At 42.9% G+C, this 72,089-nt stretch overlaps 1 protein-coding gene and 1 long non-coding RNA gene across 8 annotated transcripts in view; both read left to right on the forward strand.

The window, feature by feature from the left end:
• The first annotated feature begins 23,011 nt into the window (after window positions 1-23,011).
• Window positions 23,012-60,263, forward strand: LOC148003338 (putative sperm motility kinase W). Of its 3 annotated transcripts, XM_087568098.1 has the most exons (9): window positions 23,038-23,126; window positions 31,297-32,871; window positions 33,306-33,801; window positions 35,035-35,467; window positions 36,147-36,302; window positions 36,428-36,887; window positions 38,029-38,266; window positions 38,817-38,960; window positions 60,004-60,263. In XM_087568098.1, the coding sequence occupies exons 2-3, from the start codon at window positions 31,355-31,357 to the stop codon at window positions 33,325-33,327; spliced, it is 1,539 nt and encodes a 512-aa protein (XP_087424224.1). In that variant the 5' UTR covers window positions 23,038-23,126; window positions 31,297-31,354; the 3' UTR covers window positions 33,328-33,801; window positions 35,035-35,467; window positions 36,147-36,302; window positions 36,428-36,887; window positions 38,029-38,266; window positions 38,817-38,960; window positions 60,004-60,263. The 3 variants fall into 3 exon arrangements, with proteins under 3 accessions (XP_087424222.1, XP_087424224.1, XP_087424225.1); XM_087568099.1 differs by lacking the exon at window positions 35,035-35,467 and having other exon boundaries at window positions 60,004-60,202; XM_087568096.1 differs by lacking the exons at window positions 35,035-35,467; window positions 60,004-60,263 and having other exon boundaries at window positions 23,012-23,126; window positions 38,817-39,133.
• Window positions 60,264-71,074: 10,811 nt separating this feature from the next.
• The window catches only part of LOC134480323 (putative sperm motility kinase W), a 17,857-nt gene continuing 16,842 nt past the window's right edge, over window positions 71,075-72,089 (forward strand). For all 5 annotated transcript variants that reach the window (NR_197363.1, NR_197364.1, NR_197362.1 and 2 more), the window contains 1 exon segment: window positions 71,075-71,176. This is a non-coding gene — a long non-coding RNA (putative sperm motility kinase W).

Below are 72,089 nucleotides of genomic sequence, written 5' to 3' on the forward strand. Positions count from 1 at the left end.
CATTTGACAAAATTCAACACCCCTTCATGATAAAAGTCCTGGAAAGAATAGGAATGAAAGGCCCATACCTAAACATAGTAAAAGCCATACACAGCAAACCAGTTGCTAACATTAAACTAAATGGAGAGAAACTTGAAGCAATCCTACTAAAATCAGGGACTAGACAAGGCTGCCCACAGTCTCCCTACTTATTCAATAGACTTCTTGGAGTTCTAGCCAGAGCGATCAGACAACAAAAGGAGGTCAAGGGGATACAGATCGGAAAAGAAGAAGTCAAAATATCACTATTTGCAGATGATATGATAGTTTATTTAAGTGATCCCAAAAGTTCCACCAGTGTACTACTAAAGGTGATAAACAACTTCAGCAAAGTGGCTGGGTATAAAATTAACTCAGATAAATCAGTAGCCTTCCTCTACACAAAAGAAAACAAGCCGAGAAAGAAATTAGGGAAACGACACCCTTCATAATAGACCCAAATAATATAAAGTACCTCGGTGTGACTTTAACCAAGCAAGTAAAAGATCTGTACAATCAGAACGTCAAGACTCTGAAGAAAGAAATTGAAGAAGACCTCAGAAGATGGAAAGGTCTCCCATGCTCATGGATTGGCAGGATTAATATAGTAAAAATGGCCATTTTACCCAAAGCAATCTACAGATTCAATGCAATCCCCATCAAAATACCAATCCAATTCTTCAAAGAGTTAGACAGAACAATTTGCAAATTCATCTGGAATAACAAAAAACCCAGGATAGCTAAAACTATCCTCAACAATAAAAGGACTTCAGGGGGAATCACTATCCCTGAACTCAAGCAGTATTACAGAGCAATAGTGATAAAAACTGTATGGTATTGGTACAGAGACAGACAGATAGACCAATGGAATAGAATTGAAGACCCAGAAATGAACCCACATACCTATGGTCACTTGATTTTTGACAAAGGAGCCAAAACCATCCAATGGAAAAAAGATAGCATTTTCAGCAAATGGTGCTGGTTCAACTGGAGGTCAACATGTAGAAGAATGCAGATTGATCCATGCTTATCACCCTGTACAAAGCTTAAGTCCAAGTGGATCAAGGACCTCCACATCAAACCTGATACACTCAAACTAATAGAAGAAAAACTAGGGAAGCATCTGGAACACATGGGCACTGGAAAAAAATTCCTAAACAAAACACCAATGGCTTATGCTCTAAGATCAAGAATCGACAAATGGGATCTCATAAAACTGCAAAGCTTCTGTAAGGCAAAGGACACTGTGGTTAGGACAAAACGGCAACCAACAGATTGGGAAAATATCTTTACCAATCCTACAACAGATAGAGGCCTTATATCCAAAATATAAAAAGAACTCAAGAAGTTAGACCGCAGGGAGACAAATAACCCTATTAAAAAATGGGGTTCAGAGCTAAACAAAGAATTCACAGCTGAGGAACGCTGAATGGCTGAGAAACACCTAAAGAAATGTTCAATGTCTTTAGTCATAAGGGAAATGCAAATCAAAACAGCCCTGAGATTTCACCTCACACCAGTGAGAATGTCTAAGATCAAAAACTCAGGTGACAGCAGATACTGGCGAGGATGCAGAGAAAGAGGAACACTCCTCCATTGTTGGTGGAATTGCAGACTGGTACAACCATTCTGGAAATCAGTCTCGAGGTTCCTCAGAAAATTGGACATTGAACTACCTGAGGATCCAGCTATACCACTCTTGGGCATATACCCAAAAGATGCCCCAACATATAAAAAAGACACATGCTCCACTATGTTCATAGCAGCATTATTTATAATAGCCAGAAGCTGGAAAGAACCCAGATGCCCTTCAACAGAGGAATGGATACAGAAAATGTGGTACATCTACACAATGGAATATTACTCAGCTATCAAAAACAACGGCTTTATGAAATTCGTAGGAAAATGGTTGGAACTGGAAAATATCATGCTGAGTGAGCTAACCCAATCACAGAAAGACATACATGGTATGCACTCACTGATAAGTGGCTATTAGCCCAAATGCTTGAATTACCCTTGAGTCCTAGAACAAATGAAACTCAAGACGGATGATCAAAATGTGAATGCTTCACTCCTCCTTTAAAAGAATACCCTTACAGCCACCCAATTGGACTAGATGGATGAAGCAAAGAAGTGCAGACCGACAGGAGCCGGATGTAGATCGCTCCTGAGAGACACAGCCAGAATACAGCAAATACAGAGGCGAATGCCAGCAGCAAACCACTGAACTGAGAATAGGTCCCCTATTGAAGGAATCAGAGAAAGAACTGGAAGAGCTTGAAGGGGCTCGAGACCCCAAAAGTACAACAATGCCAAGCAACCAGAGCTTCCAGGGACTAAGCCACTACCTAAAGACTATACATGGACTGACCCTGGACTCTGACCCCATAGGTAGCAATGAATATCCTAGTAAGAGCACCAGTGGAAGGGGAAGCCCTGGGTCCTGCTAAGACTGAACCCCCAGTGAACTAGTCTATGGGGGGAGGGCGGCAATGGTGGGAGGGTTGGGAGGGGAACACCCATAAGGAAGGGGAGGGGGGAGGGGGATGTTTGCCCGGAAACCGGGAAAGGGAATAACACTCGAAATGTATATAAGAAATACTCAAGTTAATAAAAAAAAAAAAAAAAAAAAAAAAAAACCACTGGCATCAGGAAATTTAAGGACAAATAGACGGAACTAGAAAAGACCGTCCCAAGTGAGGTAACCTAGACCCAGAAAGACAAACATGGTATGTCCTCATAAGTGGGTGTGTGCCATACAATACAGGATAACCACGCTATACTCCACTAACCCAAAGAAGCTAAGTAGCAAGGAGAACCCAAGGGAAGATGCTTGAGTCTCACTTAAAAGGGGAAATAAAATAGACATTGCAGGTGAATGAAGGGAAGGAATGTGGTGAGAGATCAGGTAGGGATCAAGACAGAAGGAGAGAGCACTGGGAGAGACAAGTGGTTGAGGTGGAGGGGTCATCTCTGGAATGAGAAAGCTAGAACAATGGAACCTACTAGGAATCTATGAGGTGACCTAGGTAAGACGCCCAGCAATGGGGATATGGAGCCTGAAAGGCCACTTCCTGTAACCAGACAAGACTTCCAGTGGAGAGATGAGAGCAACAACCCAGCCATAACACCTTTGACCCACAATTTTTCCTGCCTACGAGATGGATTAAAAAGTGTGTGGACTTTAGCCGAAATACCCCACAAAGGGGGAACAGAACCTGTAGAGGCCACATTCAGTGGATAGACATGGCCCTGGTTAAAGGATGGGGCCACCTACACACCTCAAAAATATTAATTAATCCAGAATTCCTCCTGTCAAAAGGAAATGCAGGGACAAAGAGTTGAGCAGAAACTGAAGAAAAGGCCATCCAGAGACTGACCCACCTGGGGATCCAAACCCAGACACTGTTGCTGATGACAAGAAGGACTTACTGACAGGAACCTGGTATAGCGGTCCCCTGAGAGGCTCTGCCAGAGCCAGACGAATATGGATGTGGATGTACACAGCCAAACATTGGACTGAGCATGGGGACCCCAATGGAGAAGTTAGGGGAAGAACTGTAGGAGTTGAAGAGGTTTGCAACCTCATAGGAAGAACAACAATATCAATCAACCAGACCCCCCAAAGCTCCCAGGGACTAAACCACCAACCAAAGAGTACAGGGGCACCACGGGGGGCATGGCTCCAGATGGCTATGTAACAGAGGATGGCCTTATCTGGCATCACTGGGAGGGGAGCCCCTTGGTCCTGTGGAGGCTTGATGACCCAGGATAGGGGAATGCTAGGACACTGAGGCTGGAGTGGGTAGGCAGGTGAGGGAGCACTCTCATAGAGGCAGAGGTTAGGAATGGCCAAGTAACCATGCCATGAGAAAGTCCACTCATGACGCTGCCACTGATATTCTGCTATGCTTGCAAACAGGAGCCTAGCATACCTGTCATCTGAGAGGCTTTACCCAACAGCTGATGGAAATGGATGAAGATACCCACAGCTTGGTATCTCGGGGAATCTGTGGGAGAGAGGAAGGAAGGATTGAAGGAGCCAGAGAGGTCAAGGTCATCACAAGAAAACCTACAGAATCAACTAACCTGAGCCTATAGGGGCCCACAGAGACTGAACCACCAACCAGAGAATATGCATGGGAAGGGCATAGGCCCCCTTCACATATGTAACAGTTTTGCAGCTTGATCTTCATGTGGAATCTCTAACAGCAGCGGCAGGGGCTGTCTGTGACTCTGCCGCCTGCCTTTGGATCCCTTTCTCCTTACTGGACTGCCTTGCCTAGCTCCAATAGAAGAAAAGGCACCTAGTCCTACTGCTTAATATACCAACGTGGGATAACTGACATGGGAGGTCTCCCCTTCTCTGAGGAGACAGAGAGGGAAAATGGAGGAAGGGATATGAGAGGGAGGGATGGGAGAAGAGGAGAGAGGGGAAGCTGTGATTGGGATGTAAAGCTAACAAATAAATTAATTAAAAAGAAGAACATGAAATTGGGAGGGAGGCGAGATGGGGGTGGATCTGAGAGGGGTTGGAGAAGGGGTCAATATGATCAAAACACAATATATGGAATCTGAGGTAATTAATACAATAGTTTTCTGGATCAGAGAGAGAGAGAGAGAGAGAGAGAGAGAGAGAGAGAGAGAGAGAGAGAGAGAGAGAGAGAGAGAGAGAACATTCTTTTTTGCAATGCTGGAATCTAACCCAGGACCTTGCACCGTACAATTGAGCTACGTCCACTCCCTAAGATCTTCTAAAATACTGAGCTGATCCCATGCTCCCTGACATTCTCGTTAAGTGGTATAGAATGTGGCGTCTGAACAACAGAGTGTTTGAAAGCTCCGTAGCTGGCTCTAATGTGCAGCCCAGCCTGGAAATCACTGTCTTAGCCCCTTCCCTTGGGTGGAACCCAGAACAGGTAGGAGGAGCGAACTGACAAGGTTTAGGTTTTGAGCCAGATCAACTCTGGCTACTTCTGAGACTCCTCGGAGAGCACTTTAAACACAAATGAAACTCAGACTCCACCTCTCAAAGATTCATTTCATCCAACTGGGTTGGCCTGATCTTTGGTGGCTTAAAAATCTCCCCGAAAATGTACTTTTGAAAGGAAATTCTGCACCCACCTCTCTTTGCCATAGGTCATTCATGTTGTAAAACTTTAGTGCCCAGAAGTTCATTTCTTGATCCCTCTATAATAGTTCGGAGATATTGATCCCCAGAGTAAGAAGATTCTCAGAAGTTCACTTTCATCGCAGAAATGTGACCGATGGTGAGGGCGAAGTGGCCTTCTTCTCCAGAACTTCCCCACAGAAGGTGCCTGACATTTTCCACTTCCACTGCCACCCCACTTCCCTCCATGACTCCTTGAGCCTTTGCACTCACTCTGCCTCCCTTCCAGCCAGGAGAGTTTGACCTATAGTTGGCAAGAAGCATTCAGTCTGGAATTTGCCCTGTGAATGGGTTCCTCGTGGAAGAGAGAGCAGAAGACCATGACATTATCCCATGTGACATTTGACTGTTCTCCGCAATGCAGACCTGAGGTCGTTTCAAACCCACATCATAAACCAAGCACACATCATGACCTCATAGAGATCAGGCTCAGGCTAGAATGATGGTTTCAAATTGTGCTGCTTGGGCCATCTTATTAAAAAGAAATCACCAGGCCAAACTTTCTGCATTTTGGACAGAATACAGTGCACAGGTAGGAGTCCTGAGTCCAGAATAGCATTGAGGTTGAGAATTTCACATTATGCAATGACTGGCATCTACATGATCTGACCCTAAGAAAAGACAACATAAGAGAGCCATCTAGAAAATGTGCTCAGGCTTAGCTTTCTGGAGGATCCCTCCTCTGGATTCTCTACTAGTGTGGCCTTATGTCATCTACAACACACATGAGAATGGGTGGCGCAATCTAGCCATCAAAACAAAATGTATCACAATAAAATACTTGATGCTTTAAGTGAAAAAAAAAAAAAAAAAGAATACCCTTGGCAGGGAAGAGAGAGGCAAAGATTAAAACAGAGACTGAAGGAACTCCCATTCAGAGCCTGCCCCACATGTGGCCCATACATATTCAGCCACCCAATTAGACAAGATGGATGAAGCAAAGAAGTGCAGGCCGACAGGAGCCGGATGTAGATCGCTCCTGAGAGACACAGCCAGAATATAGCAAATATAGAGGCGAATGCCAGCAGCAAACCACTGAATTGAGAATAGGACCCCCATTGAAGGAATTAGAGAAAGAACTGGAAGAGCTTGAAGGGGCTCGAGACCCCATATGTACAACAATGCCAAGCAACCAGAGCCTTCAGGGACTAAGCCACTATCTAAAGACTATACATGGACTGACCCTGGACTCTGACCTCATAGGTAGCAAAGAATATCCTAGTAAGAGCACCAGTGGAAGGGGAAGCCCTGGGTCCTGCTAAGACTGAACCCCCAGTGAATAGACTGTTGGGGGGAGGGCGGCAATGGGGGGAGGGTTGGGAGGGGAACACCCATAAGGAAGGGGAGGGGGGAGGGGGATGTTTGCCCGGAAACCAAAGAATTATTATTAAGTATTAAATAAATAAAAAAACCTGAAAACAACAACAAAAAAATGTAAGTTAAAATTATCCAATAAAAAGATTCAAAGCCAAAAAAAAAAAAAAAAAAAAAAACCAAAGATATGATTTTAGGTTAGTTACCAAATGAGATTATGACTGTACAACTCAATCTAGCTAATTCCTCCCTGTTCAATTACAACCAATTTTAAATTCCTCATAAAAACCACTTTAGAATAACCACTTCTAGTCCCCCAAAAGTCCATGGAATTGGGACGACGACACCTCCATAACTTCTTCAAGCTGTACATGAGCGTTGAGATATCCTTGGGGGTAAGTGGTAGGAAGAATGAAGCAAATGCAGTAGCAAGACGTGTCCTGACTTGACCCAGCTGAAAGTCCTTGAGACCAGGAATCCAAGTAGGCACATTCTGTAAAATATAACTCTCAAAACAAAAGTTTACAATTGAGATATCTTTTGTTTGATTCTCCTGAATCAATTTTTCAGGTGGTCTCCCTCTATCAAATCTGATCAGTATGACTCTGAGCCTAATCACACTTTTTAAAAACACAAAGACAAAATCTTTCTCCCCAAATACTGTGTTCCTTAGTCTGTGAACAGAAAAGTTTGTATCTTGCACTCTCTCCCAGAGTAATAATATAACCATAAAACTCAAAGTCACACCCATTATGAAGATTAAACGATTTTTACAAAAGGAAGTAAGCTAAACAATGAGCCTGATAGGCTTTTGTATTCTATAATATCAGGAAATGAACCCAAAGTTCCTGTGGAGCCCATGTCAAGAAAATTGTGCTTCCTATTGTGGTAAATATCAAAAGTAACCACAAACCCTCGCTAGTCGGGATCCACGAGCCATATGGCCTTTAGTGGGGTAATTCATAAAATAAACCAAATACCTTTTATCAATTCCAATATCGATAAGCAACACATCAAACCAGGACTTTTGCCCAAAATATCTCAATCTGTTAAGTTCTCTTCTCGGAGCCACAGATTTTTATTTAACCTTAATAACTTCTATAATATATGTCTGCATTCATTCTCCCTGGTGTTACAGACATTTATCACAACTCTGTACTTGGAGTTAGTGACTAATTTTTCCCTATCTAAGTTCCAAACCGTGGATGAAAATCTCCACCTGATTCAGGTAATCTCTTGTTACCTTTTAATAGTACCTGTAATTAAGAAGTAGCTTGTCTAGCTAGGATTTCAACCCCAAATTCCCAAGGAGCCCAAGTTAAAAAGAATATGAGTTTCCTGAAAGCCTTTTAAACAACTTTCTTAAAAAAGCAGCTTTTAGCCAAGCAACCAGAGCTTCCAGGGACTAAGCCACTACCTAAAGACTATACATGGACTGACCCTGGACTCTGACCTCATAGGTAGCAATGAATATCCTAGTAAGAGCACCAGTGGAAGGGGAAGCCCTGGGTCCTGCTAAGACTGAACCCCCAGTGAACTAGATTGTTGGGGGGAGGGCGACAAGGGGGGGAGGATGGGGAGGGGAATACCCATAAAGAAGGGGAGGGGGGAGGGGGATGTTTGCCCAGAAACCGGGAAAGGGAATAACACTCCAAATGTATACAAGAAATACTCAAGTTAATAAAAAAAAAAAAAAAAAAAAAAAAAAAAAAAAAAAAAAAAAAAGCAGCTTTTAATCTCTAACTCTCTGAGCAGCCATTACTTTTCACACAGCAGGGGACCTATAGCCTGCCAGGCCAGGTGGCTTCCTGTTTCTTTGTTTGAATTAATGCCCTTAAGATATCACATGACTTAACATGGCTCTGGCCTCCTCTTACTTAGGAAATAAAAACTGTTTCTCAACTCTTAGGATTATTAGTGGATTTTGGCCCATCACATTGGTTCACCTGAGCAATTATCTGTTGTTGTAAAAATATAAAAAAAAAAAAATCAAAAAAATATTGTCTTTTATCCCACTTGGTCCTACACCTCGGTGTCCCAAGATATCTGGTAGATATCTTGGCGGAAACACATCCCAGCCATGCACTTTGCAGTTTGTACTCTACCCCAGATTGCAGATTGCAGTTGTACCAGTCTGCAATCCCACCAACAATGGAGGAGTGTTCCTCTTTCTCCACATACTCGCCAGCATCTGCTGTCACCTGAGTTTTTGATCTTAGCCATTCTCACTGTTGTGAGGTGAAATCTCAGGGTTGTTTTGATTTGCATTTCCCTTATGACTAAAGATGTTGAACATTTCTTTAGGTGTTTCTCAGCCATTCCGCATTCCTCAGCTATGGACTCTTTGTTTAGCTCTGAACCCCATTTTTTAATAGGGTTATTTGTCTCGCTGCGGTCTAACTTCTTGAGTTCTTTGTATTTTTGGATATAAGCCCTCTATCACTTGTAGGATTGGTAAAGTTTTTTCCCAATCTGTTGGTTGCCGTTTTGTCCTAACAACATTGTCCTTTGCCTTCCAGAAGCTTTGCAGTTTTATGAGATCCCGTTTGTCGATTTCTGCTCTTAGAGCATAAGCCATTGGTGTTTTGTTCAGGAAATTTTCTCCAGTGCCCATGTGTTCGAGATTCTTCGGGTTGGGAGATTTTTAATCACTGCTTCTGTTTACCAATCTTTATTTAAAGATCTGCTTACTGATCTTTATTTAAATTTGGTAAGTGGTATCTCTCTAGAAAATCACCCATTTTATTTAGAATTTCCAATTCTGTGGAATATAGACTCTTGAATTTAGACCTAATGTTTGTTTATTTGTCTTTCCTTGGTGTCTATTGCTCTATGTCCCTTTTATTTCTGTTTTTGTTAATATGGGTACTGTCTGCCTTCTGGTTAGTCTGGCTAAGGCTTTATCTATCTTATTGATTTTCTCAAAGAACCAGCTTTTGGGTTCCTTGATTTTTTGTATTGTTTTCTTTGTTTCTAATTGATTGATTTCAGCCATGAGTTTGATTATTTCCTGAAATAGAGGGATATTTGATTTTGCTATGTCTTATTTATTTCTTCATTATTTACTATTCAATTTCCTATTAAAAACTCATTTAGTTACTCTTTTTTTAAAAATGTTCTTTATTTTTATTTATATGAGTACACTGTAGCTGTCTTCAGATACACCAGAAGAGGGCACCAGATCTCATTACAAATGATTTTGAGCCACCATGTGGTTGCTGGGAATTGAACTCAGGACCTCTGGAAGAAGGGTCAGTGTTCTTAACCAGTGTGAGCCATTTCTCCAGCCCTCTAGTTACTCTTTTTAATGTGGTAAAATTCTGTTTTCTTCTGTAATAACATGTGTTACCAAGAAGCGGCCAAATTGATTTCCAGAGTGATTGTAGAAGTTTCCACTCCTAAAGTAAACCCACATACACTAAATCTAATAACACAGAATGTAGGGAATAACCTTGAATTCATTGGTACAGGAGACAACTTCCTGATCAGAACATTCATAGCTCAGGCACTAAGATCAACAATTAATAAGTGGGACCTTATGAAACTGAAAATCTTTAAAGCAAAGGACACATTCAAAAGGACAAAACTGGAACCTACAGAATGGGAAAATACATTCACCAGTGCCATATCTGACAGAGGCTGGTATCCAAAATATATAAGGAAGCCAACAAACTGGACACCAACAAAGTAAATAATCCAGTTAAAAGTGGGGTAGAGACTTAAACAGGTAATTCTCAGCAGAGGAACCTCTAGTAGCTGAGAAGCACTTAAAGAAATGTTCAGCATCTGTAGCCATCAGGTAAATGAATATCAAAATAATATTCCCATCAGATACACCTGTTAGAATCGGTAAGATCAAAGACACAGTGACAGCCCATGCTGCCACATGTGAAGCAAGGGAAGCACTTCTTTGTCCCTGATGGGATTGCAAAAATTATACAGCCACTTTGGAAATCAATATGACAGATTCTCAGAAAATTGGGGACAGATCTACTTCAAGATGCAGGTATACCAATACTGGGCATATATTCAAAGGATACTCTACCAAACCACAATGACACTTGGTCAAGTATATTCATAGCAGTTTTATTCATAATAAGTAAGGAACTGGAAACAACCTGCACGGAGCCATATTGGATTTGGGCCTAGCCGCTTTTTGACTGCATGGTTCAAAGTGACTCTGGGCTGTTTGGCCACAGAGACTCACCCCGAAGATGACTGCCATAAATCTTAAGATTGTTGGATAAAGCCTCTCCCATGAATTTACGGCACAGGAGTATAACATTCAAGGGATGCCTCAGCTCGAGCAGATACCAGTTATCTCTTCAGTCAACACCCAGTGTCTCCACCACCTGACCTCATCGCCTGACTTCTTTGCCTCCAGCTATCACTGCCTATACCCTCATCTCCCCCTCCTTCATATTTCACAAAGGTCACTCCCCCTACCTGAAAGCCTTAAAAGCTGCAATGTTCATCCCAATAAACGAGACCTTGACAACAGAACTTTTGCTTGGTCTCCTTCTTCTCTTCACCCCCATTTTGGCCCACAGGTAGAAAGCCTCTTCGGGACCCTGAATAACTGGGTCCCCGCTGGCGGGGACAACAACCTAGATTTCCTCCTCTAAAGAATGGATAAAGAAAACATGGTGCATTCTAGAATGGAGTATTACTCAGCTGGTAAAAATGATAATATCATGAAGTTTGCCAGCAAAAGGATGTAAGTAGAAAAGATTATCCTGACTGAGGTAGTCCAGATACAGAAAGGCAAACTTTGTATGTACTCACTTGTAAATGGATATTATCTGTACAGTAAAGGAAAACTATGCTATAATCCATAGACCCCCAAAAGCTAAGTAACATGGAGGGCGCAATGGGGGACAAGCAAATCTCACTGAGAAAGGGAAACCAAAGAGGTGTCACAGGTGAATGGAGAGAGGGACTGGATAGGAGAGGGGTGACCAGGAGGGATCATGTTTGGGGAGGAACAAGGGAGAGAGTTTTGGGAGTGACAGCTGGAATGAATGGGAAGGGCATACATCTCTGGGATGAGCTAGAAAGCTAGGACAATGGAAACATTCAGGAATCAATGAGGGTATATCGAGCCTGAATTGATCATCTCCTATAACTAGGGAATACTTCCACTGGAGGTTCTGGGATATTAACCCTGCCACTAAATCTTCAACCTACAATTTATCTTGTCTAATAGATGTGCTGGGGTAAAGGTTGTAAAGAAATCATGGGAGTGGCCAATCAATGACTGGTCCAGCTTGAGACCCATGCAATGAGAGGGACTCCACCGCTGACACTGCCTGGAAGGTCACAAAACTGCCATGGCAGATGGATATCCACAGGAGGCCTGCCCTTTTCTGAAGAGAAACAGGGAAGAGCAGAAGGTGACGATAAGAGGGGAGGTGTAGGAAAAGAAGTAGGGGTAGGAGGGAAGGGAAACTGTAGTCAGGACAGACAAGAAATAATAAACAATGTATTGTTTGGAAAACAAACCTCCTCACCCTGTGAAGAGGCAAATTCTATTTGTCAAGAAATTGACTTACAATGACTTTTCACCATGGCATCAATCTCATCTCAAAATTTCTATTTATTTGGTGTTGTGGTACACACTTGTATCCCAGCACTGAGGAAGTAGAGAAGTAGGACTCCAAAATTAAGACTAGTCTTTGGATATTTTCCTCATAGAATTTGTATTGCTGATGGACATAATGACAAAAATCAATGTGAGGATGTGATTTTAGTTGGCAGCTTGTGATCAAAGCCCATCATTTATGGAAGAGGGGCGGGAACTTAAACAGGAGGAAAGAGAAAACCTGGAGGGAAGCTGGACACTGACTTGTTCTTTATGACTTTCTTGGTTTTAGACTAGTACCTGGTTTATTGACAATTCTGCACATATGCAGGCACTGCCCAGAAGTGGACAGCTGCAGCTTTACAACCCCTTTCCAGGACAACCCTGGAAGATACCGGTGAAGGGAAATCTTCACAGTGGGCAGAACTTTGGGCAGTAAACATGGTACTACAGCTTGTTTGGAGGAAGAAATGGCCAGATGTAGGATTGTTCACTGACTCAGGGACTGGAGCCAATGGATTGGTTGGTCAGGGACTTGGAAAGGTCATAATTGGAAAATAAGTGAGAAAGACATCTGGGAAAGAAGTATGTGGATAGATTTCTCCAAATGGCCAAAGGGTGCTTCTACTAGGAGCCACAACAAACATTCCATTGAACTGAAGCGCAGTCTTCCCCCTGGTCATTTTGGGTTTCTAAGGCCTTTAAACCAACAAGCTAAGAAAGGAATAACAGTATTAGGAGGGAGTGAGAGAGATCCAGATTGCCATGGGGAAATGGGATTGCCTCTCCTCAGTGGAGGTTAGAAGGATTATGTCTGGATGCAGGAGATCCTTTAGGGTGTCGCTGAGTAGTATCTTGACCTGTGATTAAAGTCAATGGGAAACTACAAAAGCCTAATCCAAGCAGAATGACAAAGGGCACAGACCCATCAGGTCACTTCTCCAGGAAAAGAGCCAAGACCTGCTGAGGTGTTCTCGGAGGGTATTGAAAATACAGAATGGGTAGTAGAGGAAGGCAGTTATAAATATCACCTAAGACGATGTGTCCAGTTGTAGAAGTGAGGGTTTTAAGTGGTATGAATGCTTCTGTTTTAGTTTGTTAGGAAGACATTTATATAGATATTTACACTATCTTCTAGTTTCTTTAGCATCAATTAAGAGATTATCTATCAGTATTTAAGTTGAGATACTAAAAGGATGTTCCCTAGGGACATTAGTCTTCTAAATTTACAATGCTTTTGCGACTGTATGAGGGACAGTAATATCATGCTAGGTATATTTATGATCTGGTTATTGTTTAATTTGGACATAAGATATGATTTGTGTCCAAGTTGACAAGGGGTGAATTGTGATGACTATTCCTGGTTGTCATCCTGACTGCCTCTGGAATGAACTACAATCCAGAAATGGAGGGCATACCTGTGATCCAGATCTTGAGGCTAGAAGACACAGGTTTCTGACCCAGATCTTGACCTGGAGATCTTGAGGCATAGTGGCCATGAAAAGCTTAGGCCCAGGCAAGATGATATGCACCCTTAATCCCAGGAGATCGAGGCCAGCAGATCCCTGAGTTCGAGGTCAGCCTGGGATAAAGCAATTTCCAGATCCAGGTGTGGTGGACACACCTTTAATCTGGGCCACACGTGCTGGAGGCCTACATAAGGATATTGGAAGAAGGAAGACTCTTCCCCTGCTTGCATTTACTTGCCAACATGTCTGTTGGAACCTATCTCCTGCTTCTACAGGAGACCAGCTGAAACAACGAGCCTTGTGGACTGAGCAACTGCTGGATTTCTGGACTTCCTATTCACAGCTGCCCATTGTTAGATTAGTTGAACTGCAGACTGTGAAGGTCATTACATTAAATTCCCTTAATATACAGAGACATTCCATAAGTTCTGTGACTCCAGAGGACCCTGACTAACACACACACACACACACACACACACACACACACACACACACACACACACAACTCATGACTAACTTGAAATGGTGGAGTCGCCCATAGTAGGGTGGGATCTTTCACATCATTAATTCCACCAACTGAAAAATCATAAGCCCAGCTTCAGGCACTTAGCACATTAAACCTCTGTGATGTGATCCATGTTTTTGGGGAAATGGTTGGATGAGGAAAGCATTACTTTGAGTTGGTGAACCCAGATCTAGACAGTTAAATGCCATTAGTTCTTTATTATCTTTATACCCCAATCATTAGCTGTGAGTATAAAACATGAAGGAAGAGATTAGGAAGGGGTTAACTAGCAGGACTTGATGCCTATCTTTGTATTTTGAACTTTTGCTGTAGGGAAGAGGCTACCAAGCAGGACTCTATACCTAGGTTTAGGTGTTGGGACTTGGGATGTAGGGAAGGGGTGCTTAGCAGGAACTGAACCCCAAGCTGTATGTGCCTGTGTGCCTTTGGCTCTGTGGGAGAAAATACCATGTAGAACCAGACACAGCCATATATCGTATGAGGGTTTTGGTTACAGGGTGGGGGCCACCTAGGCTTGCATCTAGGTGCTTGTGTGAAGCGTTGATTGAATGAATGGGAAGCTATCCAGCAATAACCGAAGCAGCCTGAATGAGAGAGAGAGAGAGAGAGAGAGAGAGAGAGAGAGAGAGAGAGATAGAGAGAGAACCTTTGTATCTTACAAGACCAGAAAAGTAGCCGTGTGTGTGTGTGTGTGTGTGTGTGTGTGTGTGTGTGTGTGTGTGTGTGCATGGAGCTTTGTATCTAGCATGACATAACAGCTTGCAATGACAGCACACTCACATCCATGTGAGAATCTAGGTATCTAAGAGTTAGGCTTTGAATACGCTTGGCACAGGGAGTGGCACTTTTAGGAAGTGTGGCCTTGTTGGGATAGGTGTGTCACTGTGGTGTGAGCTTTAAGAGCCTTATCCTAGCTGCCTGGAAGCCAGTATTCTAATGCAGCTCTCAGATAAAGATATAGAACTCTCAGCTTCTCCTATACCTTCTCCTACAACTGGACAATGCCATGTTCCTTCCTTGATGATAATGGACTGAACCTCGGAACCTGTCAACCAGTCCCAACTAAATGTTCTTATAAGATTGGCCTTGGTCAAGGTGTCTGTTTGCAGCAGTAAAACCCTATCTAAGAAAGAAGTTGGTACCAGGGACTGCAGCATTGCTGTCATAGGCCTGACCATGCTTTTGTTTGGAAGAATATGGACTTTGGGTTTTGAATTTGGAAAAACAGTAGAATGGTTTAAATGGGGTTTAAAGGGCTATCCTAGTAGGAATTTGGGCTTAGTTACTGCGTAGGAACTGTGAGAACCTGGCTCAAGAGGTTTCAGTGGAAAATTTCAACATGTGGCCTAGAGATTGTTTTGGGGTCTTTTGGTGAAGAATGTGGCTACTTTTTTGCCCTTGTCTGAAAAGTCTGCCTTAGGCTAATGTAAAGAGATTCATATTAATTGCATTGACAAAGAAAATCTCAAAGAAATCCAGGAAAGGTTTTGTTCTCTGGTTAGGTCCCATAAAGAACATTTTGAACAAGTGTAGCAAGCTTAGAAAGGAAAATATAAAATATATGGTATTAAAGGGGCACCAGACAATAAAATGGAGCTGAATCCTGTGTTCAAGGAAATCAAATTGAATTAAGGGAGACCTTGGGACAAGATCCCATCTAGCTAAATTTAGGTCCAGGAACCTTAGTTCAAGCCTTTCAACCCAGGAGGCAAGGACAAACAGATCTCTGAGTTCAAGGCCAGCCTAGAACAAGGCAAGTTCCAGATGAAGAAAAACTTAAGTCTAGGGTTGATGGACCACACCTTTAGTTCCAGTGCTTAGGAGAAAGGCATGCAGATCTCTGAGTACAAAGTCAGTCTATGGAGCAAGTTCCGGGACAGCCAACCTTAGGCAGTGAAGGAATTGGAAATCAGAGTTAGTGATAATGTGATAGAACAAGGGGGACATGTTCCAGCTCTTGCAAGCAGCAGAATGTGGCAGGTTTGTCCACATGGCTCTGCTTTAAGAGGCCAGACCTGAAGGGACTGCTGAAACAATTGATGCTGTTTTAGCTGCAGCTAAGTTAATGGTGATTATGAAGAGACCAGCATCACTGAGGCGAAATCTTCTGGGAAGTGTTTTCTGACAGAACAAAGAGGCTGTGTTCCTGAGATAGTCAAGGTATTACCTCGTGCTGCAGCTTCTGTTATAGGGAAGTGTGTTGCTAGCAGGAGTTGACACAGCTGTGTGTGTGAAGGCATTAACTATAGGGGAAGGTACATACGGGAGGACCTGACACCGAGCATACCATGTGATTGTATGTCTTTGGATATAGAAGAGGGTGCCAGGTCTGCCACACGCACAAGCACGTGATGCTCTGGATGTAGTGGAAGACAGAAATCAAACCTGACACTTGGCTAGTCCAAATATGCAACACTGTCACCGTTGCTTCCAGCCAGAGGGTATGTAGAAGGTTGTAACAGCTAGTTGGGTTCGGATAGAGTTATGTAGCATAAACTTGGATGTGTATGTTGGTCTTTTCCTGTAAGACAGAAGATCCTTAGCAGGAACTGAGAATCATATCTGAGTCAAATATCTGGTTGGGTTTTTACAGTGTAGCAGCCAATCATGCTCTGTCCAAAAGAGCAAGCTACGGAGCACCTCTGGGCCTCAGTTTCCTTCTCTGGGAGATGAAGATTACTGGCCAATTTTAGGGTCATGTTTGGGCAGGTCTTGGTTGAAATAGGTGGTGTTGACTACACCTGTCCAGGTGTCTCTGTCAGGCAGGCTGTGTGGAAAGGAAGGTGTTGAGTCTGTAAGCTTGGCCCTAAAGAGCTGACTTCTCTTTTCTCAGGTAACAGGCGGCAACATGCTCCCTCTAGTGGCTGCAAAGCAAAATGTCCACTTTATACTCTTCTGGTCTCTTGGGCATCAACTCTGCCCTGGGAAATTCACATACTTAGAACCAATGCCACAAGGTGGAGCCAAACATTCACTTCTGCTGTCTCTCCTGAGATTCCTTGATATGGTTACATTACTAAAGTCTCCTTTGCCCTGTCCCTGCATTCAGTAAAGTGCATCAGGACTGAAGACCACCTTAGTAGTCACTAACAAGCAGAGCAGCTATGGGCAAAGCAAAAAATGGCTAAGTGCTATTGTTGTAAAAGTATAAAAATAAAAAGTAGTATTGTTGTCTTTTACTCCGCTAGTTCTGCACCGCGGTGTCTCAAGATATCCACTAGATATCTTGGCAGAAACACATCCCAGCCACACACTTTCTTACACCCAAACCCTCACATAAAAGAACACACAACACATTAATCTTTGACGCAATTGGTAAGATATAATTGCCCACTTAAACATACAAAGCCCGGTACCATCTATCCCTTAGGAACATTGATAACAACCTGTAAATACACACACAGAGCAGAATCTTAACATCACCTGCCAAGGCTTCTCACCCTCTCCTCAGTCCTGTGTCCCCTCTCTGATCCAGTCTCCTCCTCTTCCTTCAAACTTCTCTCCTGCCCATCTTTCCTTCTCCTCCAATGACAGGCCTCCTTCTATCCAGTACCTGCCCCTCAACTGTACTTTACAAATTCAATGGGGAGGTGGTTCTGGTGAAGTCACCAGAGTTCTGAGTATGTGACAAGGCAGCTGTCCTTGGGGCAGTGGAATTAGCATCAAAATAGAGAAAACTTAAGGGCAAACCACAACAAAGTGCCTCTTAGCTAGCTTCTTCTGTTAGGTTATTTGTACCCTAAAGGTCATAGCTCTTGAAGCCAATACAAATGCAGTAAACATCCAGTGGCAGAATGAATGTCAGGACATAGATGTGAGTGAAGATGTTTACACTCTTTCTTTCAAACCTTCTTCTTCAACTGTTTTAGTACAGAGAATCACCTACACTAAGTTATCTCATGTTCCCTCAAAGCCATTCTTAGGTTCCCTGTCTCTATCTCACACTGTCTTCCTCTTTCTTTCTGTCACATATTTTGGGATGAGGGAAGCCTGTCTGGGCATCTTCATGGTTCCTAACATGTAGGCAAGTGCTAAGTTTAGACAAGATTCCAAGAATGTATTTCTATTATCACTGTGTTCTAGGCTAGATAAACCCTAATCCTCCTCCAAAGTGAAGCAGGAAAAAACGCTATTCATTTCCCTTCATTGCTGGTACTCCCCTGTTAGGAGAAATATACGGTTCTGATAAAGTTCCCCAAGTGAGGCTCATTAACACACAGATAAACTGAGGCAGCATGCAGTGGACTATGACTTCTGTGATGGGAGAGATGCAGGGATAAAGGGAGGCTGCAAACACAACAGCAGGGAGGTGACCTGGAAGAATGAGGGGATCAAGCTGTTCTGTCCTCATGTGGGAAATCTGATGAGAAAGACAGAGAAATGAGTATTGCTGTGGTATTTCTCTACAGACTTGCCCGCAGAGTTGGCATATTCATGGGCAGGTTGGACATGGTATTGGCTCAAGGTGCCCACTGAAAACGATGCTATGAGAGGGTAGGTCTGGGCCATGTTTCCTTGTGAACTTTGGTTTCCTAAGGAGAAACCTTTGATAGATAATTTACATCCCCCTGTGTTGAATAGAGGCCTCTATGTTGGGTAAATCGGTAGATGTGCACAGTCTCTATGGATTTCCTGCAGGACTCTTCTGTACTCTCAGTCTACAGCAGGTGACCCCATGTCTCACAATATATAGAGTTCATCCCTTCAAAAAGAGTGACATGGGAAAGGGACCAGGAAAACTGTAGTTCTCCACCCTCCTAATTCTGCAAAACTGAATGCAGTTGGTGCTTCCTCTGCAACCTCTGCTTCTCATCCTCTGATGTCCATCTTGTGCTCAACTATTTTGTTTTACAAAGACATAAAAACTTCTGGGGAACTGGCATTTTGAAATAATGTTTCTGTTTCAATGGAATAAGGCAACTTCAAAAGAAAAATTAATGAAAAAAATATATGAAGGGGATACAGAAAAAAATCTCCACATACCCAGCCTCCATTATGAAATTTTGACACTTTCCAGAAACAGATGAAGATTAGGATGACTATGCTTTGTGTCACAACCTTTCCCCAAGGACAAAATTAGCTTCTTTTCACTCATATAGAAGTTTATTGGTTAGGAACCTCAACATAAATGATAAAGGTCTAAGGACATGGAATCGGACGTGGGTCTCCCTGAGGTGTTCAACAACTTTTTGGTATTTGGACAGTTCAGCTGTCCGATCACAGACATTCCAGGGTGTGCTGCACAGTGCTTTGGGTGGTGCAGAACTGAGATTCCAGCATCGCTGTCTCCCCAGTATCCAGTCAGGAGGAACATGTCTGTAGTTCAAAACTCAATCCAAGGTGGTTTGACAAGGAGAGAAAGCACTGTGGGACCCATGAAAGTTGGACTGCTCATGAAAGCCAGCAGCTGATCAGACTGTATCTGGGTGTTGAATCAGGAGAACGAGAGGCTCTCCTGTACCCTAGGTGACTGTGAGGTGAAAGCTGTGACTTCAATAATATATGACAGGTACAGTTGCCTCAGAGGACCATTGGTCTTCATCTGTGGCCTCTTGGCTCCAATCAAAAGAAGTCTGCTAATCAAACCGGCTAGCCAGTCTAGAGTGTCCTAGGTTGTCATGTTGAAATTACATTACTTGTACTTGGACTGCAGCTGAGGCATCCAGTGAAAGCAGGCAAGGCCTATGCCTTATTTCCCAGGATGTGCCCGCTAGGGCACACTGGCATCTCTCCACAGACATATTCTAAGTCAACTCCCACCTTCAGGTATCCACTCCCATGGGAACATAGAATACTATTGTGAAGTTGAAATTGGAGGTTGGTTTCCTGCCTGTTCATAGTCCACCCTGGATGCACTGGATGGAAATGCCTCCAGTTCAATTGCTGTCTGTGCCAAATGAAGAAAGCTCACTACTGGTAGAGTTTTACATTGAAAGATTAAAAGAATTCCTGACTGCTGCTGTACAGTATGAAGCCAGGCAGGGCAGTACAGAGGCCTGAGACATCTCTGTGTGAGTTTTAGAACCTCCAATTCTAAATAAAATTGCCAGGCTAGTAAGGATTGTATTGTGAGGACTTTCCTCAACACCTAATCAATAAAAGTTCAGGACCAGAAATTTCCCCATTTTATTTAGAACCCCATCCATTCGACAGCTCTAGCTTCCCTGATGTGCAACAGGCTGGCCCCAGCTGATACTCCAAAAGATATAATTACCTCTCATCCACTAAGCAAGCAGTTTTCTTTTCTGTCCATATGGGACTCACCAGATAATCTGTATTCTAGAACATACTACCAGCCTGTCACATTGTAGAACATACTACCAGCCTGTCACATTCCCGGGAAGATTTGGCTAATGCTGTCAATATGCCTCAGTGTTTGATACAAGACCAGGGACAGGTGGTCAGAATGACTTTAAAAAGGCAGATTCAATGTCTCAATACTTCTTTGTGTTAATTATGGTGGTACACAGAAGGAGGGTTTGCCCAGCGGCCTCTGACTGCTGGCAGTAGCTTGGCTGAATAGACTGGCTTCTGTCATGGCAGGAACTCTGAAGTTATACCCTTCATGAACAAGGTAGTTAAGTTGCTCTGAGTCTATCCCTAATATTTCCTCCATTGTGAGGTGGACACCTGAGAGCTCTGCTTGTCTAATGTGTATGAAGAGACTGGAATACAGGAGCAGTTAATGACTGTCTTTTCTAGCTCTATGAGGGAGAGACAAATGGAGGTAGAGCGTGTGTGAGTTTGCTTCCTTTCTGGGCCATTCGCCTGTGTTCCTTCTCCCCTGGCAGTGTGGTGTATGCCTTTATCCCAGGACTCAGGATAGAGGAGGAATCTGTGGGAGTTCAGGATTAACTAGGAGGAGTGTCACTTCTGAGTCAGAAATTTGGGCTCAGCTATGATACCATGTGGCCGCTGGCAGGGTCCCTTGGAGGACCAAGATAAACTCTCAGGCTCTCAAAGGGCCGTCTTGTGGTTATTGGTTCTCAAGATGGAGCTGAAAAAATAATTCCCGATGGAAGCTCGTCATAAGAAGATGTTTTCTCTGTTTCAAATGGGAAACTAAGTGGGGTAGGAGGCTCAGGGTCCTGGTTCAGGCCTTTTGGCAGGAAGCAGGTTCTAGTGCCAGGAGAGCAGCTAGCCTATCCAGGCCAAGCTTATCCCAGCAGTCAGTGACCTCTGGGCAAACCCTCTGTCGACCTCCTGAATGAACACAAAGAGTAGATGGGCTTTTCCATACCATTTTTGAGTCTCAGGACAGCTGCATACCTGAACTTCCTGTTCCCTGTGTTGCCCAAAGGCCTTCTTTCTGCTCAATATAGGACTTGGATGAAACTTTTTTATTTCTCTAGAATACAGTACAGTTTTCCTCATATAGGTAGATCATCTCTTACACATCTTTCTTATAAATCTGTCCAGAAAGAGGCAAGAAGAGGTTAGACAAGAGGTTAGACATAGTGCAACATCACAATCTTTTAACAGATTACAGAAGAGAAACACTGATTCCTCCTACTTGTAGATACACTGATTATTTTTGAAGACACTGTGTTAGAATACAAAGCGTGTCTTAGTTAGGGTTTTACTGCTGTGAACAGACACCATGAACAAAGCAAATCTTATAAAGGACAACATTTAATTGGGGCTGTCTTACAGGTTCAGAGGTTCATCTGTCATAATCAAGTCAGGAACATAGCAGTGTGTAGGCAGGCTTGGTGCAGGAGGAGCTGCGAGTTCTACATCTTCATCTGGAGGCTGCTAGGCCCACGGTATTAAGGCAAAGGCTCACAGTGACACTTCTATTTCAACAAGGCCATAGCTCTCAATAGTGCCACTCCCTGGGCCAAACATATACCAATCATCACAAAAGGCTTTCCTGCTGGTGACCTGAAAATCCCAGGAAGCAGTGATCAAGGGGGAAATTTTACAAGTGTAGTAGGTAAGGGGATTGAATGGGCCTTGTTTAGAATGTAGAGTCTTCCTGGAACAGGGAACATGTACACATTTTTCACATACATGATTAAATGCATGAGAATAACCATTGTAGGAGGATACACTATTGAACGTGAACAGTTTCAGGTCATAGATGTGCCTTTTAGAGATAAAGGAGAGAAGGCTTGGGGAGAGAGAGACAGACTGGTTGACTGACTGTGAGGGTCATGGCAGCTAGAATAGAGCCTCACCCCAGCGGCTTAACGTTGAGCAGGGCTCAGCCAAAACGATAGTGGAAATGAAAAGGGCAGGGGGTGAGAGAAACATGGAACCAATAGAGTGTTCTGATTAAGGCTCAAAGTTTTAATATTCAGCACAGTGTATATAAAGGGAACAACTACAAAACCCATCCCCAGAACAGCATAGCAACAGCACATCTGTCTATGCAACAGGTTTCCATATCTTTGTAGTCTGTGAATTCCAGCACATCAAAGCTTGCAGCTGCAGCCAAGGCAGGTGTTGCTGTTCTGTCTGATGAATCCTACAGCTCAAGGTCTGCTCCTCCTGCCTTTCTGGGTTCATGTTCAAGGTCTGCATAGCCTGTGCAGACTGAGGAGGTCACACTGACTGAGGAGAGAAACAGACTTAAGATTTGCACTAGTGCTACATAGAAAAGACAGGGACATGACAGAGGACGTCCGGGATTGGAAATGCCATGGAACCAACTGCACAGCTATGCTGATCTGCATGGCATTGGCAGCTCCCATTATGGTGAATTATGTTTCCTGATGATCTGAGGCTAAACAAAACCTTGCTCCTATAAGTAGATCCTTGTCTGCATTTGATCACAATCACAAGGAAACTTAGCATTACAGAAGTTGGGGTCAAGAATGTGAGAGGAAATACATTAAAAAAACCATCAGATCTCTGATTGGCCTATTGCATGTGACATCATAATGAGACTGCTAGAATGTTAGATACCAGCCAATAGCAGGGTTCTGTCTAAGGCTGGGTTCTGTCCTTGTGCTTCAGAGAGGCAGTTGGTTTGTGAGAGAGCAGTTGGACTCAGTTGCTTCTCACAGATTTGGCCTTTTCCTCAACTTGTTGGATCTGAACATAGTGAGTTTGTTTCCTAGGTTTTCAGTTTGGGCTTTGGCATTTGGCTTCATTTACTTTTTATTTATTTACATTCTTGGTTTGGGTTTTAAGGATACTTTTATGTTCTTTTTCTTCATTTCAACTGCTATTCCTTTGATCAAGTTCATCTACTCGTCCTGTTTGCCTTTGTTTCTGTCTATTTTACACCTTTGGTGGTCTGTATTAACTGTACACAATGAGGAAATCATCATGACTTCACACATCTTGCTTGTCCTGCCTTTGGATTCTATTTATTGGCTTTACTTCATTTCCCTTCCATTGGATGTGACAAGTACTTCCCATAGCTCAAGGGTGCAATCCCCCTGCCTACTCATGGCCTGTAGGAAACAAAATGAGACACTTGTGTTTGTGGGATCGGCGTGTTTGAAGTCACACTTCTCTAGTTCCACTCGTTTTCCTGAAACATTGTCCTGACAAAGGTATTTCATCTCACACGTTGCCTGATGATGAAAAGAGTTGGAAAGTGTGCCTTGCCTCAGTTTCACAGAGTACTGAACTTCTTGCCAATCATTCTGTTAGTTGTTGAGACTGCAGGAGTTGTTTCACAGTTTGTTGGTTTTGCTCTTGGGGTTTGTGTTTGGTCTTTCATAGTTATATTCATGTAAACGTAAGTTTATATTCACATTTATATTTTTACTTTCTTTGATTCTTCTCTCATTCCAAACCTCCTAACAGCATCCTCACCTCACTCACTCCTCCAAGGTTTCCCCTTGCCTGTTCTGTCTCCCAAAGTCCCAACGGGCTCCCCGCTCCCATTTCCTTCAGAGAGGAGGCCTCCCGTGGACAGTGACGGAACATGGCAGAACTAGATGTAAGAAGCCTTTCTTAGTATTGTTGGATTTTCTTCTAGGGTTAACTTACCTATGGTATCTGTTTCTTCATTAATTATGACCTAATTTTCATTTTGAAAACCAAGTTTGTAATTTCCTTCATTACCTTTTCCTTGTATAAAACATATATTTTTCTTATTTTCAACTTATTCACTTTACCTCCTGCTCACTGTCCCCCTCCTGATCACTTCCTCCCACAATCCTGCCTCCCATCCTCTCCCCTTCCCCTTTCAGTGGGTGGGCCCCCAGGGTATCCACCCACCCTGGCATATCAAGTCTCTGCAGGCTTAGATGTGTCCTTTCCCATGGACACAGACAAAGCACCCGAGGCTAGAAGAACATTTTTCACGCACAGGCAGCAGCTTCTGGGATGGCCCCCACTCCAGTTGTTCATGACCCACATGAAGATCAAGCTACACATCTGCTCCATATGTGGAGGCGAGGCCTAGGTTCAACTGTATATGTTCTTTGGTTGGTGGTTCAGACTTTGAGAACCCCAAGGGTTCTCAAGGGTTAGTTGATTCTGTTGGTATTCCTGTAGGGTTCCTATTCTCTCTGGGTCCCCACAGTCCTTCCCCCATTATTCTACAGGAGTCCCCAATCTTCATCCACTGTTCGCTGCAGGTGTCTCCATCTGTCTGAGTCAGTTGGTAGGTGGAGTCTCTCAGAGGACAACTGTGCAAGACTCCTGTCTGCAAGCATACTTATCCTCAATGTGTATGGTACACAGGATATATATTAGTTGTGCCATATATGTTATATGTTATATAATATGATATTTATGGTAATTGCTTATATTATATATCAAAGTATTTTGTTATTTGAAACTATAAATATACTATTTTATGACTACAAATTATTACAGGCTGAAATTGTAATATCATAATATATATATCGTGATTATAAAACAAGTATAATACACTACACTAAATTTATATTGCACTTACATGTATTATAAATATATTATCAATAAGACACACCCAAAATACAGCAAACACATAGGCGAATGCTAGCAGCAATCCACTGAACTGAGAATGGGACCCCCGTTGAAGGAATCAGAGAAAGTACCGGCTCGAGACCCCATATGAACAACAATGCCAACCAACCAGAGCTTCCAGGGACTAAGCCACTACCCAAAGACTGTACATGGACTGACCCTGGGCTCCAACCTCATAGGTAGCAATGAATAGCCTAGTAAGAGCACCAGTGGAAGGGGAAGCCCTTGGTCCTGCCAAGACTGAACCCCCAGTGAATGTGATTGTTGGGGGGAGGATGGTAATGGGGGGAGGATGGGGAGGGGAAACCAATATGGAAGGGGAGGGGGATGTTGGTCCGGAAACCGGAAAGGGGAATAACAATCGAAATGTAAATAAGAAATACTCAAGTTAATAAAAATAAAAAAATAAACAAGCCATTATATTTTATTTTTTACATACCAATCTCAGCGTACCTCACGTCCCAATACCCCCTCATATATCTTCTACCAATCCTTCTCCAGTTGTTGGGAACACCCATGAAGACCAAGCTGTACTTATGCTATATTTGTGCACAGGGAGTCGGGGCACCTAGGTCTAGCCCATGATCTCTCCTGGATTGGTGGTTCATTCTCTGGGAACCCCATGGCTTGTGTAGAGTGGACTTTGATCATTATCTCCTGAACACCACATTCTGTCCACCATGTGTTTGTACTCAGGCTTCTCCTTTCTCCTGAAGCACAAGGGACAAAAATGTAGCCCATTTCTCTTTGTGGAACTGCTTTCTTTCAAGTAAAAATTTGTGTATGTGCAGTGACTTTCCTCGTCCCTCAACAGTTCACTGTCACAGTGCTTACTACATGTACTCTTCCCCAGTCACTCCTTACAGGCTTTGCTGTTGTTCAATTTATTTTTGATACAAATTGTCCTACTGCTCCTCAATGAGGCCATTTTGATTGTGAATGAAGGGCTCTGTAGTCTGTTGTTGAAATGGATGTGAAATACCGAGGGCTCTCATTTACAATTTTCATGTTTACGTTCACCAAGGAAGGGAGGTAGCTTATGCTTTCTTTTCCATCGTGATTATTTGGTTGGAGGAAGAGGGCAATACTAACAGACATGAGTTTGGATGTAGTCCTTTGCTTTCTCGTTCATGACATAATTTCTGTAAGTCTGGTATATATTTTTCTCCAATGTTTTTACACATTTGGGTAATCCACGGGGGCGGGCCTCAGATTGTTGGGAGTACTGTTTTTGTTTTTGTTTTTTTTTTTTTGAGTTTCTTTTATTTTATTTCTTTTTTTCATCTAAAACACGAGTTTATTACTTTGGGTAAACACTTATGTTACAGGCAATTGATACGTAAAAGTTAACAAATAATAATTTTTTTGATTTATTTTTGTCTTTTTTTATTAGATATATTGCTATATTTATATTTCAAATGTTATTCCCATTTGTGATTTCCGGCCCATAACCTCCCATGCCCTCCCAATCCCCCATATAGGTGTTGTCCGACATCCACCCCCTCTTATCCCATCATCCCTAAATTCCCCTGCACTGGGGTTCCAACCTTGGCAGGACCAACGTTTCTCCTTCCAGCAGTGTACCAACAAGTCTATTCTCTGCTTCTTATGCAGTTGGAGCCCTGGGTCAGTCCATGTCTAATCTTTTGGTAGTGGTTTAGTCCCTCGAAGCTCTGGTTGGTTCACATTGTTGTTCTAATGAGGTTGCAAGCTCCTTCAACTCTTTCTTTCACTTTTTCTCAACTCTTTCAATCCTTCCTCTAATTCCCCCCAAGGATGTCCTGTTCTCAGTTCAGTGGTTTGCTGCTAGCATTGACTACTGTATTGGACATGCTCTGACTGTGTCTCTCAGGAGAGATCTATATCCGGTCCCTTTCCGCACGCATTTTTTTTAGCTTCATCAATCCTATCTAGTTTTGGTGGCTATATATACATGGGCCACATGTGGGGAAGCCTCTGAACAGCCATTCCTTCAGTCGCTGCTCTAAATTTGCTTCCATATCCCCTCCTATGAATATTTTTCCCCTTTTAAGAAGGAGTGGGAGCATCAGCATTTTGGTCATCCTTCTTCTTGAGCTTCCTGTGGCCTGTGGATTCCATCTTGGGTAATTCGAGCTTTTTGGCTAATATCCACTTATCAATGGATGCACACCATGTATATTTTTCTGTGAGTGGGTTACCTCACTCAGGATATTTTCCAGTTCATTCCATTTGCCTAAGAATTTCATGAAGTCATTGTTTTTGATAGCTGAGTAGTACTCAGTTATGTAGATGTATCACATATTTTTTTTAAATTTATTTAATACTTAATAATAATTCTTTGGTTTCCGGGCAAACATCCCCCTCCCCCCTCCCCTTCCTTATGGGTGTTCCCCTCCCAACCCTCCCCCCATTGCCGCCCTCCCCCCAACAGTCTAGTTCACTGGGGGTTCAGTCTTAGCAGGACCCAGGGCTTCCCCTTCCACTGGTGCTCTTACTAGGATATTCATTGCTACCTATGAGGTCAGAGTCCAGGGTCAGTCCATGTATAGTCTTTAGGTAGTGGCTTAGTCCCTGGAAGCTCTGGTTGCTTGGCATTGTTGTACATATGGGGTCTCGAGCCCCTTCAAGCTCTTCCAGTTCTTTCTCTGATTCCTTCAACGGGGGTCCTATTCTCAGTTCAGTGGTTTGCTGCTGGCATTCGCCTCTGTATTTGCTGTATTCTGGCTGTGTCTCTCAGGAGCGATCTACATCTGGCTCCTGTCGATCTGCACTTCTTTGCTTCATCCATCTTGTCTAATTGGGTGGCTGTATATGTATGGGCCACATGTGGGGCAGGCTCTGAATGGGTGTTCCTTCAGTCTCTGTTTTAATCTTTGCCTCTCTCTTCCCTGCCCAGGGTATTCTTGTTCCCCTTTTAGAGAAGGAGTGAAGCATTCACATTTTGATCATCCGTCTTGAGTTTCATTTGTTCTAGGCATCTAGGGTAATTCAAGCATTTGGGCTAATAGTGAGTGCATACCATGTATGTCTTTCTGGATGTATCACATATTTTGAATCCATTGCTCTGTTGAAGGGCATCTGGGTTCTTTCCAGCTTTTGGATAGTATAAATAAGGCTGCTATGAACATAGTGGAGCATGTGTCTTTGTTGTATGTTGGAGCATCATTTGAGTATATGCCAAGGAGTGGTTTAGTTGGGTCCTCAGGTAGTACAATGTCCAATTTCCTTAGGAACCTCCAGATTGATTTCCCGAGTAGTTGTACCAGTCTGCAATCCCACCAAAAATGGAGGAGTGTTCCTCTTTCTCCACATCCTCACCAGCATCTGGTTTCACCTAAATTTTTGGTCTTAGCCATTCTGCCTGATGTGAGATGGAGTCTCAGGATTTTTATTTGCATTTCCATGATGACTAAGGATGTTGGATATTTCTTTAGGTGCTTCTTGGCCATTCAATATTCCTGAACTGAGAATGTTTTGTTTAGCTCTGTAACCCATTTTTTAATAAGGTTATTTGGCTCTCTGGACCCTCACTTCTTGAATTCTTTGAATATTTGGCAGCTACTATTTTTGCTACTCAATACTCGTTGCTTATGATTCTTGTGTTTATGTGTTTTATTTCATCTTATTTCAAAATTCACACAGGTCTACAATCTCCTTTCGCATATTCTTATTTCTGGAAGCATAAAACTTGAAATGTCCCTGAAAGATCATCTGGATTGTAGTCATAGTAGAGTATTTGTAGAACATCATGTCAGCCATATTGCACTCTAGTTGGAAGAGGAGAGTCTGGTCTCAAATTGGAGAGCCACTATCCAAAGGAACCAGAGCAGTGAAGCAAGCTGTTTATTGGTGGTCTGAGCTTTGAACTGACAGATGATAGCTTAAGAGAACATTTTGAGAAATGGAGCACAATTACACACTGTGTGGTAAGGAGAGATGCTCAAACAACCTTCCAGTGGTTTTGTTTTTATTACCTATTCTTGTGTTAAAGAAGCATATACCACGATGTGTGGTCAGCCACACCATGTTGCTGGGTGTGTTGTGGAACCAAAGAGAGATATTCTAAAGAGGATTCTGCAAAGCCTGGTGCTCATTTAATGAAGAAAATTTTTGTTGGTGTTATTAAAGAGTAAACCCCAGTATATAATCAGACAGACTACTTTAAAAAGTATGGCATGATTGAAACCATAGAAGTTATGGAAACAGGCAGAGTGGGAGGAAGAGAGGATTTGCTTTTATAACTTTTGATGGTCATGACACAGTTGACACAATTCTTGTTCAGAAAAACTATAATATCAATGGGCATAAGTGTGAACTGAAAGGCCCTTTGTAAACAAGAGATGCAGTCTGCTGGATCACAGAGAGGTCATGGAGGTGGATCTGTCTACTTGATGGGTCGTGGAGGAAACTGGTGGAAGATGAGGCTACGGTAATGAATGTGGTGGCATCAGAGATAGTCATGGCGGCGGTGGTGGTAGATATAATGGATTTGGAGGTGATGGTGACAGCTATGGTAGCAGTCCTGGTTACAATAGTAGAGGAGGTTATGGAAACCAAGGTGGTAGATATGGTGATGGTGGAGGAGGACATGATGGTTACAATGAAGAAGGAAATTTTGCTTGAGGTAGCTATGGTAGTGGTGGTAAGTTTAATGACTTTGGAAATTATAGTGGGAAGCAGCCATCAAATTATGGAGCCATGAAGCGGGGGCAGTTTTGGTGGAAGAAGCTCAGGCAGTCCCGATGGTGGTGCCTACGACTCTGGAGGTGAAGTGGTGGATGTGGCAGCAGAAGGTTTTAAAATAAAACAGAAACGGCTACTTTCTACTACAGTCTTAGTGGGAGAGAGAATGAGGAGTCGTCAGGAAAGCTGCAGGCTCCTTTGAGACACTTGTCCTGAATGCAGTGGAGGAACTGTAAAAATCTGCCAGAGAAGGAACGACGATCTATAGCCAGAGAAGTCATTGCAGCTTAAACAGGAAGCCCCTCTTGTTCAGGACTGTCATACCACAGTTTGCAAAATAGTGCAGCCACCGATTAAGGCAAGAGTGTCAATTAGATGTATATTTCTGAGGTCTTTCATTTGTTGTAGCCTTTTCTTTTTCTTTTTATTACATCAGATGTATTGCCCTGTAAATTTTGATATTGGTACAAGGAATAAAATTGAGTTATTTTTAAATTAAAAAAATCATCTCATTGTTTTCTGTTTATAATATGTAGAAGTCCCACTTGATAACTCAGGTTAACTGTTTGCATGGTTGTCTTGAAAATAGCCAGCTCATTTTTTTTTATTAACTTGAGTATATCTTTTTTTTTTGTTCTTTTTTTTTTCAGAGCGGGGGACCGAACCCAGGGACTTGTGCTTCCTAGGGAAACGCTCTACCACTTAGCCAAATTGAGTGTTATTCCCTTTCCTGGTTCCCGTGCAGACATTCCCCTAATCCCTCTACCCCCTTCCTTATGGGTGTTGCCCTCCCTACCCTCCCCCCACTGCCGCCCTCCCCCCAAAAATCTAGTTCACTGGGGGTTCAGTCTTAACAGGACCCAGGGCTACCCCTTCGAGTGGTGCTCTTACTAGGATATTCATTGCTACCTATGAGGTCAGAGTCCAGGGTCAGTCTTTAGGCAGTGGCTTAGTCCCTGGAAGCTCTGGTTGCTTGGCATTGTTGTACATATGGGGTCTCGAGCCCCTTCAAGCTCTTCCAGTCCCCCACCCCGACTCCTTCAACGGGGTCCTATTCTCAGTTCAGTGGTTTGCTGCTGGCATTCGCCTCCGCATTTGCGGTATTCTGGCTGTGTCTCTCAGGAGCGATCTACATCCGGCTCTTGTCGGTCTGCACTTCTTTGCTTCATCCATCTTGTCTAATTGGATGGCTGTATATGTATGGGCCACATGTGGGGCAGGCTCTGAATGGGTGTTCCTTCTGTGTCTGTTTTAATCTTTGCCTCTCTATTCCCTGTCAAGGGTATTCTTGTTCCCCTTTTAAAGAAGGAGTGAAGCATTCACATTTTGGTCATCCGTCTTGAGTTTCATTTGTTCTAGGCATCTAGGGTAATTCAAGCATTTGGGTAATAGCCACTTATCAATGAGTGCCAGCTCATTATTGATGTCATGTTAGTATTTCGCTTTGCATGCCCAGTTCACTGGAACCATTTCTGCTCTTTACCAGGACTCCTGCTCTACCAGTTTTCGGTTGGGATCTTCTGGGATTTATATGTCCTTGAGGTGCATCATTGGGTGGTTTGGGATATCTTAGGGTTCATGACAGAGAATTCTTAGTTGTAAGCCTTCATTCCAAACTTGCATTCATTTTTATTTCTAGCCTTGTATGTTCCTGGTGTAACACATGCGATTAGGTGGTTGACCTTGAAGCAAGCATCATGGCCGGCCACACAGAAGTGAACATCCTTGAAAAAGATTTCCGGATCTTGCTATCTCTGGGTTCTGGCTCATATGGAGAGGTGAAACTTGCCTGTCACCTTCCCACAGGCACAAGGGTGGCTGTCAAGGTCCTTGATAAAAACATCAACAGTGTGGCTGACATCACTTTGGAGGTGGAACTCCTTCAATCTTTAGAACACAGAAACATTGTTCGATTTTTTCACATGATCGACACACTGACAGCAAGTTACATTATCATGGAATATGTGGCAGGAGAGGACCTTGAGAGCTGCCTCAGATCACTGGGCTGTATGAAAGAGGAGGAGGCCAGACCTATTTTCCAGCAGGTGGTGTCGGCGGTTCACTTCCTCCACCAAAGACACATTGCACACTGCGATATTAAATTAGAAAACATTCTGGTCGATGCGGCAGGAAATGCAAAGCTTTGTGATTTTGGTATGGCAATTAAAATCACAGAAGGGCAGATGCTGGAGGAGATCTGTGGCTCCTTGCTCTATTGGGCCCCAGAGATCTTGGCAAGGAAACCCTATGATGGGCTGGCAGGTGACATGTGGAGCTTGGGCATCGTCCTCTATGTTCTGGTCACTGGGCACTTTCCATATCTAGAAGCTACCACTGAGGATATGCACAGGCTCATCACTACTACCATGTGTCCCATTCCTTACCACTTGTCAAAACCGTGTCACATCATCATTGCACGTTTACTCATGGTCCCCACCTGGTACAGGTTGACAATATATCAGCTGGTGGAACGACCGTGGCTGGGCCCCATTCAAGAACATAGGCTGCTTGCCACAAAAGGAATACTTCCCAGGATCGTGAACACAATGTTCACCATTGGTTATACCTGTGAAGAGATTGTGTCATCCCTAACACACAGGCAAGTCAAAGGTGAAGTAATGGCAACCTTTAATATTTTAAAATACCAGCTGAACTGTGGGGACAGCCATCAACAAGTGGAGAAGCCCTGGGCAAACAGCAGCCCTGCAGGTGCCCTTAGCCTACTTCCAGCTTTGAAGAGGAGAGCGAGTGAACCTGTTCCTTCAACCCGTATAGAAGCTGGCAAGAGTCACTTTCAGGAGGATGGTGTGGAAGAAAGAGGCGAGAGTTGCAGAAGGTACCCCATGCTCACCAAATACTCCTCCGTGGACCTAATGCCCTGTTCAGATGACCCAGTACCAGAAGGATATTCTCTGGCAGTTAACATCACTAATACTGCTACAGAGGACATTGCAGTCAACAGAAATTCTATGGACAGCCTACGTGGCGAACACTTCTCTCCATTATCAGCCCAGGATGGAACAGCCACAGGGTTTGTGAACATGGGCTTTTTTGAAGAAGAACCATCCCCAGAGCTCGACATTTCCAGGGACCAGCCCCAAGTTGGACCCATAGCTTCTGCTTCTAGGCCACTTAGGGGCTGGAAGCTGATGAAGAAGCGAATTTTCCGTTTCCTGGAAGCATGCTGCTGCTGCTGCTGTCTGCCCTCCCCATGGTGAGCCTGAATCCCTGTGTTAGGTGCAACAAAGAAAAGATGGGATAGTGAAGTCCCTTAGAAAACACAGCTGGACTGGCTACCCAGATTCACAATTCCTGTGCGGTTAGGATATGCCTTTTAATATCCTCTGCAAACGATAAGATGGACCCTCTAATACGGCAAAAATATAAGATGTCTAGCACATTAAATGGCCCAATTCCACAGCTTTACCCTCATTTAAATGTCTAGAGGGTTGAGTCACAAGCAGATAGCATAGCATGGGGCACATTGGGTTGAAAGAGATAGAGGACAGTTTAGCTAAAGGGGAGAAATTTTATAGAGGAAGGAGGAAGGTGAGAGCTATGGCAGATCAGGTGAGTTCAGTGCTGAATAAGTCCTACCTCTGTCACGGTCAGTAATAGATGCACTTTCATATTTCTTTTGCTTTGAAGTGGGGAAACTGAAATGAATTAATAGAATTCCGGCCCTATTGAGGAGTGATGCCACAGCAGAAAGTCAGGACAGAACCCCAGGCTGCTGTGTTCCTCCAACCCAGGGCTACACGCTTCTGTGTCCCTCTCCAGCTCTTGGGTCTGAACTTTCAGTGTGCAGCTCCTTCAGTTTCCTCTAGCCCCAGCACTGCTTCGTGGATAGAAAGGTGCGCATAAGGAACATCTAGCGGGGGAGGCTCCACCTCCCCAGCTCTGGACATGCTATAGGACCAGTGCCTACAGCATCTAAAACAGAGGCCTCTACAGGCAGGAATGACCTGTCTCATGACAAGGCCTCTGTCATGGACATTGAAGACAGGACTTACTCAGTCCTGAGGAGGACGAGTGTCATCATCTTGGTCACTTTATACCCTCCATCTTATTTTGTGACTGTCCTTTGAAAAGGCCTGCAAGAACCATGTAAGTCCCCTGGAAGGAGGAAAACAGGTGAAAGGAGGTAAGCAGAACAATTGGCAAATGGGATGGAATGGGAAACAGAAATGAGAGGGTGTAGTGCGAGGAATAGATTCTGTCCTTAGGAACTTCCTGTCCACAAAGTGCCATGAAAGAGATGCTTGTTTTGGACTAGGCAGGAGCTTGGGGCAATCAAGAGTAGGAATACAGTTCCTGAGAGGTACAGCATGTAACTAGATCAGCCTGGCCAACGATGAGGAGAAGAGGGCCTGCTTGGATGGCTCCTTGCATGAGTCAAGGCAGACAAGTAGGAAGCTGCCTTGAAGCATCATCCTGTTCTATGCTGCTGAGCTGTCAAATGGCAGGAAAAAGGTACAGCCCTGTAAATTCAGTTGGTTCCTATCCTGCTGAGGACTCCGGAAGTCCTGTCTTCAATGTCAATAACAGAGGCCCTTCAGCATTCTTTGTTTCTTTTGAGGGGAAAGTGAAATGGCATAGTTGAGCTATGCCTTTGGTGTTGTATGTGCAACAAGAGGGATGCAAGTCAGATATTGGAGGGCTACAGGTCACAGCACCCATCCTCCAAATATACTGTTTCAGCTACGATGTTTAAACCCTTCACCTCCCTGGAGCGCCTGCCCTGCTTGCTAGATTTCCCTAAGTAGTCACATGCAGCTGTGACCTGATAAAAGTCTATGTCCCTACTTTTGTCGTGTTTGTGGAAAAAGGCTTTGAGAGCATCTAGAACAGTGGCCTCTGCAAACAGAGCAGACATCCATGTAGTTCTCAGGCTCCACCCCACTGTGTTCACTTCATCATACCCAAGCTCCCTTCTGAAGGTTCTGTGGAAGAAGGCCATTAACCCCGAGTGAACTGTTGGAGCTGCGGATACACAAAAGGAGATCAGAGGGAGGAATAGGGAAAAGAAGAAATGAGTGGACATGGAGAGGGACAAAGCAAGAGTGTGCTGGGACACTTCCTGTCAGTGATGAAGCAGAAATGGAGGAATGTGTGGTCTCGGGCAGGAGTTTGATGAAGAAAGACTAGGAACCATTGTCCACCGCAGATAATGTGAGTTGTGAGGACACTGCACACCATGTGAAGTGGTCTTGCTCGGAGGATTACTGACATGCGTCAAGGAAGAGAAGTAGGAGTTTGCCCCAATAAATACCCTCCTGTTTGGGGCGACTGATGGAGGGTGTGGCACTGGGGAGTCTGCTGCTCTTGTCTTATGCTGACTACATTTTATCTGGTACCTGTGTCTTTTTCTTCACAGCCTCTTTCTTCCAGGCCTTCCACGTTTCCTCCCATGTCATGTTCGAAGAATCTTTTATCATTCTCCCGTCTCATGGACTGATTCATAACTATCATTTGAGCTATGATTGTTTTGCTCAACAATGGCAAGTTAAATAGGTATTACCGTGCCTGATGCCAGATATTGCCTCTAAGAGGCCAGCAGCCATGGTAATGCATTGTATCTACTGCCAATCAAGAATTCAGGCTTAGACAAGAACAATGGTGATCATGGAATTGTAGATGTCAGCCCCTGGTGGGGTATGGAGAATGGAATGAATGTTTCTGTGAGGTGTTTTTCAGGACACATTTCAGGGAAGGAGAAACTCTCAGGGTTGACCTGGCAACCGAGCTTCACAGACAATCCAGAGGCCTAAGTTGAGTGAATCATGCAGCTGAAAGTAAGATGGAGTCCAGTAAGTATCTGTGTGCTGTAGACCATGAGTGTCCGAAGCCTGGTCTTCATATAATGAAGGAAGGAACACAGAAGGTGGTTTATGCCAGCATCGCCTTCTCCTAGGGAAATTGTTGACTGTTTACTGACAACCAATGGGGACATGAGGGACGACAGAGCTGTGGTAAGGCAGGAACTGCCTGCTCCTTTATACTTGGCATCCAGCTTCCATTCTGCCCAGCTGTCCCTGGGCACATTGACAGCATTGGTCAAATCTTCTTCCCAACAGGATGATGGGAAGTTTGGCTGTCAATACTTCCTAGAATCTGTATCATCTGGTGAGTCCTGTGTCAACAGAACAGAAAGCTGAGTTCATAGTGGTTGAGAGTAATTTTGACTTTCATGGGATCAACCAGGGTCAGCTTGTGTTTCTATTACACATCAGGGAAGCTAGAGCTGTTGAATGGATGGGCTTCTTTTTAATTCTTTAAAGGGGACAGTGAAATTTCTTGTCCTAACATTTAGTTTTTATTTTTTGAGACAAGAACTTAGTACATAGCATTTTTTTTTGTTCTGTAAATCATAATGTAGAATTGGTGGCTCTAAAACTCAGTGAGATCTTCCATGGCACTGCATCTTGTATGCTAGGATTGTACATGGGTACAGCAGCAATAATAAATTCTTGTAATCTTTCCATGTAGAACCATTCCAGTCCTGAGCTTTCATCATTTGTGCATGACCAGGAATTGAGCTGGAGGCACTGACATCCAGGGTCGACTAGGAACAGTGAGCAAACCAACCTCAAATGTAACCTTCAGAATAGAAGTCTATGTTCCCATGGGAGTGGACACCTGATGGTGAGAATTCAGTCTAGAATACTTCTGTGGAGAGAAGCCAGTGGGATAGGGCTTGTGTGTCATGCATGACACCATTTGGATATAGGCCTCAGAGAGTGACTCTCTTACCTTGCCTGCTTTCACAGGATCCCTTAGCTGCATTCTGGGCATAAGTCACATGACCTCAACGTGACAACTCGGGATACTGTAGACTGCCTAGCCAGTCTGGTCGACAGAATTCTTTCCATCTGAGCCAAGTGGTCATAGATGAAGACACAAGGAGGGTCACTGAGACAACTGGTACCCGTCATTTATTATTGAAAGCACAGCTTTCACTTCATGGTCATCTATGGTAAAGGAAAGACTCTTGTTCTCCTGATTCAACACCAAGATACAGTCTGATCAGTTGCTGACTTTCATGACTAGTTTGGATTTCATGGGTCCCACAGTGCTGTCTTTGCTTGTCAAACTACTTTGGATTGAGTTTTAAACCACTGAAACGTGGTGATCCTGGCAGGCTAATGTGGAGATTGGGATGTAAGAATCTGAGTTCTGCATCACCCAAAGCTCTGTACACCACCTCATGGAACGTCTGTGATGGGACAGGTAAACTCTCCACATAAGAATTGTCGAACATGTTAGGGAGACCCCGTCCTATTCCATATCCTTAGAGCTTTGTCATTTATGTTCAGGTTCCTAACCACCAAACTTCTATTGAGTGAAAACAAGCCATTTCTGTCCTTGGGGAAAGCTTGTGACACACAGCACAGTCCTCCTGATCTTTATCTGTCTCTGAAAAATGTCAAAATTTCATAAATGAGGCTGGTTATGTGGAGTTTTCTTCCTATATCATCTTCATATAATTTTTTCATTATATTTTCTTTAAAATTTGTCCCAGCCACTCAGGGTCAACACCTCTGTCTCCTGCATGGGATACGTGTCGGCCCAGAGATCTCCTTAGTAGATCTCCATAATAAACTTTGCCTTTGTGTATACATCCAAAATGGTCTTTCTGTGTCTGGGGTCTGCGACTTCTCAAGACTTAAGTAAGGGTCTCCATTCGGGGATCATTCAGAAGAAGATAGCCAAGAGGCAATTGGTCATTTTTTGCTTCGCCCATAGCTGGTCTGCTTTTAGTGACCACTAATGTAGTCTTCAATACTGATGCACCTTATGGAAAGCCAGACCAGAGCAAAAAAGACATTAGTAAGGTAGCCATGTCACGAAATCCCAGGAGAGACAGCAGAAATGAATGTTTGGCCCTACCATTTGCCATTGATTCCAAGTATGTGAATTTCCCAGTGCAGAGTTGATGCCCAAGAGACCAGAAGAGTATAAAGTGGACATTTTGTGTTGCAGCCACTAGAGGGAGCACGTTGCTCCCTGTTACCTGAGAGAAGAGAAGTCAGCTCTTTAGGGCCAAGCTTACAGACTCAGCACCTTCCTTTCCACACAGCCTGCGTGAGAGAGACACCTGGACAGGTGTAGTCAATACAAGCTATTTCAACCAGGACCTACCCAAACATGACATTACAGGCCAGTAATACTCATCTCCCAGAGAAGAAAACTGAGTCCCAGAGATGCTCTGTAGCTTGCTCTTTTGGACAATGTCTGTTTGGCTCGTATACTATAGAAACCCAACCAGATATTTGACTCAGACATAATGACCACAAGCACACTGACTTCCTTGTAGTCTTACTGTGTACACTACAGTCACTGGCCATGTTCTGTCTTCTCTAATCTGCAGGTTCTGCTGAACAAGATCTGTGGTCAAAGATCCTTTCATCGTCCTTGCATTCTGACTCATCTAGGAAATTGTTAAAGAAGATGGTATAGGAAATGCAGTGTCCAATCCACATAGAATGTTGGGAAACTGCTTAATTCCTTTCTCCTAGTTCCTGTTTATGGGACAGATGCAGGCAAACAAGCCAGACCAGTCCCTGAAAACATTATTTCCTGAAGAGAACCATTGAGTTCTTTCTCACGTAAGTCACATAAGGGGAAAATAAACATTATCCCTGCTTCATTGGGTACTGAAGTCCACCCAAAATGAACAGGCTGTGTGATCTCAATAGTCACAGGTCTTAGGTAGGACAGTGAATGTTTCTGGCAACATCATCATGTATCTTCAATGAGCCTTCTCTAGTAGATAGATGTCTGTCCACATCTTGAAACATGTACCCAGAAAATTCCTGCCTCAGGATGTGGCACACATTACTATGACACTGGCTGGGGAGAGCATCTGCCACCTACACTTGTCATGAATGAGTATCATGTCATTGCCTGAGATCTAGAGGAGCTCAGAGGCTGCACACAACACCAGGAGGACATGCTGTGGAAGACAATGAAATGTTTTCCCTTCTACCATCCAACTACACACAACCACTCCACATTTCCAACCATATCTGGGCACTCTACAGGAGGATCTCTTCGTGAAACCACCCACTGGGTAGATATAGCCGATTCACTGCCCATCTTAGATAGTTTGCATTTTGGCTGTGAACAACTGTCACCTATGCTTCTCTATTCTCACAGATATTCAAGGAATCACTCCTGAGCAGATGAAGTATGTGTCTCCGCAGAGCCTGAGCAAGTGAATGTGCCTCCATGTCTGTTGTCTAGACTGGATCTCCTGAGAAGGCCAGTGCCATGGACCCAAGGACCACTTACAGGAAGATGGTGAAATTGAGGGCGTTCTGTTGGGCCATGTCTTAGTGGTGTTGGGTAGATAATATTCACAGTCAAAAAGTACTAAAGTGTTTCAGTACAATTCCAAAATTAGCTTTGAATTGGTATTCAGAACACTTTCACACATGGCTGAGAGAAATACAAATTGACCTGAACCCTTATGCCTGCCTAGTCACTGTTCTTTTCTTCAACAGTTCATTTTTTATACACTTTACACTTTGATCACAGCCACCTTCTTTCCTGTGCTCCCAGTCAGGGCCTTACATATCATTCCTCTCATTGCTCCATCTACCTTCTTTTCAGAGAAAGAGGGAGCCTCCTTTGGGCACCACACCACCCTGAGACATGTAGTCTCAGCAGCACTGCATACATCCTTTTTATACATCATCTATATGCTCAGCAAAACCACTTCGATGGCCAAACACCAAATGGAACAAACAGCTGGTCCTAAACCTAGAAGATCTGACAGAATGAAGACGAGATTCCTCCCTACCCGGCCCTTCTCATTCCATCCCTTCCCACATTGTCTCAGAGTTAGAGGAAGTGCTCCAGAAAAAGAACAGAGACTGGACAGATATGACTGAGCACATAGTCTAGCAATAGACCCACCTAAATCAGGCCAGCTAATTTTGTCAAAGGCAACCAGGGAAATCAAGGCACAAAAAAGTGAGCTGCCCTCAAAAAATGTAGAATTGTGTTAAAGCAAATATTAGAAAACCCATTGAAAAACAGAACACAGTCAACAAAGTTACATGTGTCTCCAAATGCACACAATATAATGTTTATATACATGTTAAATAAGAGGCATATATGAATTTGTCTCCTAAGTAGGATGATCAGAGAGAAAATGTAGAAGATGAACTGTGCAAACGAAATCCTTAAGAAAATCGAGAACCAGACAATGGCTGGAGCAAAAGCTTCCCTAGGGCACCTACAAGGAACCTGACTCCTAACACACCCCAGGAGACAACACATCCCTGTACTACCTAGAGATTAACAGGTAGAAGTGCTTTAACATACACTCTCTTCCATCCATGCAACTCTAATAATTACTGCATAAGCAGAAGGGGTAGAAGTAAAAAATGATCACTATTTAAGCCTTGGTGATTAATTCCAGCTCTGACAGTCAGCACCATTTTGGCTCTCAAATACCCGAAGCCAATAGAGGGAAGAGGTTTAAGATGGGAAACATATAGGACTCTTTGGACCTGGTGTGTCTTGCTGTTGCTCATGGAGAACAGGAAGGTCAGAGCTGCAAGTGTCCACTGATTCAGATATGCTGCTACATATCACCCACATGAAACATCTCAGCCAGCTGCTGCTGCTCAATCCATGCCAGGGACCAACCTGTGCTGTCCATTCCACATGCCTCTGCATTGCTAGGTGTCAGGACCTGGGAACACTTGCTTCCCCCGTATCATATATACTTCTATATATTTCACCTTGCCCTCACACTTGTCCTCTGACATAGCCACTACACCCACTACTAGGTGCCTGTTCTATATGACCCTCTCCTACCACTGTAGTCAACATACACCAGTAGGATTCAGGACCTGCCAGATATGTTGTCCTCAGCTGCTGTGCTCCAACACCCATGCAAGTAATTGTGCTAGACAGATGTCCCCACCCATGACACCCCCAAATGTACTAGAGTCATCAGGACACCTCCAGTAAAAAGCCCCATGTACTATCTATCCTCTGTGTCTAGCATTGCTGATACGAACCATCTCATACTTAAGTCTCAAGACTGCAGGATTGAACAATTTGATACACAGTAGTGCATAAGGGCTCAACAAGGTGTCCAGTGAAACCTGAAACCAAGCTACGGTGGCAGGGGATGGATTATCTAGTGGACCTGATAAATAGCAGTGCCTGAGTGGGTTTGGCAGTAGGATTGAGGGTATCTAGTAAGATAGTGGTAGAAGTTCCTGATACTGAAATGATTGATTTCCAGAGCATCAGCAAGATGTTCTGTAGTGTCTTATGAACACAGTAATGTGCATTGAGTTCCAGCAGTAGGGACCTGAGATATACTGGTCTGTGCAGGGGACCAGGGTGCTGTCCAGCAGTGACTTATGAATAGTATGTATGGAGCACAGGTGGTAATTATGATGTTATATGGAACAGAGAGAGAGAGAGAGAGAGAGAGAGAGAGAGAGAGAGAGAGAGAGAGAGAGAGAGAGAGAGTGTGTGTGTATTGTGAGGGGTTATAAAGAGTTTGGTGTGGTGTTTTCACCTGCAGTGAATATGAACCTAAAGTCTGCTGTTGTGGATTGTAATGCACTTTGGATTACATCTGTGAATGTGAGGTGATTTAGTCAGTTTTTCTTGGAACCTGATATCATGGAAGACATCGATCCTTGGAAAGCAGTGAAATGGATGTTTGCCAGTGTGTGTAGAGAACCTGTGACTTTAGGGAGGTATACCCAGCAGATCCTTGCACTATGGGTGTGTATGTGTGTGTGTGTGTGTGTGTGTGTGTGTGTGTGTGTTGTGTGTGTACATGAGTGTATGTCACTTTTACTGTAGGTAATAAGGACTTACCAGGACCTCATACCTAGGGATGTGGATGTTTGTGTATATGGCAATATCTTGAATAATGTGAAAGTCAATTTAGGTCTCTGAACACATGGCTAGGTAGCTGGTTCTGCTAGGTATCTAACCCCATTCAGAGCCCTAAATTGACTTTCATGTCATTCAAGATATTGCCCTATAGACAAAGATCTCCATAACACTTCTAGGTATAGGGTCCTGGTAATTTCTTATTCCCTATAGTCAAAGTCACATCCATGCATCCACACACACACCCTTGGTGCTAGGGTCTGCTCGGTATACCTCCCTACAACCAAAGGCTCTCTTACGCAGCTATGGTTCAGATCCTCACAGTAACATCTTCTTTTACAAATCCTCACATGTTCAGATACATGTATACCTGTCCCTAGAGCCACACTAGGAACATGCACACATGCATTCATGTACGCACACACACACACACACACACACACACACACACACACACACACCCCAGGAGATTGAAAAGAGATGGCATGGGAGGGAGGGAGACAGAAATAGAACAGAAGCACAGATGCATAGATTCCTATACAGAGTTAAGCATGCTGTCATGGCAACCTGTTGTGTTGTGCTAGGGACAAAGCTCCATGTATGCACACAGATATACACATGGCTACATTTTTTGGCCTGTTAGGTATGAATACACATACACATGAGCTGGGTTTCAGTTACTGATATCTTCCCAATCAACTAATTCTCCACACATGTTTAGATGTAGGTTCAATTATGTGTCTCCTACCTGTAACTAAAAGCCTCATACAATACATGCCTGTGTCTGGTTCTACATGGCATTCACATGCAGCCAAAGCCACAATACACATATAGAGTTAAGGTTCAGCTCTTGCTAAGAGCCTTCTTCCCTACAGTTAAAGTCCCAAAGCAAACAGGAACCTAGGTATTGAGTCCTGCTTGGTAACCTTTTCCCTCCAGCAAAAGCTCAAAAATAAGAATAGGTGTCAAGTCCTTCTAGTTAACCCCTTAACTGTGTCTCCCTCCATGTCTTATATTCACATCTAAGGATTAGGAACAGAGGATATAAAGATCTTCTGGGGCCACAAGCTTGGAAAAGAGTTATGGCTAAACATCCAGATTTTTCTGCCACAAGCAGGCTTGTGTAGCTTTCAGAAGACTGTGTGAAAAATAGGATGGCAAATGTGTGATCTGTGATTCCTATGTGTAGCCCTGCACCCTCGTTTGTATATGTGATGAGTGTGACTTTGTATTTAACCAGGCTGTTGTGTGATCATTGAAGGTTCTGAATTCTTTGTTGCCTACTCTTGTAAACAGTGTATCATTCTGGAGAAAGATAGAGATTGTTGCCCAAAATTTGTCAATTTGGGGAGCTCTAAGCGAGCCCTGTTCTATGAGCACAAATGATACAGGCCCAAAGCGGGATGCAGCTCAAGGGGAGTGCCCAAGACCTAACACCATTCCTGAGGCTATGGGGCTTTCACAAGAAGGGACTTATCTTGACCCCCCTCCAAAAGACCCAAGAAAGAGCTGAGAGAGTCAAATGCAGATATGTGCACCCAACCAATGAACAGAAGCTGCTGATCCCTGTTGTTGAATTAGGGAGAAGCTGGAGGAAGCTGAGGAGGAGGACCACCCTGTAGGAGGATCAGCAGTCTCCATTAACCTATACGCCCTAGATCTCTCAGACAGTGGATCATCATCCAGGCAGCCTCCAACAGCCGAGATGAGGACGCCAACACATATACAGCGGAGGCCCCCCCCCAGATCTGGGTTCAGTCAGAGAAAATTCACCTAATCCTTGAGAGAGTGGAGGCCCCAGGAAGTTTAGAGGTCTGGTGGGGTGGGTGGGGTGAGGACATCCTTGTGGAGACATGGGGTAGGGTGGTGAGATGGTATGGGATGTGGAACAGTCGAGGAATATGGGGTGGGCTGGGACAGGAATAAAATCTGTATTGTAAAAATAAGTTAAAAAAACACAGCTTCAAGAAAGGTAGTGCTTGGATGACCCCTTCTTCCCCTGCTGCAGCTGCCAGGAAAGATACCTATTACCACCTGCAGAGTGAGAAGGGAGCTCAGAGTCTCACCAGAGCAGCCTGCTAGTGCTAGTGTCCTGGACCCCTGTCATCCCTTCTTTCCCTCCCCGTGTTGCAGAAATGGAAGCGAGTTCCCATACAGCTCTCTCGCAGACGTGTTTGTTATTAAATGGAAAAGGAAGTCTCTGCTCTCCTCATTCATCCTTTCCACGGCAGAAGCTTCAAAACAAGTCTGTGTGCAGCCTTGACTGTCACTTAGAAGTGTGGTCTTGCAGCAGCTATGATGAGGTTTTCCTGTGACCCTCAGTGTGACCAGGTGCCATCAGAATAGTCATGTGATATGACACTTCCCAGGCAGTGCTGGGTTCATGGTCTTGTAAATTGGATGTTTGTTATTCTAATGAAGTTGGTGTGTATTTAAAAACAACCTTGTGGTAATTGTCTATCTAGAAATGTGTTCTCAGACTCAATATGTTTCCCTTATCCATCCATTTACCCAGAAATATGGCTCAGAAACAAAGAGCTTTAAGGAGTTGAACATCTGAAACTAGGCTTGAATTTACAGTTGGTAGAAGGCTACAAGACAAATTGTTTTTGATTAATGATGTGGAGAGTCCAGCCTACTGTTGGTGACTCCACCTCTTTAAGTTGGACCTGAGGGGTGTGTGTGTGTGTGTGTGTGTGTGTGTGTGTGTGTGTGTGTGTGTGTGCGCGCGCAAGGAAGGCGTAAAGAACAAGGCAGTAGGCAGTTTTCCTCTTTGTTTTCTGGCTCTCTTGCTGCATAAATTCCTCTCCCCACCTCCATAAATGATGGACTTTGATCAAAACAAGTAAGCCAAATAAAATCGTTTACCCCACATTAATTGGTGTCTATAAGAAATACAAATTATACTAGGACTATTCTAACAGAAATCTCAGTGTTTGAATCCTACTCCCTTACCTCCTGAGTGCTAAGATACAGGTATTTAGCATAACACTGAATAGATAAATAGAAATCTTGAGATAAATGTAATGATGGAAAATAATTGCAAGTCTTGACAAGTTTCTTGACAAACAGAAAGACAGGGTGAGGGTTTCTCTCTCTCTCTCTCTCTCTCTTTTTGTTTTAGGTCATGATTAAAGTTTCCCCTCTTGGTCCTCCTTTCACTCCTCCTTTGTTTTTCTTCAAAAAAGGGCGAGCCTCCTGTGGGTATCAGTCTGCCAAGGCAGGTTCCTGGCTTTCCAGGCAATGTCAGGGATGGATTCCATCTCATGGCATGGTTCTCATTGGTTGGCCAGTTATACATTTTTGTAAACCACCATTACCCCAGCACATTTAGTAGGCAAGATAAATTGTAGGTTGGAGATGTAGTGGGAAGGTTGGTGTCCCAATACCTCCACTGGAAGTCTTCCTTGGCTACAGGAGATGGTCACTTCAGTCTTGATATTCCCTTATTGCTAATAGTCTTGCTAGAGTCACCATCATTGATTCCTTAAAGTTTCCATTGCCCTAGCTTTCTAGTTTGTCCTGGAGATGTGTCTCTCTTCCATTCCTGTTGTCCCTCTCAGTACTCTCTCCCTTTTCTGACCCAAACCTGTCCCACCTGGTCCTATCCTTAACCCCCAATCCTATCCAGGCCCCTCTCTCTTCACCTGTGACATCTCCAACAGTGACATCATCTGTTTGGTTTCTCTTTCACAGTGAGATATGCTTGTCCTCCACTGAGTCCTCTGTGCTGATTAGCATTTAAGGTCTGTGGGTCATAGCATGGTTATCCTTTATGTACAGAAAATATCCATTTACAGGTGAATACATACAATTTTTGGCTCTCTGTATCTGGGGTACTGCATTTACATCCTTTTACTCACATCCTTTTGTTGATAGACTTCATGATGTTATCATTTTTACCAGCTGAGTAATACTCCATTTTATAAATGCACCACATTTTCTTTATCCATTCTTTGGTTGAGGAAATCTACGTTGTTTCCAGTTCCTGGCTTATGAATAAAAATGCAATGAATATACTTGAACAAGTGTCCTTGAGGTTTGGTGTCCTTTGGATATATGCCCAGGATTACTACACCTGGTTCTTGACGTAGATCGATTCCACGTTTTCTGAGAATCTGCCGTATTTATTTCCCAAGTGACTATATAACTTTCCATCCGTTTAGCAGTAATGGAGTGTTTCCCTTGGTCCACATCCTCGGTAGCATGAGCTGTCATTTGTGTCTTTGATCTTACCAATTCTGACAGATATTGTAAAAAAATCTCTGAGTTGTTTTGATTTGCATTTACCTGATATCTTCAGGTGTTGAACATTTCTTTAAGTGCTTTGCAGCCATGCCATTAGAGATTCCTTCGCTGAGAATTGTCTATTTAGATACGCACCTTATTTTTACCTACATTATTTGGTTTTGTGTTGTTGCATTTCTTGATTTACTTATATATTTTGGACAGCAGCCCTCTATCAGATATGGGGTTTAGGGCAATATTTTCCCATTCTGTAGCCTGATATTTTATCCTTTTGACGATTTCCTTTGTCTTGTTGAAGTTTTTCAGTTTCAGGAAGTCCCACTTATTGTTGATCTTAGTGCCTTAGCCATGGATGTTCTGTTCAGGAAGTTGTCTCCTGTACCATTTTGTTCAGGGCTTTCCCCCACTTTCTGTTCTATTAGATTTTGTGTATGTGGTTTTATATTGGAGTGCAAACTTGTACAACCACTCTGGAAATCAATTTGTCAGTGTTTAGCAACACATGTGTATAGAGAGAATGTCTTATGTATTATATATATGCATCACTTGTCAAGTAGCTTGTGACCTATGGCTTAGTCAGGAAATGAGAGGAGAGACATCATGGAGGAGAAAATATTCGGGGATTAAGCTAGGCCTGTGAGATTTGCCAGAAAGATGTGAGGAGATGGATGCATGGTGCCTGAGTCCACGTAACCAGTCATGTGGTGGAATGTAGGATAAAATATATAGGATATTTTAGTTATGATTTATTCAGAGCTGAGACTAGCTGTATGGACAAAGTATTTAAGTCTGAGTTTTATTTCTGAGAACATGGGGCTAGGAAGTTGAACCAGACATAACTTCTACATATTTTTAGAGGAGGAAATAGAAACCAAATTAAAAAGAGTAACCAAATGAGTTTTCAAATCAGAATTTGCCTAATAATTAAGAGATAAGACATAGACAAATCAAAACTCAGACAAAACCCAATAATATACATTAGAAACATAGAATATCATATTTAAACTTCTGGAAACAAAACCAACAATCCAAGGACCAAACTCAGTAGACTGGAGATTCCAAGTCATCAGGATGAATTTTCAGTCCAACTGCTCTGTAGGCATCAGGAGCTACTCCAGGATACAAGGAGAGGAGGAATCTGCAGGCAGTGCCTAGTATTGACTTGTTGCTAGCATTCTTCATTATTCCTTCTTGTTATGACATCTCAAGCAACCAACCAATGATGGCTTGTCAGAACTGACAGTGTTTTTCCTCAGGTTCTGTGCTACACCCGGTGCCCTGGTTATTTTTCTCATGGCTGTACCAAATCTCAGGCCAGAATCACGTCTAAGAAGGAAGGTTTTGGTTGTGCATAGGCTTTGAAGAGACACAGAAGCCATACTGCTGTGAGCATCTTGTTCAATACATGGTGTAGTTCTGTGGCCAAAGTCACACTGCATTAGATGTTCTCTATCACCTAGTGACGCAGTTCCTTTAGCTAAGGAACTCCATCTTCCTGTGCTCCACAAAAACACACACTAGAAATCAAATGTTTAAACATCTGAGATAATTTAAAACAACCAGTATGGTTTTGAATGTGTAATTTCTCCCACTATCTAGTGCATTTGGACACATGTACACCAGTTGTTAGACAGTTTATGGAACATTATATTGTGTAGCCATGGCAGCAGAAGCTCATCACTTGGAGTCTCCTTGAGGGAGCCAAGCCTAGTCTTTATTTGTGATGCTCCAAGATGGCTGCTACAGCTAACTGCCATGCTTCTACCCCATGTTTATGAACTTTTATCACACACACAAAACAGAATAGTCATCAATACATCCACCCTTAGACAAGACAGCTACTACTCATCTCCACTCTATCTGTATTACCTAGGATTCAAGGCAGATTCATTGCTGTCACACAGTCACACAACCCTTCCAGAGACACAGGCAGCCCTGCAAGTAGCCATTTTCCAGCCCCACCCTCTGTTATGTAGCATAGGTCTCATGTGAACCTAGTGACACAGGGATTCTTCTTCCATTAGAAACATTCAGTCTGGGGTTGGGGATTTGGCTCAGTGGTAGAGCGCTTGCCTAGCAAGTGTAAAGCCCTGGGTTCGGTCCCCAGCTCCGAATTAGAAAGATTAGAAAAAAAAAAGAAACATTTAGTCTATGGAGACTTCTTCTATTTGATGAGAGCAAAAATAATCAGAAATTGTCTGCTTCAGAGTGCCCCAGAGTGGGCCTCATTACTAAAGACTCTTTGCCTGAAAGGAGGATCTTTCCTAGCATCACTGTCCCTGTGTATCGCTTCTCTATCCTGCTCACCCACAAAAGAAACAAATTCACACAACACTGAGAGAGAAAAGAATCAGTGGAACACTTACAATCTGAATAATAAAACCAGGCAACAGATTTTAGAAGAACAAATGGATCCAAATAGTCTTGTATTATAGCCAGGGAAATTAGCAGATGGATGCAGAAATCTAAAGAGCTAATAGCAGTGACCCACAAATATTTCAGTTGTCCATAAACCTAAGGAAAGAGGTGCGTTAACAGTCTTTTAATCAAACAAATGTTACCCTTACTGTCTAACCAAGTAAACACTCTACACACTGAAATCCTCCAAGTGTCTGACAACGCATTGGATTACCAAGATGATAAAATCTTTAATGAGGGTAGAGATGCTTTACCCCATAGCCAATGATACAGTAAAGAAGAGCATTCTTTATGGTCCAGGGGTCTTCACTGGGAACACATGGATCATTCCTTGGGCACAAATTGGCAAAGGACATAGCATACACACAGCATTGTTAAATTGTGAAGAATTCCACTGCAATTTCAATGATGATTTCCTTGAATCTATATATTGCTTTTGCTAGAATGGCTATTTTCACCATCTTAATTATATCATGTAATTAAATGTCATGGCCAAGGACAAACATGGCAGTATAGAAAGTTTTACTGCAGCCAGGCCTTTCCACAAACACAATTATCACTTTGGTTTACCTCTGGTCATATTTATGCCTAGGGACAAATGGTCACGTGAAATGGGTTGGGAAATGAAACAGCAGGTGAATATGACTACAGTGCTGGGATCGGGAAGGCTGGATCTTGAAATCATGATCAGATTCCTCAGTCTGGACATACATACCTTACCAGTTTAAAGTAAGTAATTACAAAGCCAACTCTCCCAAAGCTGTGAGACTGATAACTGGCAAGTCTTAGTCAATGAAGGGATAGAACATACAGCCATATTTCAAAACTAAAACCAATATTGTCAAGAAATCCAGTCAATAAATGTGAAACACCAAATGCTAAATTGAAAACCTAGGAAACTAACCCTATGTCAAGGTCCAACAGGTTGGGAATGTTCAAGTTCATGCAAATCACTTGAGTGAATAGCCTATCATTTGTTGAAACAAGGGCTATTGATATTTTTTTTGAGTTAATTTAGTTTCCAGCCACTTTTCTGAAATGTTTTACAGCTTATTTATCAGCTGTAAAAGATCTCTGGTAGTATTTTCAGTGTTGCGTATGCATACTATCATCTGCAAGTAGTGATACTTTGATTTTTTCCATCCCAATGTGTACATACATACATACACACACGTACATATATATGTGTGTATGTATTAATTTATATACATATATTCTTGAATATATAAGTACCATCTGAATATTAACCACAGACAGTAAATTATATATAATCTATATTATATATAAGTACATAAAAATTATATTATATATAAATAAGTTATATATAAATATACAAATGTATAGATATATACATAAAAATTATAATAATTGAGGCTTCCCTTTTTTCAGACAGCCATAGCTGGTTTAACAGTGACGTAAACTATTCAGCACACTTTCTTATATATAAATGACAAACATTCCAGGAGAGGATGTAGGGAAAGTATAAACACCAATGTAGAATATATCTAATCAAGGAAATAACAGACTTGTGCAATGCAAACTTTAAGACTCCTAAAAAGAATTAAAGACACTAGAAGATGGACCTTTCTATGCTCATGGACTGGTATAATTAAAATGGTGAAAATAGCCATTCTAGCAAAAGCAATATATAGAGTCAAGAAAATAGTCATTGAAATTGCCGTGGAATTCTTCACAATATTCGAAAAAAATTAGATATCAAATGGAAACATAAAAGACCCAGGATCACCGAAACCAGTCTAAACTGTACAAAGTAAATTGCTTGTAGTATAACCATCTCAGATTTCAGAGATAAAATAACAAAAACAGCATGGTGTGGGTATAAAAACGAACTCACCTATCATTGGACCATAACTGATCTATATGGAAATGACTCCTATAATTCACTTAATTTTAGGTGATGAAGCCAATAAGTCACATTGTCCAAAAGCAGCATCTTCAACAAATGGTGCTGGTTAACCTGTATCCACAGGTAGAAGAATGGCATGTGAATCTTATCTCCCATCCTGTTGCAATCTAAATAACAATTTTTTAAGAACCTGAACCCAGTACAAGAGAAAATAGGAGAAAATCTTGAATGTTCTGGCATAGGAAAGAACCTTCTGAAGAAGACCTTTGTAGCACAAACATTAAAACTAAAAATTAGACCCAGACACGCGAAGGTCGGCAAGTCAGTTCTGTGCTTGCTTCGGCCCACGTGGTCGTGTGGGGATGGAGTCCTCTTCATCCTGTTAGGCTCGGCTTTGGGCGCCGTGGACCCTCAGCTGCAGCATTTCATCGAGGTGGAGACGCAGAAACAGTGCTTCCAGGAGCTAACGCACCAGATGACAGAACTTTGCTGGGAGAAGGGCATGGATAAGCCTGGGCCTAAGTTGGACAGTCAGGCTGAGGCCTGTTTTGTGAACTGCGTTGAACGCTTCATTGATACAAGCCAGTTCATCTTAAATCGACTGGAGCAGATCCAGAAGTCCAAACCTGTCTTCTCAGAAAGCCTTTCTGACTGATCTCAGCGTTACCTCTTCGGAAAAGTAGTTCAAGGTGGGAAGAGCTGCTGCTGAGGCGGTTGAAGAAATGGCTATGGGGGATTAACTCCCAAATCTCTTCATCATCTTGGGACATATTGTCACCTGAGAATGAGCAAAGACCAATTTTTATGTATGGGAGTTGAGAGTCACGTGTATTTGGTTGTGTTTTTTAAGCTAACTGTGCGGTAATAATTTAGATAAATGCAAGTATGAGACGCGTATTGCTGTGTATGGGACGGCGCTTTCTCAAGGTCCCTTAAGGACTTTATAGAATTTGGACAGTGGAACTGCTTTCTAGAGTTGGATAGTGGGACCATGTAGGGTGAATCTCGATTTGTATGGCTTTATTTCTGAAAATTTTTAGGGCGATGTTTATGTGAGAATAATTGGCAGTGGGGAAAATACCCTGGCACTGATGAACTGTGAGCTTTCTTTCAAGTTTGACTTAGAGCTGAAAAAAAAGTGCTATGGAGGGTTCATATAATCCACCTTCTTAGGTTGTCCCTCTGCCCTATACTGTGACTTACTTAAATGTCAAATTGAAAATATGGTCTCAAGGTAGAACAGGAAGTGAGAGAATCAAAAGAGCTTTAGTCAAAAAGGAACCTAGTTCATGAACATTATTTTTACCACCAGACAACCACCGGAAGAAGTTAACTTACTTCGTATATCAGGATACAAAACGTTCACAGATGTGCCTAAAGAAATAACGATTTAGGCCAGTTTAAAACTAACACAGATTCAGGTAGAGGTACATGCCTGAATGTTAGTCATAAATTCCATTAGCTGCATTCTTTTGGTCAGAGAAATAACAGCTTGCAAGATCAAAAAGGAAAAAAAACCGAAAAATTAATAAATGGAAGAAAATGAAATTTAAAATCTTCTGAACAGCAAAGGACATAGTCATTTGAGATAAGAAGCAGCATGAAGAAGGAGAGCCAAGTATGAAATGCCTCCCCTCAGGACTCAGGGTACACTACAGAAGAGAAGACAGATTGACTGTACAAACCAGAGGGGATGGAGGACACAGAAAAGTCACGACATTCTAGACACATCAGGGCTAGGACACATATGAACTCACCGGGATTGTGACAGCACGCACAAGACTGGCATTAACTGTACTAGGAGGGATCCTAGAGCTGAGAGAAGTGAACACATTCTTGTCCCAGAAACAATCTCTAATTGATAGTCTCTTAAAAATAAAAATCTAGTTTTCTCCAGGAGAGGTTCACTGAAATCCCAGTGCTTAGCAATAGATGGTCAACAAACAAACAAACAAACAAGCACACAACAAAAAAAGAAATAACCGAAAACAACAACAAAATACAAAAAACCAAATTCATATGCATCTTTGGAGCGTCTCTGCGTCACGATATTGAATCTTTTAAACCTTAGTGTTCCTTTGTGTATATAATGTGGTTTCGGGTTTGTGGGTTTAATGAGATTCCTATGTGTGAGGGAACATGTGTGTGTCTCTTCCCATATGCATTTCTTTTGTTTTTCCTTTGGATTTAATTCTTGTTTGTTTGTATTTTGTGTTCAAATTTGTTTGCTTTTATTTATTTCGTCATTTTTTTTACTTTATTATTATTCCTTAAGTAGCTGTTTGTTTTTAAATGAGAGACAGAAGAATAAGAATCCAGATGCAAGGTGGTATGGGCAGGAATAAGAAGAAGGAAAACTAATCAGAACAAACTGTATTTAAAAACATCTATTTTTCAATACAAGAAAAACACACAATGCCATATTTCCTATACACCATATCCCCTGTGCCCATATAAACATCAGAATGTTTTTTTTTAACTTTTTTTTATTAACTTGAGTATTTCTTATATACATTTCGAGTGTTATTCCCTTTCCCGGTTTCCGGGCAAACATCCCCCTCCCCCCTCCCCTTCCTTATGGGTGTTCCCCTCCCAATCCTCCCCCCATTGCCGCCCTCCCCCCAACAATCTAGTTCACTGGGGGTTCAGTCCTAGCAGGACCCAGGGCTTCCCCTTCCACTGGTGCTCTTACTAGGATATTCACTGCTACCTATGAGGTCAGAGTCCAAGGTCAGTCCATGTATAGTCTTTAGGTAGTGGCTTAGTCCCTAGAAGCTCTGGTTGCTTGGCATTGTTGTACATATAGGGTCTCGAGCCCCTTCAAGCTCTTCCAGTTCTTTCTCTGATTCCTTCAACGGGGGTCCTAGTCTCAATTCAGTGGTTTGCTGCTGGCATATGCCTCTGTGTTTGCTGTATTCTGGCTGTGTCTCTCAGGAGCGATCTACATCCGGCTCCTGTCGGCCTGCACTTCTTTGCTTCATCCATCTTGTCTAATTGGATGGCTGTATATGTATGGGCCACATGTGGGGCAGGCTCTGAATGGGTGTTCCTTCTGTGTCTGTTTTAATCTTTGCCTCTCTATTCCCTGCCAAGGGTATTCTTGTTCCCCTTTTAAAGAAGGAGTGAAGCATTCACATTTTGATCATTCGTCTTGAGTTTCATTTGTTCTAGGCATCTAGGGTATTTCAAGCATTTGGGCTAATAGCCACTTATCAATGAGTGCATATCATGTGTGTTTTTCTGTGATTGAGTTACCTCACGCAAGATGATATTTTCCAGTTCCAACCATTTGCCTACGAATTTCATAAAGCCGTTGTTTTTGATAGCTGAGTAATATTCCATTGTGTAGATGTACCACATTTTCTGTATCCATTCCTCTGTTGAAAGGCATCTGGGTTCTTTCCAGCTTCTGGCTATTATAAATAAGGCTGCGATGAACATAGTGGAGTATGTGACTTTTTTATATGTTGGGGCATATTTTGGGTATATGCCCAAGAGAGGTATAGCTGGATCCTCAGGCAGTTCAATGTCCAAATTTCTGAGGAACCTCCAGACTGATTTCCAGAATGGTTGTACCAGTCTGCAATCCCACCAACAATGGAGGAGTGTTCCTCTTTCTCCACATTCTCGCCAGCATCTGCTGTCACCTGAGTTTTTGATCTTAGCCATTCTCACTGGTGTGAGGTGAAACCTCAGGGTTGTTTTGATTTGCATTTCCCTTATGACTAAAGATGTTGAACATTTCTTTAGGTGTTTCTCAGCCATTCGGCATTCCTCAGCTGTGAATTCTTTGTTTAGCTCTGAACCCCATTTTTTAATAGGGTTATTTGTCTCCCTGCGGTCTAACTTCTTGAGTTCTTTGTATATGTTGGATATAAGGCCTCTATCTGTTGTAGGATTGGTAAAGATCTTTTCCCAATCTGTTGGTTGCCGTTTTGTCCTAACCACAGTGTCCTTTGCCTTACAGAAGCTTTGCAGTTTCATGAGATCCCATTTGTTGATTCTTGATCTTAGAGCATAAGCCATTGGTGTTTTGTTCAGGAAATTTTTTCCAGTGCCATGTGTTCGAGATGCTGCCCTAGTTTTTCTTCTATTAGTTTGAGTGTATCTGGTTTGATGTGGAGGTCCTTGATCCACTTGGACTTAAGCTTTGTACAGGGTGATAAGCATGGATTGATCTGCATTCTTCTGCATGTTGACCTCCAGTTGAACCAGCACAATTTGCTGAAAATGCTATCTTTTTTCCATTTGATGGTTTTGGCTCCTTTGTCAAAAATCAAGTGCCCATAGGTGTGTGGGTTCATTTCTGGGTCTTCAATTCTGTTCCATTGGTCTATCTGTCTGTCTCTGTACCAGTACCATGCAGTTTTTATCACTATTGCTCTGTAATACTGCTTGAGTTCAGGGATAGTGATTCCCCCTGATGTCCTTTTATTGTTGAGGATAGCTTTAGCTACCCTGGGTTTTTTGTTATTCCAATGAATTTGCAAAGTGTTCTGTCTAACTCTTTGAAGAATTGGATTGGTATTTTGATGGGGATTGCATTGAATCTGTAGATCGCTTTTGGTAAAATGGCCATTTTTACTATATTAATCCTGCCAATCCATCAGCACGGGAGATCTTTCCATCTTCTGAGGACTCCTTCAATTTCCTTCTTCAGAGTCTTGAAGTTCTTATTGTACAGATCTTTTACTTGCTTGGTTAAAGTCACAGCGAGGTACTTTATATTATTTGGTTCTATTATGAAGGGTGTCGTTTCCCTAATTTCTTTCTCGGCTTGTTTCTCTTTTGTGTAGAGGAAGGCTACTGATTTATTTGAGTTAATTTTATACCCAGCCACTTTGCTGAAGTTGTTTATCAGCTTTAGTAGTTCTCTGGTGGAACTTTTGGGATCACTTAAATATACTATCATATCATCTGCAAATAGTGATATTTTGACTTCTTCTTTTCCGATCTGTATCCCCTTGACCTCCTTTTGTTGTCTGATTGCTCGGCTAGAACTTCAAGAACTATATTGAATAAGTAGGGAGAGAGTGGGCAGCCTTGTCTAGTCCCTGATTTTAGTGGGATTGCTTCAAGTTTCTCTCCATTTAGTTTAATGTTAGCAACTGGTTTGCTGTATATGGCTTTTACTATGTTTAGGTATGGGCCTTGAATTTCTATTCATTCCAGGACTTTTATCATGAAGGGGTGTTGTATTTTGTCAAATGCTTTCTCAGCATCTAATGAAATGATCATGTGGTTTTGTTCTTTCAGTTTGTTTATGTAATGGATCACGTTGATGGTTTTCCGTATATTAAACCATCCCTGCATGCCTGGGATGAAGCCTACTTGATCATGGTGGATGATTGTTTTGATGTGCTCTTGGATTCTGTTTGCCAGAATATTATTGAGTATTTTTGTGTCGATATTCATAAGGGAAATTGGTCTGAAGTTCTCTTTCTTTGTTGGGTGTTTGTGTGGTTTAGGTATAAGAGTAATTGTGGCTTCATAGAAGGAATTTGGTAATGCTCCATGTGTTTCAATTTTGTGGAATAGTTTGGATAATATTGGTACGAGGTCTTCTATGAAGGTCTGATAGAATTCTGCACTAAACCCGTCTGGACCTGGGCTCTTTTTGGTTGGGAGACCTTTAATGAGTGCTTCTATTTCCTTAGGAGTTATGGGGTTGTTTAACTGGTTTATCTGTTCCTGATTTAACTTCGGTACCTGGTATCTGTCTATAAAATTGTCATTTTCCTGCAGATTTTCAAGTTTTGTTGAATATAGGCTTTTATAGTCAGATCTGATGATTTTTTGAATTTCCTCTGAGTCTGTAGTTACGTCTCCCTTTTCATTTCTGATTTTGTTAATTTGGACACACTCTCTGCGTCCTCTTGTTAGTCTGGCTAAGGGTTTATCTATCTTTTTGTTTTTCTCAAAGAACCAACTTTTGGTTCTGTTGATTCTTTCTATGGTCCTTTTTGTTTCTACTTGGTTGATTTCAACTCTGAGTTTGATAATTTCCTGCCTTCTACTCCTTCTGGGTGTATTTGCTTCTTTTTGTTCTAGAGCTTTTAGGTGTGCTGTCAAGCTGCTGACATATGCTCTTTCCTGTTTCTTTCTGCAGGCACTCAGCGCTATGAGTTTTCCTCTTAGCACAGCCTTCATTGTGTCCCATAAGTTTGGGTATGTTGTACCTTCATTTTCATTAAATTCTAAAAAGTTTTTAATTTCTTTCTTTATTTCTTCCTTGACCAGGTTATCATTGAGTAGAGCATTGTTCAATTTCCACGTATATGTGGGCATTCTTCCCTTATTGTTATTGAAGACCAGTTTTAGGCCGTGATGGTCCGATAGCACGCATGGGATTATTTCTATCTTTCTGTACCTGTTGAGGCCTGTTTTTTGACCAATTATATGGTCAATTTTGGAGAAAGTACCATGAGGAGCTGAGAAAAAGGTATATCCTTTTGCTTTAGGGTAGAATGTTCTATAGATATCCGTTAAGTCCATTTGGCTCATGACTTCTCTTAGTCTGTCTACGTCTCTGTTTAATTTCTGTTTCCATGATCTGTCCATTGATGAGAGTGGGGTTTTGAAGTCTCCTACTATTATTGTGTGAGGTGCAATGTGTGTTTTGAGCTTTAGTAAGGTTTCTTTTACGTATGTAGGTGCCCTTGTATTTGGGGCATAGATATTTAGGATTGAGAGTTCATCTTGGTGGATTTTTCCTTTGATGAATATGAAGTGTCCTTCCTTATGTTTTTTGATGACTTAGTTGAAAATTGATTTTATTTAATATTAGAATGGCTACTCCAGCTTGCTTCTTCTGACCATTTGCTTGGAAAGTTGTTTTCCAGCCTTTCACTCTGAGGTAGTGTCTGTTTTTGTCTCTGAGGTGTGTTTCCTGTAGGCAGCAGAATGCAGGGTCCTCGTTGCGTATCCAGTTTGTTAATCTATGTCTTTTTATTGGGGAGTTGAGGCCATTGATGTTGAGAGATATTAAGGAATAGTGATTATTGCTTCCTGTTATATTCATATTTTGATGTGAGTTTATGTTTGTTTGCTTTTCTTCTCCTTTTTTTGTTGCCAAGACGATTAGTTTCTTGCTTCTTCTAGGGTATAGCTTGCCTCCTTATGTTGGGCTTTACCATTTATTATCCTTTGTAGTGCTGGATATGTAGAAAGATATTGTGTAAATTTGGTTTTGTCATGGGATATCTTGGTTTCTCCATCTATGTTAATTGAGAGTTTTGCAGGATACAGTATCCTGGGCTGGCACTTGTGTTCTCTTAGGGTCCGTATGACATCTGTCCAGGATCTTCTGGCTTTCATAGTTTCTGGCGAAAAGTCTGGTGTAATTCTGATAGGTCTGCCTTTATATGTTACTTGACCTTTTTCCCTTACTGCTTTTAATATTGTTTCTTTATTTTGTGCGTTTGGTGTTTTGACTCTTATGTGACAGGAGGTGTTTCTTTTCTGGTCCAATCTACTTGGAGTTCTGTAGGCTTCTTGTATGCTTATGGGCATCTCTTTCTTTAGGTTAGGGAAGTTTTCTTCTATGATTTTTTTTGAAGATATTTACTGGTCCTTTGAGCTGGGTGTCTTCACTCTCTTCTATACCTATTATCCTTAGGTTCGATCTTCTCATTGAGTCCTGGATTTCCTGTATGTTTTGGACCAGTAGCTTTTTCTGCTTTACATTATCTTTGACAGTTGTGTCGATGATTTCTATGGAATCTTCTGCTCCTGAGATTTTCTCTTCTATCTCTTGTATTCTGTTGGTGATGCTTGTGTCTACGGCTCCTTGTCTCTTCCTTTGGTTTTCTATATCCAGGGTTGTTTCCATGTGTTCTTTCTTGATTGCTTCTATTTCCATTTTTAATTCCTTCAACTGTTTGATTGTGTTTTCCTGGAATTCTTTCAGGGATTTTTGCGATTCCTCTCTGTAGGCTTCTATTTGTTCTCTAAGGGAGTTCTTCATGTCTTTCTTGAAGTCCTCCAGCATCATGATCAAATATGCTTTTGAATCTAAATCTTGCTTTTCTGGTGTGTTTGGATATTCCGTGTTTGCTTTGTTGGGAGAATTGGGCTCCGATGATGCCATGTAGTCTTGGTTTCTGTTGCTTGGGTTCCTGTGCTTGCCTCTCGCCATCAGATTATCTCTAGTGTTACTTTATTCTGCTATTTCTGACAGTGGCTAGACTGTCCTATAAGCCTGTGTGTCAGGAGTGCTGTAGACCTGTTTTCCTGTTTTCTTCCAGGCAGTTATGGGAACAGAGTGTTCTGCTTTCGGGTGTGTAGTTTTTCCTATCTACAGGTCTTCAGCTGTTTCTGTGGGCCTGTGTCCTGAGTTCAACAGGAAGGTCACTTGCAGCAGAAAAGTTGGTCTTACCATTGGTCCCAAGGCTCAAGTTTGCTCGTGGGGTGTTGCTTATGAGCTCTCCGAGGGGGCAGCAACCAGGAGGACCTGTGCCGCCCTTTCCGGGAGCCCCCGTGCACCAGAGTCCCACATGGCCTTTGGTGTTTTCCTCTGGAGTCAGAGATGTGGGCAGAGTGTATGTAGTCTCTTCTGGTTTCCCAGGCATGTCTGCCTCTCTGAAGGTTTAGCTCTCCCTCCCACGGGAGTTGGGTGCAGAGAACTGTTTATCCAGTTGGTCCTTTCAGGTTCCGGCGGTGTCTCAGTTGCAGGGGACCTGCTGTTCCTGTGCCCTTATCTACGGGAACCCAGAGGCTGTATACAGTTTCCTCTTGGGCTCGTGATGTGGGCAGGGGTGGGCAGTGTTGGTGGTCTCTTCTGCTCTGCAGTCTCAGGAGTCAGCTGGTATTCTTATAAGAGGAACTCATTTTACATTTGTTTGGAAAATTTTTTAGATTTGTCATTTGAGGCATGTGGAGAAGAGGTTGATGAGGATGATGCAAATAATAAAGGCAGAAAAATGAGAAGAAGAGGGGTCAGAAAGGACTGTATTCATTTTCATATGGGGTTTGCAAAAGGCCAAGTATGAAAGGAATTGAGTTGTTCCTTGTAGTTTTGCAGGTCAGCTTGGAATTGTTGGATTTTTTTTTCTTTACTATACCTGACAGGTTGATGTACAAGCAGCATTCCTTTCGGAGCAAAATGCAAAGGGTACTGTTTTCAATTGTAAGAATGTCTAGTCCTTGTTGGTTTTGAAGTACCACTCCTGCCAGAGAATTGCTCCGTGCTTGGAGAGTGGGTAGTGTTTGGGCCACCTGTTGAAGATCTTGGATAAACTGGGAAGAGAACTGATTCTACAAGTTTATGGAGGCAGCCAGTCCTGCTTTTCCAGTGGCAACACCTGTGGTTTTTCTTGCAGCAGTCAGGCGTGGAATGATTTGAATTGCCTGGTATTTTGGGCAGCTGTTGAGTCCATGACTAGGATTCGTAGGGGCTCCTCTTCATGGATCACCCATCATTTACGGAAGAGATAGAGTACGGTGCAAACTCCTGACCACCTGGCAGGTATACAATGATATACCTGGGTACTACAAAGAACTTTGGTGTTCTGGACTGTTGGGCACTGTGGTAGACATGAGTATTGAGAGTTATGTTTTTGTTATTGTCTAGCAAACTTAGTGTTCCTATGGAATGTGACTTGGATGCCTTAAAACAGTCTGCCACGTAAAGAAGGTGATGTAGAGAAGGTAGGAGATCATGGCAACACCAGGTTCAGGGCACTTGGTGAAAGGTTATTTGACAGGGTCACTGGAGAAGTTGTAAGTGGTAATTGTGAACTGGTTCCAGGGGGCACACAATATGCCATCAACCCTCTATCTCTAAAGCAGCCAGGTTGGGGGACATAAGGAGCTGATAGGCTGAGGTTAGAGTCTGAAGCAGGTGAAATGAAAAATTTGTATTATTCAGAGAAGAGTTGTTAAGGAAGCAATGACCTTGGAGGAGTAGTTAATTACTTCTCTTATTTCTTTTATTTCCAGGGGTTGGATAATTGAGATATATTTTCTCTGGAAATGAATCCTGCTATTGTGAGCCCAGGTTTGTTGGTGTGGTATAGTTTACGAACAACAACTTTTTCCAGCTGGGATTTCATGGGTCCTGGGTATAGAAGAAGAAGGTTTGGCATCATACATCGAAGAGTTGATTGGTCTGTGATGCATAAATATGTAATTGGCAAGATCATCTTTCTGGCCATTCCTTACAATAATTCTTTGTCTGATTAAAGAGGAATGGTGGACACAGGGATAGTGGGAACTCTGATTGGCTTCTGGCATCTGGTTATAGAGCAGTTTTCTGACTCTATTTGGAGAGATGGTTTGTCATAAGAGTTGGTTTCTAGAACTTTGAATCTCCATATGTAATGGCTACCCTGGATAGAAATGAACAAGAGTGTGAAGAGGAGAAACCCATGCCCAATCAAGTCGGCCAAACACAGTCCCTGGAGTGCAGCTTCATTTTTCTGTAATTGGGGGATAAAATGGATGGTCCTGACATCCTTTGAATCCTAAGGAAGCAGGGTCTTGTTGGGAGCTTATGTGTAAGAAGAGAGGTCGTTTTTAGGTGGAGGGGTAAAGGGCTTGAGGTGAGACAGGTGAATCTAATGTCAAAATCCCTCAAGGTTTGCAACATTGGGTGTTCATGAGAATTACCTCAAAGGGGCTCTGCCTTTAGAAGAAAGAGGTGAAGGGTGATGTGCAGCAGGGACCTGATCTCCAGTGTTGATAGGGAGTGGACAGGATATACTGTGTGGCAGTGTTAGATGGTGGTCAGTAAAGTTCCATAGGATGGGGCAGAGTGGAAATGACAGAGAAAGGGAGTCAGCAGTTGATTAGGTAGATGAGATGATTTGAGTTAAAAACTGGGAGTCAGATCTGGTCATCAAAACTTGAGCTCTAAGGATGAGATTACAAGCGGTTAATTGGGGAAAGCCCCATAGCCTGAAAAGAACCAGCACTAGGAGTTTCACCCAATTTAAGCAAGGTTCCTGTGACAGATTGAGAAGGGTGATTTTTAAGGAGTGATCAATCCACTCTATCTTTCCTGAGTGCTGATCATGATACAGAATATGAAAATATCAATGAATGCTGAGGGCTTTAGTTAGTGTTTGAGAGACTTAAGAGGTGAATTTGGGACCATTGTCTGACTGAAGGGAGGTTGGAATTCCAAGTTGAGGGATGATTTCATGGAAGAAGAGATTAGAGACTGTCTGAGCCCTTTTTTTTGTTGGTGGTGAGAAGGTGTCAACCAAGACCGGGAGGTACTTGATACATTTGATGGTGGGAATGTGTATAAAGTCAAGTTGCCAGTCAGTTCCAGGAAGGAAACTTCTACCTTGGTGGGTTTAAAACAGGGGTGTGTGTGTTACAGTACCTGGAGTTGAGGTCTGACATCTGACAAATTTTTGCAAGAGGCAGTGGTGGCTCGAATCTGGGTTTAAAGAAAGTGAGATAAGGCTTAGCTGTTGGGTGAAGCAGCTGGTGTAGATAAGACTGAGTTTGACTAGTGTTAGGGCGTGATGGTGGGAAGTGGATTGTAGTGTGAGAATGTCTTGTAGTGGGTAAAATGAGTCTTGATCTTTAAGGGCCATAGCTCTAGCTGCCTTATCGGCCCCATTGTTTTCTTTATAGATGATATAGTTGCCTGTTTGGTGGGATCTGCAGTGGACAATACCAATATCTATGGGGAGATTGGAGCCTTTTACATGGCCCCATTGTTCCCCATTGGTTATTGATCCTCCTTCTGTTGTAAGTAACACATGCTCTTTCCAGACATCAGTGTTGTGATAGGAAAGTATGGAAGGCATAATTAGAGTTTGGGTAGAGGTTTAAAGATTTTTCCCTATGCCAATTGAAAGGAATGGGTAAGAGCTATTAGTTCAGGCTGTTGATAAGTGGTATGGGCAGGGAGGGCCTGTGCCTGGACTGCCTCCATACCTGATACTATAGCATAGCCAGTTCTTCAGACTCGTTTATCTAAAGGAATCTGTCATATATGTACCAGGTATAGATGGCCTGAGACAAAGTGCCCTGTTGTATGTGGGAGGGATGGGCCAATATTTCCTCTACAATTTCAGTTCAGGGCTCCAACTGCATAGGTATTGATGAATAGCCTAGTAAGGGCACCAGTGGAAGGGGAAGCCCTTGGTCCTGCCAAGACTGAACCCCCAGTGAATGGGATTGTTGTTGGAGGGACAGCGGTAATTGGGAGAGGATGGGGAGGGGAACACCCATATAGAAGGGGAGGGGGATGGGTTAGGGGGATGTTGGCCTGGAAACTGGGAAATGTAATAACAATTGAAATGTAAATAAGAAATACCCAATTTAAAAAAGATGGAGAAAAAAAAGAAAGAAACTTCATTTTTGGGCTTTCCTGTACATTTTATTTAATGGACGAACTTAAAGCGTTAAAGAGCATCCAGTTTTTTCTTTACTTTGAAAATCATTACAATAGATTAGACATCACAGTAGCCTTTTTTTTTTTAAATCTTTTATCTTTTTATCTGGGAAATGTTTTCTGAGAGAACAAAGACGCTGTGTTCCTGAGATAGTCAAGGTCTTACCTCGTGCTGCAGCTTCTGTTATAGGGAAGTGTGTTGCTAGCAGGAGTTGACACAGCTGTGTGTGTGTGAAGGCATTAACTATAGGGGAAGGTACATACGGGAGGACCTGACACCGAGCATACCATGTGATTGTATGTCTTTGGATAGAGAAGAGGGTGCCAGGTCTGCCACTCGCACAAGCATGGGATGCTCTGGATGTAGTGGAAGACAGAAATCAAACCTGACACTTGGCTAGTCCAAATATGCAACACTGTCACCGTGGCTTTCAGCCAGAGGGTATGTAGAAGGTTGAAACAGCTAGTTGGGTTCGGATAGAGTTATGTAGCATAAACTTGGATGTGTATGCTGGGCTTTTCCTGTAAGAGAGAAGACCCTTAGCAGGAACTGAGAATTAAAATGCATAAAGCGCATTTTCTTTAAGGCAGAGGTTGTCCAGGTAGTCGTGTCCCCTAGCACTGTACTGTATTCATGAGTGTCTGTGAGTGCACCTGCACATGTGAGTGAAACAAGGAAAGGGAGAGGGAGAGAAGAGAGAGAAAAGGGAGAACGAGGGGAGAGAACATTTATTTATAGGTTTGTACTTAGGCTTCGGCAGTATTGAAGGGAGAAATGACCCCTAGCCCTGCGTTTTGACTTGACTGTATTTGACAGGGAGCCTAGCAGGAAGTGATAGCTAGGCACATGTGAGAATTTGAGTTTAGATTAGTGAGTACATAGAATGATGGTCCACCTACAAGCATGTAGGCTTTGTTTGTGTGAGGCCACAACATATAGAACCTGAATTCTTGTATCCTTATAATACTCCTCTCTCTTCTCTTCTCTTCTCTTCTCTTCTCTTCTCTTCTCTTCTCTTCTCTTCTCTTTTCCACTCTCTCTTCTCTCTCTGTCTCTGTCTCTGTCTCTCTCTGTCTCTGTCTCTGTCTGTCTCTCTCTCTCTTTCTCTCTCTCTCTTTCTCTCTCTCTCTCTCTCTCTCTGTGTGTGTGTGTGTGTGTGTGTGTGTGTGTGTGTTTGTGTTTGACTGTGGGGAATAGGTACCTACCAGGACCCTATACCCAGCAATATTTGTGGATCTTTGTCTATGTAGGAATAGCCTAGATAAACTGAACGTTAATTTAGGGCTTTGAGTAGAGTGGGGTTAGATACTTAGCAGGACCTGTTACCCAGTCATGTATGAGTCTTTGGTTATAGGCGGGTATATCATCCTGAGCTGACATGTTGTAGTGTATCTACAGCTTTGGCTGTAAGGGAGGGTTATGACTGGATAACCTGCCACCTATGCATCATGTGTATTAGTCAGGGTTATCTAGAGTCACAGAACTTAGGGAATGTCTCTATGAATTAAGGGGATTTATTGTAATGACTTACAGTCTGCAGTCCATGTAACCCAACAATGGGCATCTGAGAATGGGAAGTCTAAGAATCCAGTAGTTGCTCAGTCCCCCTAGGCTAATTGTCTCATCTGGTCTTCTGTGTATGCTGGAATCCTGACGTGGGTCCAAACAGATGTGCTGGCAAGGAACTGCAAGAGGCAAAGTAGAGCGAGTCTTCCTTCTTCAATGTCCTAATATAGACCTCCAGAGGTATGGTTCAGATTAAAGGTGTTCACCACCACACCTAGATCAAGAATTAGCTTTTGCCCAGGCTGACCTTGAACCCAGAGATCTGCTTGTCTCAGTCTCCTGGGATTAAAGGCATGAATTACTTTGTCTCAACCTAACATTCTCATGTCCACTATGCCTCAAGATCTCCATGTCAAACTCTGGGTCAGAAGCCTGTGTCTTCAAGATCTGGATCATAGATGTGCCATCTATTTCTGGATGGAAGTGTATTACAGATGTAGTCAAAGTGAGAATCAGGGACAGACATCACAGCATGTGTAGGTGGTGATGTTCCAATCAGGAGTGTGCAGTGTGTCCTTTTACGTAGCACTGATTGCTGTACCCAGCAGGGTGTTAAGTGTATTGAACACATTCCATTGTATGTAAAGCTACAGTGATGTAGAGGGGCATGTCCAGCAGGGCCTGCTTTCTAGCAATATTTGTGGATCTTTGTCTATGTAGGAATAGCCTAGACAAACTGAAAGTCAATTTAGGGCTTTGAGGGGAGTTGGGTTAGATACCTAGCAGGACTGGCTTGCTGAGTAGTGCCTTGGTATCGTATATAGACCAGTATATCTCAGATCCCTCCTGTTGACACACAGTATACACTACTGTGTATATTGGGGCCATAGGTGAGGAAATTCCCACTTGGTTTTACACTGAGCATTGTGTTGGAATCAAGGTGGCATGCCTCAGGATATGTGACTTAGTGTCTGCAGTATATCATGTGCTGGTCACATACAATTGTGACAAACCTAGTATGGAATGTGGGTATTTTCAAGTACATATGAGCTTCTCAGTACCAGGCCCTGTTGGTCCATGTCCCATGCAAACACAGCTGTATCCACACAGGCTACAGTATCATTATTGCTTCCTAAGCATTGATGCACTCTTGATATCAAGCTGCAAAGAATATTGAATGGATCCAGTCACATACATTCACATTAACAGATGCCATCCATATATTGCAATCTACCTTAGTTTCACACTCACTGATGAGAAGGCACCATATTACACTCTGTAGCCCATCACCATACACACACACACTCAGGCACACACACACACACACGCACACAAACACACACACACAGACACACACACACAGACACACACATTCACACACCCCACCACACACACAGACACACACACACATTCACGCAAACACACACACACACACACACACACACACACACACACACACACACACACTGGATTGCTGAGTAGTGCCCTGGTTTCTCATATAGACCAGTATATCTCAGATCCTTACTGTTGACACACAAGATACACTACTGTGTCCATAAGAACTTCTCCCTGATGCTCCTGAATTAATCATCTGTATCAGGGACTGCACCTACTACAGGCCCCTCTGGATAGCCCAAATCCTGAGGCCAACTCAATCATGCAGTACTACTCAGGCTCCCTAGAAACTCCATCCCCTGCCACCATAGCCTGTAAGACACTGTTTGGTTTCAGGCCTAACTGGACCCTGCTGGAGCGCTTATGCACTTCTGTGTGTTGTGTGTTTCTGGATTTTGCAGTCTTGAGCCTTCTACTGTGAATGGCATCAGGTCCCACTCAGTAAGTTCCTCTGCCTGTACCTGCACTACTGCCCCCATGCACGGACTATTTTCAGTCATGCTAACACCCCCTGCATTGCCCAGTGGTATACTCCTGTCTAGTGGTGTATATGGGCAGTTGAATTGTGAGATGACAGTAAGGATGACAACTATCTACAGGAGAAGGCTTATTTTAGCCTCACGGTGAAGCTGCCAGAAACACTCATTCACCTGCTTAATCCTGTGGCTATTCAGATAACAGCCTGTTCATTTTTGGTGGACTTCAGTACCCAATGAAGCAGGGATAATGTTTATTTTCCCCTTATGTGACCTACATGTGAAAGAACTCAGTGGATCTCTTCAGCAAATGCTGCCTTCAGGGACTGCTCTGGCCTGTATGCCTGTTTCTGTGCCACAAAGAGGCTGTAAGAGGAAGGAATTAAGCAGTTTCCCAACCTCCTGTCTGGATTATACACTGCATTTCATATACCATCTTCTTTAGCACTTTTCTAGATGAGTCAGAATGCAAGGACAGTGAAAATGATCTTTGACCAGAGATATTGTTGAACAGAACCTGTAGATTTGAGGAGACAGAGAGCATTGTCAGTGAGTTCTGGACTGTAGTGTACACACTAAACTACAGGGGACTCAGTGTGTTTGTGGTCATCATATCTGAGTCAAATATCTGGTTCGGTTTCTATAGTGTACCACCCAATCTTGCTCTGTCCAAAAGAGCAAGCTACGGAGCACCTCTGGGACTCAGTTTCCTTCTCTGGGAGATGAAGATTACTGGCCAATTTTAGGGTCATGTTTGGGCAGGTCTTGGTTGAAATAGGTGGTGTTGACTGTGCCTGTGCAGGTGTCTCTGTCAGGCAGGCTGTGTGGGAAGGAAGGTGTTGAGTCCATAAGCTTGGCCCTAAAGAGCTGACTTCTCTTTTCTCAGGTAACAGGCGGCAACATGCTCCCTCTAGTGGCTGCAACGCAAAATGTCCACTTCATACCCTTCTGGTCTCTTGGGCATCAACTCTGCCCTGGGAAAGTACATACTTAGAATCAATGCCACAAGGTGGAGCCAAACATTCACTTCTGCTGTCTCTCCTGGGAATCATTGATATGGGTACATTACTAAATTCTCCTTAGCCCTGGCTGTACATTCAGTAAAGTGCATCAGGATTGAAGACCACCTTAGTGGTCACTAACAAGCAGACCAGCCATGGGCAAAGCAAAAATAACTACGTTCCTCTTACCTAGCTTGTTCTGTTAGGTTATTTGAACCCTAACGGTCATAGCTCTGGAAGCCAATACAAATGCAGTAAACATCCAGTGGTAGAAAAAATGTGAGGACATGAATGTGAGTGAAGATGTTTGCACTCTTTCTTTCAAACCTTCTTCTTCAACTCTTTTAGTACAGAGAATCACCTACACTAAGTTATCTCATGTTCCCTCAAAGCCATTCTTAGGTTCCCTGTCTCTATCTCACACTGTCTCCCTCTTTTTTTCTGTCACATATTTTGGGATGAGGGAAGCCTGTCTGGGCATCTTCATGGTTCCTAACATGTAGGGAAGTGCTAGTTTAGACAAGATTCCAAGAACGTCTTTCTATTATCACTGTGTTGAAGACTTAGGTAAACCCTACTCCCCCTCCAAAGTGAGGCAGGAAAAAACGCTATTCATTTCCCTTCATTGCTGCGCCTCCCCTGTTAGGAGAAATATACGGTTCTGATAAAGTTCTCCAAGTGAGGCTCATTAACACACAGATAAACTGAGACTGCATGCAGCAGACTATGACTTCTGTGATGGGAGGAATACAGGGATAAAGGGAGGCTGCAAACACAACAGTAGGAAGGGGACCTGGAAGAATGAGGGGATCAAGCTGTTCTGTCCTCCTGGGAAATGACAGGTACAGTTCCCTCAGAGGATCATCGGTCTTCATCTGTGGCCTCTTGGCTCCAATCGAAAGAAGTCTGCCAATCGAACTGGCTAGCCAGTCTAGAGTGTCCTAGGTTGTCATGTTGAAGTTATGTTACTTGTACTTGGACTGCAGCTGAGGCATCCAGTGAAAGCAGGCAAGGCCTATGCCTTATTTCCCAGGATGTGCCCACTAGGCCACACTGGCATCTCTCTACAGACATATTCTAAGTCAATATAAGCCACCTTCAGGTATCCACTCCCATGGGAACATAGAAATCAATTGTGAAGTTGAAATTGGAGGTTGGTTTCCTGCCTGTTCATAGTCCACCCTGGATGGACTGGATGGAAATGCCTCCAGTTCAGTTGCTGTCTGTGCCAAATGAAGAAAGCTCACTACTGGTAGAGTTTTACATTGAAAGATTTAAAGAATTCATGAGTGGTGCTGTACAGTATAAAGCCAGGCAGGGCAGTATAGAGGCCTGAGACATCTCTGTGTGAGTTTTAGAGCCTCCAATTCTAAATAAAATTGCCAGGCTAGTAAGGATTGTATTGTGAGGACTTTCCTCAACACCTAATCAATAAAAGTTCAGGACCAGAAATTTCCCCATTTTATTTAGAACCCCATCCATTCGACAGCTCTAGCTTCCCTGATGTGCAACAGGCTGGCCCCAGCTGATACTCCAAAAGATGTAATTACCTCTCATCCACTAAGCAAGCAGTTTTCTCTTCTGTCCATATGGGACTCACCAGATAATCGGTATCCTAGAACATACTACCAGCCTGTCACATTGTAGAACATACTACCAGCCTGTCACATTGCCGGGAAGATTTGGCTAATGCTGTCAATATGCCTCAGTGTTTGATACAAGACCAGGGACAGGTGGTCAGAATGACTTTAAAAAGGCAGATTCAATGTCTCAATACTTCTTTGTGTTAATTATGGTGGTAGACAGAAGGAGGGTTTGCCCAGCGGCCTCTGACTGCTGGCAGTAGCTTGGCTGAATAGACTGGCTTCTGTCATGGCAGGAACTCTGAAGTTATACTCTTCATGAACAAGGTAGTTAAGTTGCTCTGAGTCTATCCCTAATATTTCCTCCATTGTGAGGTGGACACCTGAGAGCTCTGCTTGTCTAATGTGTATGAAGAGACTGGAATACAGGAGCAGTTAATGACTGTCTTTTCTAGCTCTATGAGGGAGAGACAAATGGAGGTAGAGCGTGTGTGAGTTTGCTTCCTTTCTGGGCCATTCGCCTGTGTTCCTTCTCCCCTGGCAGTGTGGTGTATGCCTTTATCCCAGGACTCAGGATAGAGGAGGAATCTGTGGGAGTTCAGGATTAACTAGGAGGAGTGTCACTTCTGAGTCAGAAATTTGGGCTCAGCTATGATACCATGTGGCCGCTGGCTGGGTCCCTTGGAGGACCAAGATAAACTCTCAGGCTCTCAAAGGGCCGTCTTGTGGTTATTGGTTCTCAAGATGGAGCTGAAAAAATAATTCCCGATGGAAGCTCGTCATAAGAAGATGTTTTCTCTGTTTCAAATGGGAAACTAAGTGGGGTAGGAGGCTCAGGGTCCTGGTTCAGGCCTTTTGGCAGGAAGCAGGTTCTAGTGCCAGGAGAGCAGCTAGCCTATCCAGGCCAAGCTTATCCCAGCAGTCAGTGACCTCTGGGCAAACCCTCTGTCGACCTCCTGAATGAACACAAAGACTAGATGGGCTTTTCCATACCATTTTTGAGTCTCAGGACAGCTGCATACCTGAACTTCCTGTTCCCTGTGTTGCCCAAAGGCCTTCTTTCTGCTCAATATAGGACTTGGATGAAACTTTTTTATTTCTCTAGAATACAGTACAGTTTTCCGCATATAGGTAGATCATCTCTTACACATCTTTCTTATAAATCTGTCCAGAAAGAGGCAAGAAGAGGTTAGACAAGAGGTTAGACATAGTGCAACATCACAATCTTTTAACAGATTACAGAAGAGAAACACTGATGCCTCCTGCGTGTAGATACACTGATTATTTTTGAAGACACTGTGTTAGAATACAAAGCGTGTCTTAGTTAGGGTTTTACTGCTGTGAACAGACACCATGAACAAAGCAAATCTTATAAAGAACAACATTTAATTGGGGCTGGCTTACAGGTTCAGAGGTTCATCTGTCATAATCAAGTCAGGAACATAGCAGTGTGTAGGCAGGCTTGGTGCAGGAGGAGCTGCAGGTTCTACATCTTCATCTGGAGGCTGCTAGGCCCACGGTATTAAGGCAAAGGCTCACAGTGACACTTCTATTTCAACAAGGCCATAGCTCTCAATAGTGCCACTCCCTGGGCCAAACATATACCAATCATCACAAAAGGCTTTCCTGCTGGTGACCTGAAAATCCCAGGAAGCAGTGATCAAGGGGGAAATTTTACAAGTGTAGTAGGTAAGGGGATTGAATGGGCCTTGTTTAGAATGTAGAGTCTTCCTGGAACAGGGAACATGTACACATTTTCACATACATGATTAAATGCATGAGAATAACCATTGGAGGAGGATACACTATTAAACGTGAACAGTTTCAGGTCATAGATGTGCCTTTTAGAGATAAAGGAGAGAAGGCTTGGGGAGAGAGAGACAGACTGGTTGACTGACTGTGAGGGTCATGGCAGCTAGAATAGAGCCTCACCCCAGCAGCTTAACATTGAGCAGGGCTCAGCCAAAACGATAGTGGAAATGAAAAGGGCAGGGGGTGAGAGAAACATGGAACCAATAGAGTGTTCTGATTAAGGCTCAAAGTTTTAATATTCAGCACAGTGTATATAAAGGGAACAACTACAAAACCCATCCCCAGAACAGCATAGCAACAGCACATCTGTCTATGCAACAGGTTTCCATATCTTTGTAGTCTGTGAATTCCAGCACATCAAAGCTTGCAGCTGCAGCCAAGGCAGGTGTTGCTGTTCTGTCTGATGAAACCTACAGCTCAAGGTCTGCTCCTCCTGCCTTTCTGGGTTCATGTTCAAGGTCTGCATAGCCTGTGCAGACTGAGGAGGTCACACTGACTGAGGAGAGAAACAGACTTAAGATTTGCACTAGTGCTACATAGAAAAGACAGGGACATGACAGAGGACGTCCGGGATTGGAAATGCCATGGAACCAACTGCACAGCTATGCTGATCTGCATGGCATTGGCGGCTCCCATTATGGTGAATTATGTTTCCTGATAATCTGAGGCTAAACAAAACCTTGCTCCTATAAGTAGATCCTTGTCTGCATTTGATCACAATCACAAGGAAACAGCATTACAGAAGTTGGGGTCAAGAATGTGAGAGGAAATACATTAAAAAAACCATCAGATCTCTGATTGGCCTATTGCATGTGACATCATAATGAGACTGCTAGAATGTTAGATACCAGCCAATAGCAGGGTTCTCTCTAAGGCTGGGTTCTGTCCTTGTGCTTCAGAGAGGCAGTTGGTTTGTGAGAGAGCAGTTGGACTCAGTTGTTTCTCACAGATTTGGCCTTTTCCTCAACTTGTTGGATCTGAACATAGTGAGTTTGTTTCCTAGGTTTTCAGTTTGGGCTTTGGCATTTGGCGTTCATTTACTTTTTATTTATTTACATTCTTGGTTTGGGTTTTAAGGATACTTTTATGTTCTTTTTCTTCATTTCAACTGCTATTCCTTTGATCAAGTTCATTTACTCATCCTGTTTGCCTTTGTTTCTGTCTATTTTACACCTTTGGTGGTCTGTATTAACTGTACACAATGAGGAAATCATCATGACTTCACACATCTTGCTTGTCCTGCCTTTGGATTCTATTTATTGGCTTTACTTCATTTCCCTTCCATTGGATGTGACAAGTCCTTCCCATAGCTCAAGGGTGCAATCCCCCTGCCTACTCATGGCCTGTAGGAAACAAAATGAGACACTTGTGTTTGTGGGATCGGCGTGTTTGAAGTCACACTTCTCTAGTTCCACTCGTTTTCCTGAAACATTGCCCTGACAAAGTTATTTCATCTCATATGTTGCCTGATGATGAAAAGAGTTGGAAAGTGTGCCTTCCCTCAGTTTCACAGAGTACTGAACTTCTTGCCAATCACTGCTGTTAGTTGTTGAGACTGCAGGAGTTGTTTCACAGTTTGTTGGTTTTGCTCTTGGGGTTTGTGTTTGGACTTTCATAGTTATATTCATGTAAACGTAAGTTTATATTCACATTTATATTTTTACTTTCTTTGATTCTTCTCTCATTCCGAACCTCCTAACAGCATCCTCACCTCACTCACTCCTCCAAGGTTTCCCCTTGCTTCCTCTGTCTCCCAAAGTCCCCACGGGCCCCCTGCTCCCATTTCCTTCAGAGAGGTGGCCTCCCGTGGACAGTGACGGAACATGGCAGAACTAGATGTAAGAAGCCTTTATTAATATTGTTGGGTTTTCTTCTAGGGTTAACTTACCTATGGTATCT

The sequence above is a fragment of the Rattus norvegicus genome, chromosome 9, assembly GCF_021556685.1.
Source record: "Rattus norvegicus strain SHRSP/BbbUtx chromosome 9, alternate assembly SHRSP_T2T, whole genome shotgun sequence".
Classification (NCBI taxonomy): Eukaryota; Metazoa; Chordata; class Mammalia; order Rodentia; family Muridae; genus Rattus; species Rattus norvegicus.

Bases quoted from the DNA above. Each gene is read 5' to 3' on its own strand.
- LOC148003338 (XM_087568096.1), top strand. From the start codon at position 31,355: ATGGCCGGCCACACAGAAGTGAACATCCTTGAAAAAGATTTCCGGATC. The intron at 32,872-33,305 runs GTGAGCCTGAAT...TTTGCTTTGAAG, and splicing joins TGCTGTCTGCCCTCCCCATG to TGGGGAAACTGAAATGAATT.